This window comes from Dipodomys merriami, unplaced genomic scaffold (genome assembly GCF_024711535.1).
Source record: "Dipodomys merriami isolate MVZ:Mamm:240054 unplaced genomic scaffold, mDipMer1.0.p SCAF_7, whole genome shotgun sequence".
Lineage (NCBI taxonomy): Eukaryota > Metazoa > Chordata > Mammalia > Rodentia > Heteromyidae > Dipodomys > Dipodomys merriami.
The window spans coordinates 28,239,871-28,311,959 of NW_027206290.1; positions in this window are offsets into that span (position 1 = coordinate 28,239,871).

The following is a 72,089-nucleotide window of genomic DNA, read 5'->3' on the forward strand; positions in this document are numbered from 1 at the left end:
TCAACATAACGACTTGTACATCTCATTGTTGCAATGGGTCCAAATGTATTCTTAGTTAAATGATATTTTTTTCCCTTCCCCTCCACAAATTATACCAACATCAAATACAGTGAAAGCAGAGGTTATACTGTGGGGGAGGGACATACAAAACAGCAAAGAAATCATCTTATACATATGTAAGAAACAATTGCATGAAAGAAAAAAACATTTGAATACTTATCTTGGAGTTCATTTCCCTAACATCAATAATCTGACCTGTCCTGCTTGACTCAAGACATACACTGGTTATTGCAAATAAGGGAAACCATGGGACCTATGTTTCTTTGGGCCTGGCTTACTTCACTTAATATAATTTTTTCCAAGTCTTTCCATTTCTTAACAAATGGGGCAATGTCATTCTGATGGAGGCATAGAATTCCATTTTGTATACATACTACATTTTCTTGATCCATTCATCTACTGAGGGGCATCTGGGTTGGTTCCATATCTTAGTTATGGTAAATAATGCTGCAATAAATATAGTTGTGCTGGTAGCTTTAGTGGTTAACTACTTGTAGAAAACTAGAGCTAGATCCTTATATATCACCCTCCAACAGAATGAACTGCGGATGGATCAAAGACCTCGGAGTCAAACAAGACACTCTGAAAACATTACAGGATGGAATAAGAGAAACCCTAGGTCTCCTTGGCACAGGCCCAGATTTTCTTAATAGAGACCTAGAAACACAACAAATCAAAGAAAGGTTGGACAAATGGGATTACATGAAGTTGCAGAGCTTCTGCATGGCAAAGGACATAGCTAGCAAGATCAATAGAAAGCCCACAGATTGGGAGAAGATCTTCACTAGCCATACAACGGACAAGGGTCTCATATCTAAAATATACCTGGAACTCAAAAATTAAATCCCCCAACAACAAATCTTCAAAGAAACAACTACCCAATAAATAAGTGGGCTAAAGACTTAAAGAGAAACATCTCTGTAGAGGAAAGAAGGATGGCCAATAGACACATGAAGAAATGCTCAACCTCCCTAGCCATAAAAGAAATGCAAATCAAAACAACTTTGAGATACCACCTCACCCCAGTTAGAATTGCAAAAATCAAGAATTCTAATAACAACAGATGTTGGAGGGGATATGGCCAAAAGGGAACCCTACTGCATTGTTGGTGGGAGTGTAAACTTGTTCAACCACTTTGGAAAGCAGTATGGAGGTTCCTCAAAAGACTCCACATAGAGCTCCCCTGTGACCCAGCAATCCCACTTTTGGGCATTTACCAAATGATCACAAACAAGACCACATAAAGCTACCAGCACAACTATATTTATCATAGGTACCTCTTTTAAATTTTATCCCTCAACTTGCTAACATAGCTGATTTCCTTTTTGCACAGGAAACTTCATCCCAATCAAATGATTTACCATGCTACTTCATGTGTAGCAACAAGGTAAGATAAAACTGTCAGAATATGTGGTAAAAAATGTTTTATAAAAGAAGGTCATTGGTGCTGTGAATGTGGCTTAGTGGTAGAGGAATTGCCTGCCATGCATGAAGCCCTGGGTTTGATTCCTCAGTACCACATAAACAGAAAAATCCAGAAGTGGTGCTGTGGTTTAAATGGTAGAGTGCTAGCCTTGAACAAAAGAAGCTCAAGGACAGTGCCAGGCGGAGATCAAGCCCAGAACTGGCCCAAAAATAATTGACTATATTTTAACCACAGTGCATTTGTACAACTCTTTGTTAAATAACTTGGCAGAGCTTTAGGCTTGTACCGATTCACCAAAGGTTACAATAAAACCACTAGCATTGGCATGCCGATATTAGCTAATTGAGATGTTTTCTGTTCCCCAATTTTTGTTAATATCAATTAGTTATAGAAGGGGTTTCCTTTTGACAAGACCATATATGTAGATGATATACCTTGATCTAACTCATCACAAGCAACATTGTCTCTCTGTGCTGCCCCCCCTTCCCGAACTTCTTTATTTTTCCATTTCACACAGGTACTTAAAATATTCTAACCATATTCACCCTCCTATACCATCTCCTGTTACCCTTCCCCACTCTAATTGCTACCAACCATCCAGTCAGGACCTTTTTGACATTCTTTGCCTTCATTCTCTTAAGTGTATGTTAATTTAGATGTCAAGAATGAGACACTATTGTCTTCTTTCTCAACCAATTTAAGTCCAAAATCTTTCCTCCATTTACATAAGCAAGGACAAATGTCATATTTCTTTTTGGATGTGTTGATAGTCCTATTTGTCTTTCACAATCCTAAATATATTCAATGATAGATAGATAGATAGATAGATAGATAGATAGATAGATAGACAGACAGACAGACAGACAGACAGACAGACAGACAGACAGACAGACAGACAGATAGATAGATAGATAGATAGATAGATAGATAGATAGATAGATAGATAGATAGACAGACAGACAGACAGACAGACATAGATAATTCTATCAGGATATAGTATGCATAACCATGTATGTATGTCTATATGTTGTGTTTTCTTCAAAACACAAGTTGTCAAAGTCTTATAACAACCTTTCAGTGTTTCTGCTTGCCTTCATCATTCATTTTTTCCTTAGAAGTCTGTTTCGTGGTTCTCAATGTGATCTTTTCTTTGCCAGCATCATGCCATTGATGTGCTCAACTCTGTTCTTGTATTTCACATTTAGTGCAGAATCTAGAGTTTCGGCCACAGTTCATTCATCTTCTCCTTTCTTCTTTCATTCTCTGAAAGTTCCTGTGGACAACTTTGTTCTAAATTCATCACTTACACCACAGAGTTTTTGAAACATGTGCTAAGAATGAGAATAGGTAATTACACTTTGTCCTTGAGAAGTAGCCTTTACACCATTAGACATATTAATATTTCATGGAAATATTTAAATATGATTTTATCATATTTGTTTAAGCGGTACAAAAAGCAAACCGATTTGATTACAGTGGTAGAAAATATTCCTTTAGAAAATGACTTTTTTGTTTTGCTTTGTTTCTTCAGCATCTAAAATGGTGATGAATTATATACATGTGAGATTAATTTTTAACTGCTTCTGCCATCTCTAAAAGTGTAGGTAAGTGACATTCTATTTAAAATACCCATTTGAAGCTGGGTGCTGGTAGCTCACACCTGTGATGCCAGCTACTTAGGATTTTGAGATTTGAGGATTCAGGTTCAAACCCAATTAGAGCAAGAAAGTTCCTGAGACCCTTACCTCCAATTAACCATCAAAAAGCAAGAACTGGAGCTTTGGATCACATAATGGAACTCTACTCTTGAGCAGAAAGCTCAGGGAGAGTGCCTAGACACTGAGTTGAAGCCCTAGAACCAGTGTGTGCATAAACACACACACACACACACACACACACACAATTTGGTACTCTTTTATTCTATTACAAATGTTTTGTAAGATCTCTAATAACAACAGATGCTGGAGGGGATGTGGCCAGAAGGAAATCCTACTGCGTTGTTGGTGGGAATGTAAACGTGTTTAACCACTTTGGAAAGTAGTATGGGAGTTCCTCAAAAGTCTCCACATAGAGCTTCCCTATGACCCAGCAATCCCACTTTTGGGCATTTACCTGAATGATCACAAACAAGACCATACTAAAGCTACCAGCACAACTATGCTTATTGCAGCATTATTTACCATAGCTAAGATATGGAACCAACCCAGATACCCCTCAGTAGATGAATGGATCAAGAAAATGTGGTATATATATATATATGTATGTATATATATATACATACATATATATATATATATATATATATATATATATATATATATATATACAATGGAATTCTATGCCTCCATCAGAAAGAATTACATTGCCCCATTTGTTAGGAAATGGAAAGACTTGGAAAAAATTATATTAAGTGAAGTAAGCTTGGCCCAAAGAAACATAGGTCCCATGGTTTCCCTTATTTTCAATAACTAGTATATGTCTGAGACAAGCAGAAATGGTCAGATAAGTTGATGTTAAGTGAAATGAACCCCAAGATAAGGATTCAGATTTTTTTCTTTCTTGCTATTGTTTCTAACATATTTATACGATATTTCTTTGTTGTTTTGTATGTCCTTCCCCCGCGGTATAACACCTGTTTTCACTGTATTTGATGTTGGTATAATTTGTATAGGGGAAGGAAAAAACAAATAGTTTAAAGTAGGGATACAGGTGGACCCATTGCAACAATGAGATGTATAAGATGTTATGTCGAAAAATAAACTACAACTTTGGTGGGTTGGGGGGAGGAAATTGGAGTGCAGGGATGGTAAGAAGAAACAAAGGAGGAGGCAACAATGCTTGATAAGAAATGTACTCATTATCTTGCCCATGTAACCCCTCTGTACGGTATTTTCACAATTAAAAACATAAATAAATAAACAAACAAACAAACAAATAAATAAATAAATAAATAAATAAATAAATAAATAATAAACCCAAAAAGGTGGGAAAGATACCAAATTTCAATAGTTTGTAACAATCCAATTTTTCTGAAAAAATTTAAAAGCAGGAAGAAGTATTAACTTAAAAATCTGGCTAAAATGTACACTATAAAAATATTTTGTATGTATAAACTATTTTCTCTAATCAACTGCAAAGGGTGAAATTATCCATAGCTTAGATTTTGTGTAATATATCTGAGTTTTTTTTTGTTTTTTTTTTTTTTTTGGTTCCGGTCATGGGGCCTGAACTCTGGGTCTGGGCGCTGTCCCTCAGCTCTTCAGCTCAAGGCTAGCTCTCTACCACTTAAGCCACAGCACCACTTCTGGCTTTTTTCTTTTTGCTTATGTGGTGCTGAGGAATCGAACCCAAGGCCTCAGGCATGCAAGGCAAGCGCTCTACCACTGAGCCACCTTCCCAGCCCCTATATATGAGCTTTTTACTAAGATATGGCCCTTCAAATGACAACCAATCTTCAAATTCTGTACTCAATACAAAGACAGGCCCTTGGAGCATCTCGGATTTATTCTCTTGGGTAATAAGGTATGCATGTGTTGGTGGATGGGTAAGGTTAAACATGTATGGAGATAACACTTTCACCTCTATTCTCAACATGACTAGATTTTCCAAATAATGAAGTCAGACCTTTTGCCTATCACATTCTGAAGAAGCATATTGACTTCAACTCTTAAGTGGGGTAGCAATTATGCTTTTATCTCTAAAGATATATTAGAACTTTGGTCAACGTTCTAACATTTATCTTTCTCTAATAGCCATCTAGATAGGATCCCATTGTAATCTTATCCAACCATGTCCGCAAGTATAAAATATCATTCACAGTGGTGACTCACAAATCCATTGCTCAAAATTGCACTTTACAAGCACTTATGTTTTAATTCTGTCTGTACACTAAGGCACTGTCTTAAGAGCCTGTGAAGATTTGTTCTAGGGAGATTTATGGAAGTATATGAAAAAGGCACTATGTTTAATTATTTGTGGAGGAAAATTAGGACATTTGTGTTACATTTATATAATGTACCATCCCTTAACATGTGTGCTTATCTTGAAATAGAGATTTTAGAAACATTGCATTGAATCAAAGAAATGTTTGAAGGTTATTACTAAAATAATGTAATTTTAATATGGTGTAAATTTCTGTGAATAGAGTATATTCTAAAAATAACACTAATGAACAAGAAAAGAAAATCGATTTTCTGGCTAAATCAAGTGACTTTAGCATTTTGAATCCAAATATAATGCCACAAAGTTATGTGATATTATAATGTGTATTTCAGGCTTAATTCATTTGAGATATATTAGAAAAATAATATTAATATAGTAATTTTAATTTTTTAAATTTCTACACCAGAATAACAAAATACATTTCACTCTTTGTAAATCCTTATTCTCTTTTTTTGTAGTACTATGATTTAGATTTATTTTGTATATTACTCTTGCTTAATTATTTTGATAAAGGTTTTCAATATTATGTTAAGTACAAAAAATTACAAGAACCTTACAATCTACTATGACTGAATAATGATAAATGGGAATAAAATAAGAACTAAAGAGTTAAGAGAATTGAATAAGTAATAAAACATCTCAACAAAGAAAAGTCTAAGATTACAAGACCTCATGACCAATTGTACCCAACATTGGGCTTTGTATGTTTTAGTCCTGAGACTAGAGCTCAGGGTCTGTCCATGAGTTTTTGTGCTTATGCCTGAAATCTCAGCTGAGATCTGAGAACTGCAGTTCAATAATAGCCCAGGAAGAAAAGTCTGAGACTTTTGTCTCTAATTAACCAGAAGACAGCTGGGATTGTAGGTGTGGCTCAAGGGGTAGAGTGTCAGCCTTTAATGTAAAAGCTAAGAAACAACACTCAATCCTAGTTCAAGCCCAAATTCCACAATAATAAAATTAAACAAACATTCCTCATTATTTATTTTAAATTCTCTTGTTGTAAGGTAAATCATCCCAGAAGCCAAATTTTAAAATATAGTATATTGGAGTCATTATTATACAGTTAACAGGCTGTAGGCTGCCAAAGGCCTATAGCATGCGAATACACATAACACAGCTAGGAAACATGCTAAAGAGGAAAGAAATAACAAAAATAATACCAACAAGCCAATTCAGCTCCAATGGAGAGCTGAATTGGGACTCCATGATGATTGAGATGAGCCAGAAGACACTACACAGGACACCCTCATGAAGACACACTTGGCATGGAGTTCCTGGCCTAGGTCCAGGCCTAAAAAGGTAGGCACAGGGGGCAGATACTCAGGAAATTCCCAGTCCCAGGCACTAGACTGACAGATTCAGCAACCTATCAGCCAAGTGCCTGCCCCTGGCATGCTCATTACCTGGGAGGCAGGTGATGGGGGGTGGAGGGGAAGGGCTTTCCTTCCACCAGCAGAAGACAAAATGCTAGCCCCTACCATCCACCATGTGGCCAATATGGCACCAGCCAGACCTGTCCTCCTTACTTCACTCTCAAAAACTATGTGTAGAAGGAGAAACTGCAGCACCATAAAGCCCTTAGAAAACACATTCACAGTTTACATCATGAATGAAAATTGAAGTACTTTTTCCTAACTTCAAGACAAACATTTCCATATATATATATATATATATATATATATATATATATATGTATATAGTATCATAGACTAATTTTTCACCTTATCAAATTATAATCTTTTGTAGACAGTTTGTCAAAATAAATGACAAATGATCACCAGTATAGTAGGAACTTGAAAAAATAGCAAAGTAAGAGAACACAAAGTTTCATGCCCTGAATCTTAAGATGTTAAGATGTGCAAAAGTACTATAAATAGATAGAGATAGATAATTATTTTCAAACCATAGCCATAGGATACTGTGAAAACAGCTCAAAAACATAATCAATGATGTTTGAAATGTTGACATTCTCAGTATTTTGGTATACACTGAAGATTATTACCTTGTGGATAAAATTCATGTTATTTCATGTCAAATGAGCATTTTATCCGTAACAGTACATGTTGTTTTACAAAAGACTTATAAACTATCTAATTAGACGATTGATTCCTCTGGAATTAATCATACATTTATTTCACCAAACCAACAGTTTTAACATCTTCTGTTTCACTGGAAGATTTGTATTTGTCCTTACAAACTGAAAGGGTAAAACAATTTAAAATTTCCCAGATGAATATACATAATTTTTACTTTTTGTCATGAAAACACATTCTGGATTATTGACAGAATCCTTAGGTACATGCAATTTACCTTTTACTGGAGTGTGTACATTTTTAGGTGATGATTTGGCTTCACACATATGGCAGACACATATGTGTCTGTATTATTATTATTATTATTATTATATTAAAACTGTTTTAGCTGGCGCTGAGGGTTCATGTCTTTAATTCTAGCTATTCAGGAGGCTGAGCTCTGAGAATTGTAGTTCAAAGCCAGGCTGGGCAGGAAAGTTCGTGAGATTCTCTTCTCCAATTAACCACCAGAAAACCAGAAATGGAACTATGTCTTTAATGGTAGAGTGCTAGCCTTGAGTAGAAAATCTCAGGGACAGGGACCATTTCCTGAATTGAAGCCCCACAACACACACACACACACACACACACACACACACACACACACACACACCATATGTTATTAGAACATATATATGCATATATACATACATACATACACACACATATACAAAGTGAAGGATTTCATTGTGATATTTGCTTCCTAGGAAGGAAGCTCTATAACTTGAGGTATTGTAGGTAACTTGAGGTCAATGGGAGGGGTTAGGCAAATGAGGAGAAACAGTGGGAGAATGCAATCATAATATACAATGTATATATGTGAAAATAAATCTAGGAAAATTCAGGGGATGGGTGGGGTTAAGAGAGCTGGGGTAGAATTATGCAGGCAGTGACACTAATCAAGATGCATTGTACTTACCAACTGACATGTTTGAAAACTTTTGGACAACTCAATAATAATAAAATAAAAATCTAATCTAATCTAACAAAATTTACGTATAACAGTCTCCTGTGTATAAAAATAATTTAATGCTTCTGAAATAACATTTTATCTATCAAATGGTAATCAACCAAAATAAAGTGATAGTGATATTTCTCACAAATAGTTAATTCTCAAACAATGTTAGAATATGCCAAAGTGACCTTTAATGGATTGTTAACTCAACAGAAAATTTTGATGACTTTTTTTCTTTAGGCATATACTTGATAACTAATCCCATAATGTTTTGTCTCTTAAAGCTATAAGTTCTATTGTGGATGAAGTACATTAACTGTACTTGTAACCTTTAGTTATTTGTGTTCCTCAGTATATTGGCATTGATTTTATTACCTCAAACTAATAATATTAAAGTGTACAAAAATAATATCTACAAATAGATCTACCATATTATTCTCAAACAAAAATTTGGCTTGTGCAGTTATCATAAATCAACTTTTCTTTGCAGAGTTCCTATTCTGAGAACAAGTACAAGTGGTTATCTCTGTCTTTATCTCCCTTTTTCCTTATTTTTAATGGACTTGAGTAAATTTTATCTCTTTTGATAGACCATCCAATTCTTTATATTTTAATTGGCTTAAATCAAAATATTCAATTTCTAGAAACAATGAAGACATACTTACATTACATACAACCAGTATCCTCCTATTCAGTTAAAACAAAACCAAACACAATAGATGATACTTTCAAGAAAGAGAATGCATCACAAATAATGTTATCATTGTTTGGTCTACTTATTAATCAGAAAATGGAGCAACTTTTTACATGACACATGTGGTCAAATTTCACAAGGTATCAAAAGAAAATCCTCTGTGTATCACCCATGCCATTTAGAAGTTATTTTAATAATCTCTTATAATTCTACAACCCAAGTATAATGCATTGTATGTTCTAGTAGTTAAGAGAAAACAATGCTTACATAGACATTTTAATTAAGTACACAATGCACTTTGCGTATAAATAAATTAGAAAAGTATAAAAATGCTGTGATTATATATATATATATATATATATATTAAGAATAGGTGATTACTTATCTTTAATGATTTTTTTTGTTGGTTGTGGGGCTTGAACTCTGGGCCTAGGTGCTGTACCTCGGCTCTTTGGCTCAAGGCTAACACTCTACCATTTGAGCCACAGTGCCACTTCTGGTTTTCTGGTAGTTAGTGGAGATAAGAGTCTCGTGGATGTTCCTGCCCAGACTCACTCTGAACTGTGATCCTCAGATCTCAGCCTCTTGAGTAGCTAGGATTACAGGTGTGAACCATGGGCCCTCGGCTGTCTTCAATGATCTTATATAAAGCATGAACAATACCCAGACAGTATGTATGAAATGTTTTATTGTTTTATTGATTTTATTTTAATATCTTAATTTTTTCATTTATATTATTTGAATGATTCCATCCCATTCATGAATTTAGAGCAGAGTTTAACTCTTCCTAAATAGTAAGAAATATTTCTATATACAGGTTAAAACACGATCAATTTATTATACATAAGTTACATATTGATCACTCTCTTGTTTATATGAATCTTTCACACATCAAATCAATCAAATTAAATAGGGACAATTCACTTTAAATTAAAAGTCACTTAAATTTCTAGCACTTGAATCTATCTCCTTTAACAGGGTAAGAGATCAATAATGATGGAAATATATTGTTTGCTGTTTAATTAAATCAAAATATTGTTGGCATATGGAGAATAAATATACATTAAAAACAGTACAGGCAAAAATTCCAGATTATATGAAATTATTAAGATAGGACTTTGAAAGAGATGCAGTACGAGTTAATGAATGAGTCTGTATACATGAATGTGTTCAGTTATATACACTGAGTGAGGTTACAGTAATTGGCTTATTCAATTATGGAGATCAAGAGGTACTTATCTTCTGCCATTTAGTTTCTGGATAGCTAGGAAAGTCAGTTGTAATTCAGTGGAAAGTGATGCCCTAAGAACCTTGGGAAGCAATATTGGTAAATTCCATATTCCATACACCTGAGAACCAGGAACTCTGATAGTCAAGGGAAGAAAAGATAGAGGTTTCAGTAGGAAAGAAGGAGTCATAATTTATCCACCTCCCCTTTTTGTTCTGAAATACTCTCTACACATGAGGTCATCCATAGCATACTGCTGAAGGTGGAACTTTTATTATTGTAATATATTACTTCAAATGTTAATATATTTTAGAAAATTTTCACAGATATTCCTTTCCTATAATGATTCTCTACTTAATGATATGATTGGTTTGGTATGCTTTTGGGTTTGTGTGTGTGTGTGTGTGTGTGTGTGTGTGTGTGTGTGTGTGTGCAAGTCCTGGGTCTTGCACTCAGGCCATGGGCACTGTCCTTGAGTTCTTTTGTTTTGTTTTATTTTGTTTTGCTCAAGGGCAACACTCTACCATTGAGCCACAACTCCACTTCCAGGTTTTCTGGTGGTTAACTGGAGACAGGAATCTCATAGTCTTCCTTCCTGGGCTGATTTTGAAAGATGATCTTCACATCTCAGCTGCCTAAATTGTTAGGATTATAAACTTGAACCACAGATGCCCAGTTTTAGTGTTTTTACTCAGGCAAAACACATCCATTTGTATCACTGCAACTATGCTTATCCACACATGATAACACACTACAAAAGTAATAAAAGTATGAGCTAATTTTTATGAATTATCATTTATCTAAGGAGATGACTGTATCTGAATAATGATTCCTTTTTGTTATTAGCAGAAAGGGATATACAATATTTTACATAGACTTTAATCATAATTATTGCATTTCATTGATTTGTCACTATATACAAACCTGAGGTTCGTAGTTAGATTCAGCCTAAAAAAACAATGTAAAACATTTTCAAACAATGGCAATATTCTAATATCCTAGCATTCTAGAAAAGAATTCATCTCTTTTTTTTTCATTGTTCCTTTCAACTTGTGTTGTCTGTACCCTGGAGAGAAATCTCAAGTTAATGTCTGTCTTTTTTATTGACATCTTGTATCTAACATCAGGTTACCTGTTCTCAGTGAAGTCTTTACATGTTTTTTTATGATCAAAAGATTGCATATAGTATTGAAGAAAAACCAACAATCATGTGTGTGTGAGAGAGAGGATCATGTTAAAATTGTTTATTTCACTGAATTTAAGAAGAGATAATCAATTCTGTAAGGAGAGCATTAGAAATATGCCAACTGGATATGGCAAAAAAATCTGACAAGTAGAATTGCTATAATAAAATAAATGGATCTGATCAACAAGGCTCATTAATACATAAAACGTAAATTATCCCTTCTTTTACATTAGATATATACATTTACTGAAGCATCACATTCTCTCCTCGGATCTTGCCTTCATTGCTAATCACAAATACTAACATAAAGAAGGTAGGCTTCAAAGCAAATTTTAATGAGAATTTACAAAATTATGTATCACTAGCTAAGAATAGAAACAATGTCTAAGTGACTAATTCGTGGCATCCCTGGTATTAAAATACCTTATGGAAGGGTGGCACTTTTTTCATTTAATTTGTATTTAGATCATCAGATTTGCTCTGGGCATTTACTTTTCCTTTTTAGGATATTTTTCTAAGAAATCAATTAGACTTAGAGAATGGGATTTAAGATATTTTCTACCCTTGGTTGGAGAAAGTCAGCTTTGGAATTTCACCTAAAATCCACATGAGAAAAATTTTGAAAATTGAAAATCAATGACATTTGATTGCACTTATCCTTTTAGGAAACTTTAGGGAGCTTTCTCCTAAGAAACCAAATCTCTTGTGGGAAAATTTTCCAATTCCTGTAAGCCTTAGTCGCATCCTCAGTGGGGGATAGATCATAATTAGTCATGTGCAGAGATTCAACAAAGGTAAGGCAAAACAAATTATTTCACTAAGAAAGGACAAGTAAAGGCTAAAGTGCCAACACACAGGTCCACTAAAATAAGACATCTAATCAAATGTTTGTAGAATGTTCACCCTTCCCCCCTGCTTCTTTGACACTGAAAGAACACAACTAATTAACAGAAGATTATGACTGAAAATGCTTTAGAGAAACATAAAGAGTTAAAGCCTTGTCTTGGCCAAGACAAGAGCCAAAACCAAGAATGTCCATTTTAAACAGATACCAACTCCAGCCACAATGAAACAAATTCTGCCTCTAAAAACTTGTTTATTTTAGTTTATATCTTTAGGTAATATGGATGCTTTTTACATACTATTATTGCCATTTAAAAAAATGAATACAGTATCAAGAGGTCATTAAGAATGGTATTTTATTTATATGTGTTTATAAATTTAAGATAACTGTAATATTCAGTTCATTCATGGAGACTTGTTGACAATGAATATAGATCTACATTGCAAAATGAGAAATGTAAATATAATTTACCTAAAGACTCAAAAATTAGGATTATATATATTATATTCTTAACCAACGAGAGAACAGATAAATCACAGAATAGGCTTCTAGGAGTAAACTAATGACTGTTCTTCTAAATGTATCCCTGGTTAAGTTGGTACAAAAACACGTTTAGATATAAAATATTTACACTTGGGCTATTGTATCACAAATATGTGTGCTGTTGGCTGAAAATTTTTATACTAAAAAACATCTTGGTGGCAACAAGGACACAGTGTATTCAGATCTTCATTTCTAATATCATTCCTCAATAAAAATAAATAATTTATGTTAGAACTAGCTCATAAATTACATGAGATGGGTTTGGGGCATCTTGCAGTTCCAGGTGCTTAAAAGAAAAGCTTAACAATGTAATGTACTCTTGCAGTTATGTCTAAATGTTTCTTAAAGCAGTGTCTTAAGTGTTTCTCAAAGCAGGTCTCTTTAGAGCTGAGGTGCTTAAGTGCCAGTCTTTCTATACGTAAAGTTTCACATTCTCTTCTGGGATTATCAGCTATTCTTTTTACTTTCATATAAATGGCTCAAGTGCTATTGAGACCTATTAAAATGTTGTACATTCACTTCAGCTTGTTTTATTGGCTGGAGCAAGTTACACGGCTAAATCTACAGAAAAGGCCTGAGAAAATACACCCTCATTCTCTTACTGTGTATGTGCTTAAGGTAGCATTCCACAAGCTCTAGAGGTAGAGTGGAGGGGCCAAGAAATGGCCCGTAATTCAGGAAGAAATGAGTCATAGTATAGACTCATGGTGTTCTTACCGATCCTCCCAATTCTTGTAATGAACAATAAGTTATTGGGAAAGATGTTTCTAAAAATTTAGGGTCTCTAAGGAGGAGAAAGAAATATTTGTGAACCTTTTGATCACTGTCTTTTGCCAATGGTATTTTTTTCCCCACTGAAGCATCACTAACCAAACAGAATCATGGTGGAATGCTCTTACTGACCTGTGTGTACAGAGATCCTGGAGAAGCTGAGGTACCTGGAATATGGGGAGAAGGGTCTAAATCTACATAGACAAACAGCTCAATGAGTCTCTTCAGGGATTCCAGGACGGCAGTAGGAATAGTAAACTGAGAGTTGCACATAAAGTTTGACAAGGAATTATGAGAGACTTGTGTGCTATTAGCCATATGGTTTAAAGGCCAGAGAATTATAAACCATTTGCTGTATGCTCTAAGCATTTGATATCACAATTGTAAAAATTAAAAAAAATCTCCACTGTACAAGAAGTATTCTTTAATCAATTCTGCCAAACATTTAAAGGAAAATTAATACAAATAAAACCGATTATAAGAGAACAGAAGAACAGAAACCATTTTCTAACTACAGAAACACTAAGGTTATATAATTCTCAGGAAAAAGATTTTAAGAGAAAGTCACACAGCAGTCAAGTTCAGGGGCATAAACAGACACAGATATACACATAAAGAAATATTAAAATGATTTTTAAAAATCTAAGCACGTATAATTGTTTTTGATAAGAACAAAGGGATGTCAGTTTGGTATCATATTGAACATTAAACAATGTTGCTTTCTTTAGTACTACAGTAAAATAAACAAAGCTTTCTTCCACAGTGATTATACCATTATACCATTTTATATCACCTTAAGAAAGGAATGGAAAATACTGTTTCCCATATCCTTATCCTTATTTGCTTAGTTTTCTGATTTCTAACTCAGGCAGTCATACGTGCTAGGATGGTGTTCTCCTGTTTAGCCATGCCTTCAGCCTTTTTTTATATTAGTTAATTTTAAGATATTGTCTTGTTTGTTTGTTTGTTTTCTTTTTAACCTGGGGCTTGTGCCTAAAACACAATCCTACTATTTTCCATTTGGCTGGAATGTCAGGCATATGTCACTATACCCTGCTCCCTCCATTGAAATGAAGTCTCATTTATTTTTGCCAAAGGCTGACCATTGAAAAAAATGCAGATTTCTGTTACCCAGTCTTCTTTATGCCCATATGACCCCTGGAGAATACAATTGCTAAACGTGGAAAATGTGCAATGTAGAAATTAAAAGAAAAAAACATTTAGACATGTCTGAACAAATACAATATAAGTACATAATTCTCTATTTTATCCCTATTCTATCTTAGAAAGTTAAAACTTACCAAAACCTTCACACACAAACTGTGAAGGGGCTGTTCACAATAGAGAAATGAAGTAGAAATTTTAAAAGGCAGAATTTTTTTCATAACTGCATAAATTGGGCATGGTAAACCCAATACTGTAATAACTACAGAGCTACCTCCTGTGGCTCTTGTGGTGAGCTTGAATGTTATGAGAATACCTGATCATCCTCATTTGAGCATTTACTCTCTCCACTAAAATGTGTTCTGCAGAGAAAATTCATCTCCCGTAGCGGTCATGAGTTTTTCCATGCATAATGCATAGAACACATAAAGCATATGATAATCAATAGTTATATTATTGGTGGGGTTCTCATCTGAAGACAGGATTAGTATTTAGATTTCTGTGTTACTCACATAAAGTTTCCACTGCATGCAATGAATAAATTTAATACTGTTGCTGTTGTCTGTATGTCATTTCTATGTCTGCTTTTGTGAAGAGTCCGTCAAGCTCACAAAATACTTCTAATGTGGTGATTTGTTTGCTTTTATTGAGTTTTAAGTGTTATTCCAATGTTTTCCAAAACTGATTTATTAGATATGTTCTTTATAAATATTATCATCTTTTCTAGTACTAATCTCTCACTAAATTGTCTCTCAATAAGCAGAGGTTTTTGTATTAATTAATTAATCAATTAATTTAATTTGGTGCCAGTATTGGGCTTTAAACTCAGGAGCTGGACATTGTCCTTAACTTTTTCCCTCAAGGCTGCTGCTCTCCCACTTGAGTCACAGCACCACTTCTAGCTTTTTAGTGGTTAATAGGGCATAAGAGTCTCATGGATTTTCCTGTCAGGGATGGCTTTGAACCTCTATCCTCAGATTCAACCTTCACATTGCTAGGATTACAGGTATGGAGCCAAAGGCCCCAGCTACAAAGGAGAGTTTTAAGCTTTAGTAATGGTCAACCTATTGAATCTTTCTTGGACCATTTAGTATTGCACATAAATAGTTATCACCTAGTTCAAGGTCATCTAGCTTTCCACCTACTTCTAGGGGGTTTATTGTTTTCCATTTTATAGTTTTGTCATGGTATAGAAATTCTCAGTACACATGATAGTATTCAACTTACTCATTTCTGATCCCTCAAATATAAGTCTTCTTTGTTGACTTAAATTGGTCCTCAAAAATTATTGTTTATTTTTAGTTCTATTTCTGGATATTTCAATATAATAATATGATTCCTATTATTTGATTATGACCAGAAATGCATTTCCCCTATTTGTAGACTCAGAATAATCTTTTCTAGAAATTCTTTTAAGTAGTTTTTCCTTGGAATTTAATTTAGTTTTATCTATTCCCTCTTAACTTAAAAGATAATTTCAAGAGATATAGAATTCTCCATTAAAATCTGTTTCTCATAGCATGCCAAAAATACTTTTGTGTTTTATTTTGATTCCATTCCTTCATTTCTGAAACAATCTGCTAGTTTGTTGTTCTGTAAGTAATTCACTTTCTCCTTTTGCTGCTTTTAAGATATCCTCACTATTAGACACATTGATTTTAATTGCTTTGCACTAATTTATAATGCTTAGCCTTCCTACTGTTTGAAATTCAATGGTTCCTATTAATACAAACTTAATATCAGTTCTCTAAGTTTGTAAATGTTTCATTTCTCCTAGCAACATGATTTCCTGAAGTGTATTTTAAATTAAATCCTAATAAAAAAAAACAAGAAATTGCCTCTTAACAATTTTGAAACATTTCTATTCATCTTCTTTCATGCAGATGTCATCAATATGATTGGTTTTGTGCAATATCACATATATTATCTATTTTGTGTACTTACATTGGATACATTGTTTGTTCATTTGTATACAGAACACTTGGAAAAAGGTGGGAGAAAGCCTCATTTTTTCCCATTATCAGTGCTCATTGTGCTTCTTTAATTGCATTAAATATCATGTAATAGTTTTACGTGGAAATTTGATTTTACATTGGGGTGTTTTCATATTTGGTGTGATATTAATTTGAGTATTTCTGTGAGTGTTTCTAGAGGAAATTTACATTGACATGGATCAACTGAGAGAAGAAGCATTCATGGGCATTTATTTTATTAAAAGCATTGACAGAACTCACAGTGCTAAGCACCTTGTAGCTCACACAATCCATAATCCTGTTAATATTGAGTATATAATGTGAACATAATCTTCAGAATATTGAGATAATGAGAATTGAGGTTTAAAGCCAGATGGTGTAGGGAAGTTTACAAGTGTGCATATCCAAAGTAAACAGCAAAAGCTGGGCTGGAGGCACTTTTCAAGTAGATTGCCAGCATAAGAAGTAAGAAAGCATAAGACCCCGAATTCCAACCCACTATCACACAAAAAATAAATAAAAATTAAATAAAATTTATGTATATACAAATATGTGTGTATATGTATTTATAATCACTCATTCTGAATGTCTTTGAAATAGAACAGATTCTTCTGACTTTAGACTACAATATGAGCTAGACCTTATACTTTCAACTCCCCTTGTACTCAATTCTTTAAATCTAGACTATAACAATGCTATCAGGCCTCATATCTCCAGTTGTCCAATTACAGGTCTTCAGCTCTCTCATATACCTGAGCTAATTCCTTATAATAAATGCCTTTCTATATAACTACATTTCTCTCTGTATGTGTGTGCTTAAATAAAGAAATGTTTTTACTCTGGGAAACCATGAAATTTCCTGCTTTTCTACTTGATTTTGTTCATATTTTTTTATTTTCTATTGTTCATGTAGATGTTTGTTTTATTTTTGTTGGTATCACTCATTGTCCAAGTTTTTATGTATTGTAGTGATTCACGTTTTGGAAATTTTATGCTAGTAAAAACTATTGATTTTGGTGTGTGTGTGTGTGTGTGTGTGTGTGTGTGTGTGTGTGTGTGTGTGTGTGTGTGTGTGTGTGTGTGTGTGTGTGTATTTGTGTGTACTGACACTTAGGCTTCAACCCAGGGCCTCATGCCGGCAGCTTTTTCTACCCAAGGATGGTGCTGTAACACCTTAGCCATACATCCAGTTCTGGCTTATTGCTAACTAATTGGACATAAGCATTCTAGATATTTGTTATCCTGGACTGACTTTGAACACTGATCTTGTTGAGGTAGAATTAGAGGTGAGAACTAATAGCAACCAGAAAAACAAAACAAAACAAAACAACTTTGATTTTTAAAAGTAATGTTTGGTTGGGCACTGGTGGCTCACACCTGTAATCCTAGATAAACCACCAGAAAACCAGAATTGGTACTGTGCATCAAGTGGAAGAGCAATAGCCTTGAGCTGAAATGCTGTTGGACAGTGCCCAGGCTCAGAGTTCAAGCCCAGGACTGATCTTCTCCCCCCCCAAAAAAAAGTAATTTTCACAAGAATACTTTTTGTTTTGGGTGATAGCTAGTCTCCTATGAATTTTAAAAGATTGTGGAGTTATTTAGAATACAGCAACTGTACAAAATAAGTCATATTTGCATTAAATTAAGAGAGTTTTAAGGTGATGTATTCTCCCTTAAGAACGTCCTCACTGGCCACCCTAATTCCCCACTGTGCCAATCTCTGATAACTGTGGCACTATATTTCTTTCCTACCACTGTTTGAGTTTCTGAATAAAACCAATAAAGCTTTGTCTATATAAATGACCTGCAAAAAAAAATGGGGCTGGGAAGGTGGCTCAGTGGTAGAGCGCTTGCCTTGCATGTCTGAGGCCCTGGGTTCGATTCCTCAGCAAGACATAAGCAGAAAAAAAAGCTGGAAGTGGCGCTGTGGCTCAAGTGGTAGAGTGCTAGCCTTGAGTTGAAGAGCTGAGGGACAGTACCCAGGCCCAGAGTTCAGGCCCCACGACCGAATCCTCCCCCCCCCAAAAAAAAAATAGAATTCAAAGAAAGGAAGGGAAAGTTTGCTATTTTTCCTCTTTAGGTAAACACTGTTTCACTAAATTGGTTAACCCTGGCTTCGTGTATATTTTTAATACTATGTTTTTTGGGGTTTTTTGTTTGTTTGTTTTTTGCATGGGTCTCCAGTTTTCTCTATTACTTCAAGCTGTAGCTCATTTATAGATGTGGGATTGCCAAGGGGTAATAATTAAGTAGATATTGTCGTTATAAATAAAAATCTTTCAAGCATTGTGGATAATTTCAATATTTTAGAGAGGAAATAAAGAAAAACTACAGTAAGATTTAACAAGCGAAAGATAAGCTGATATCAATACATGATTTGGATGTGTTTGGAAACAAAATGGTAATATTCTATCCTCTCATCTCCCAGTAGGGAAAGGCTTAAATGAGGGTATATATGAAAAAGAAATGAGAAACTTGCAGATTATAATGTATCTGGACTGTTCCTATGAACACTTAAGATTTTGTTCTGTCAATGAAGTCATATTGTCTTTGATATTAAAACAGTTGCCTTTTAATAAAAGTTTGATATTAGATTCCTTGTCTGTGGAGAATACTTTGAATGAGGAAAACAATGGCTGTATACTCTAGATGATTATTGAGGGATGAATGAGTTTCTGTAAGAGTAGCTGTGTATCACTCTTCACCAAGTGAAAAACCAAAACCTTTATGCCCTGTTTATACTTCCTAGTGGCTGTGTGATTTGTTTTAGGGAAGCTCTTGGTTTATAATCAAGTGTAAAAATCTCAAGCCCCCAAATGGCCCCTATTGGGTTCCTGAATGCATTCATTTCAACATGAGAGATTTTACACGAAAGCACTTCTGTTTCCAGTTTCTGAAAGAAAAATCTGAGAATTACAGAGTACTAAAATGTACATATCCATTTCACAATCTGCTATAAGGAATTTTCCCTAAAATTTATCAATTACATTTGAAAATCTAATTTTAATGTATTTATGATCATTTACAATTGCTACTACATTGTACATTTACTTTTGAATATTTTTTAAGCCCTGGAGGTTGCTCACAGGGCTTTGCATCATATTACCTCTTGACTCACACTATTTCTTAAGCACAAGAAAAAATACTATTATTTTGGGGAAAGTAATCACAAATGCTTCATGTTAAACTTAATTCAAACTCTTTGCTATTTAAATAATTTGTACATTTTAAATATAAAAATCTAGTATTAAATATGGAAAAGCTGTTGGTTTTTGTTTACTTGGTCTTCATTTCAAAGTATATTGGAAATATACTTAAAAAGTTGTTTGAATTGTCTTTATAATTATAAAAATGTAGCTTCAGAAATAACTTAAGATGTGAAATTTATTTCACTTGTTAAGACAAAGGCATAAACAATTTGCATACTTCCTTATTTTTAATAGCCTTATAGGTTACTCTTAAAACACAGTTGGGAATGTCAATATCTCTGCTGAATAATTCTGACTTAAAAACAGACTTTCTACAAGTTTACTGACTATGAATTTTTTTCTTCAAAAAGTTTTCATTTTTGTTTCATATAACAGTTTGGAAATTACATGTTTTAAAACAAAAGTCAATTTTTATATTTTGATCAAAGAAGTAGTATTATTTCTGTGATGGATATTATTCCCAAAGATAAGAATTTTTAAATGATGGATATTATAATTCAATATTTGTTTGTTGCCAGACCATGCTGTAATTGTGGTAATTTCACTTAATCTTTACATTGGTACAATGAAATTTTCATTATTAGCACCATTATTCTGGGCTTGTGAGGAGTCTGTGAACCCACCAATTCTTTTACTCATAGCATATAATATAATATAAATCTTATATCTCATCTAACTCTTGTACTAACAGCATATAACAGGAGGTTGAGAAACAGTCCAGGTGTCAATACTACTCATTACATAGCTATTGAATACTCATATATTTCTTCAGAAACCTTAGTTTCTGTACATTCCCTGTACATTCCATTAGGAACTATTAATAGTCCTAACTATTCTACTTAATGTAATCCAAAGATATCACAATTAGTAAATACATTCAGTGTCACCTAAACAGACAGAATTCTTCCCTATTCTAGTATATATTTTGAATAACGAATGAATTGTTCTGTACAATAAATTTTTACTCATAGCTAAGTATAAACAAAATTCTGGGTCTGTTCTTATCATTTACAACTCAAGTGAATTGAGTTGAATTTTTGATATTTGGAATCAGAAGAAATATAATTGCTTCATAAAAGCCCTAAAAATATAGCTAACAAATATATCATTTCCCCTAGTGGGGAATAAATCAATCCAGATCTGCTACACTTAAGTCCCGTAAGTATGAATGACAAATAGGTGCTGATGCTCCCTATAAACTGACTTTAATAGTGTAATTGAGATACTACTGACCTTCACTATGGAGGAAAGTAGAGGCAGTGTCCTGCAATGGCCGCCTACAGGAAGGTGGAACGTCAGAATTCAAATTGGATGACAAAATAACACAAGGAAAGAGATTTTCCTAAATAGTTTCTAAAATATTCTGGAAATAAAATTTTTATCAAAAAATCCCATATAGATCATTTTACAAATTGCTAAGTGCAATGGAAAATAAGCCCTCAAGTTAATTGCTACCTCTCTGATTGCTCTAGACTATATTGCTTTTTAATTTTATGGCAGATCTTCAAACTTACAACTGCAGAGATTATGGTTGTAAACTGTTATAAAAATGGAAGTTCAACACACTGAAGTCGTGTTGCATTTATATCAATGAACACTGAATAAATGTCACTTCTCAGGAACTTGAATATTTTTTGCTGAAGTCTAAAAGATGGTCTTATTAATTCTGCTTAAAAAAAGACTTAGTTGAAATTCAAGGAGATTGAAATTTTCATTCACACAGCTTCTAGGTTTTTCTAAGAATAAATTTAGGGCTTAATTGCATAAAACAAGAAGATTTAAAATACTAAGTTTTTATGCACCCTTATCTGAAGTATGAATATATTACCTCCTATGAGCTGGATACCTCTTCAAGAATATTTATTTAATAGATAGCACATTTAAATGGACAAATACATAAGTCTTATTTCTGTTTTGTTAACAACATTAATGATTACAGTTTCTAGTGTTTAGGTATTACTCAGAAATCATTATGGCATCATACTTATACTAGAAATACTATGATTAATATGGACAATATTTTAAGGTATCCTAGATTTTATTTACTACAATACCAATGAATGTATTTTCAATGAACGCCTGTGTCAAGGTTAACTTGCTAATTAATTTTTTTAAGTTCCAGAAAAACTGCAAATGAAAATTTAATCAGCTTATTCATGTCATCAGATAATCTATCTCAAAAACTTGTATATTTTGGTCCTTAGTTAGATCATATTATAGTTACTAAGCTTAGCATGTGTTTCAATTGACTCTATAAATAATTGTTTAAACATAAGCAAAATGTTTTCATAAGTAAATTATAGTGATAGTCTTAACTATCACTAAACTGTAAATTTAATGGACCTCTTGGAAGTCAGAAGATCTGGGTTTGATTCATGGCTTGAAAATTTATGCTTAAGTATGAAGAAATTAATCTACTGATGCATTTCAAACTAATTAAAAATAATTGACTGAAATTTTTATTAAATATTGTCATAATTGAGCTTGCATGTTACTTTATAGAATGGACATGTACATTGTTAAATTTTATAAGCAACTGACATTACACAGATCATTCAAGATTGCCTTTGTGTGCCTCTCTGTAGAAGTAACTCATAACATTATTTGTTTCTAGACTTTTCTTCACATTGCCATTGATGTCTTTGATATTGCAGACTATATGTGAAAGCTTTGCTACAATTATTTATTCCTGCTTTTCTTTATAGAAATTTAAACATCTTTACCCTCCTAGAATTAAGGGCCGAGACATGGTTAATAGAGACTCTAGTATATCTGAACAGGTTTTCCTTAGCATCCGTTTTTTCTTTGTACCCTATACGTATTATAATGACCCTGAGATCATTTCCTACTTGTAAATGTAAATCCAGAACTCTAAGTGATAGATTTCACAGTTAAGACAAGGTGGATGACACTGCTCCAAATAACCTAATACTTAAAAACATTCATTGTATTGATGAAGAGATTGTACTTCTAACATTCATTGTGTACTCACAGAAGCTAAATTTCCTACCTAAAATAGCAAACACCTTTCTTCATGTGTCCCAAATGAGATTTTCTTACTTTGTTTTTTTTTTGTTAGTTTGTTCTTGTTTGTTTGTTCCGGGTGGTGCTGGGGTATGAACTTAAGACTTCATGTTTGAGAATCAGGAGCTCTACCCTTTGAGCCATGCTACCAACAGGAATAAGGATTTTTGAGAACAGCAAATTTATTTGTTTGTTTATATTTTATTTTTTCCCGTTTTGAGTCTTCAACTCAGGGCCTGAGCACTGTCCCTAAGACTCTTTTTACTCAAGGCTAGTGCTCTACCACTTGAGCCACAGTGCCACTTCTAGCTTTTTTGAGTGGTTTATTGGAGCTAGGCGTTTCATGGAGACTTTTCTGTCTGGGCTAACTTGGAACCATGTTCCTCAGATCTGAACCTCCTGAGTAGCTAGGATTACCGGTGTGAACCACCATAGGCCAGTCAGCACTTTTCTGTTAAGGGGAAAAAAACCCACCAGTACAAAAGAGTGAAACCTTACCTCACTCTAGGTCTGAGATTGTGTATGTTGACTTAAGTATTTTCTTTGGGGCAAAATTTCCAGTTATTTCTCAGGTATGATTTATGGACCATGACAGTGACTGTCACATTTTTCCTAACTACATTTTAAGTGCAATATTTTTCTTCCATTTTCTGGATAGATTTGTGTTTTTCCAATGGTTTAAGCATAGAATGTACAACACAGCCAAGCATAGTAGCCCATGAATATAATCTCAGATACTTAGAAGGAAGATCTAGTAGTTTAAGCCCAATCCAGGAGAAAAAGTTGGCAAGACTGTATACCAAACAATAAAACTAGGTGTGTTGCTGTATACTTGTCATACTACAAAAGAGAGAGTATAAATGTAATTCAGACTGGCTTGGGAGGCAAGGTGAGCCCCTCGCTCCAAAATAATTCAAGAAGAAAAATTGGAAGGGCATGACTCACATATAATACCTGCCTATCAAGAGGGCCAGAGTTAAGTTTAAATGCCAGGTTGAACTAAGATTTAACATTGAAGAACTGTTGTCTTTCATCAGAAATCTTAACGTCTGCAAATGAAATAGGAAATGGAATAATAGTATAGGGATGGTTCTGAAAAGGATTGTTGTGTGAGGATGTCAGGGAATTAAGAAAGGAAAGGTGGGGGCTGGGAAGGTGGTTCAGTGGTAGAGCGCTTGCCTTGCATGCATGAGGCCCTGGCTTTGATTCTTCAGCACCACATAAGCAAAAAGAAAAAAAGCTAGTAGAGCGCTAGCCATGAGCTGAAGAGCTGAGGGAAAGCACCCAGGCCCAGAGTTCAGGCCCCATGACCAGACACCCCTCTCCCCAAAAAAAGAAAGGAAAGGTGATATACAATAAGGGTCATGCCACTGACTATACAAGGTAAGAAAGAAAAAGATGGATGTTAATGCCAGTAATTAATAACTTCAGGAACTTAAATTGGCATTTCCTGACAGATGCTATTTTCTCAAACCCAAACACAGACTTAGATTTGAAAATCCTTTATCAACTGGACTCTCAATTTGGCTACTTGGCTACTGAGAAACCTAGATATTAAAATCCAAAGCCAATCATGTCATCATACCCCAAATCTGTTGCTTCCACACCTCTCATCTCATTTGTCAAACCCCTGTGTTATTTTATATACTGAGAACACTGGAGTTATTTTTTTTTTACTTCTTCTGAAACCCAGATATGGTCCATCAGAAAATTAGATGAGCTTTAAAATAAACACTACACAAATATGATTGTTTCTGCTCATTTCAAATATTACCCACCAACATTGATGTAACCACCATCATGTTCTGTTTAGACGCATCCCTCAAAGAGCTTGATGTTATCTCAACATGCAAGTATCCTTTGGAAAGATAAATCTGATTTTTCTTGTGCTTCTTTTCAAAACTCCAGGACAGTTCTAAAAGTTAGGTAAAGTATCAGAGTTCTTATAGTGGCCATCTCTCTCATTTGTGTAGTCCTTTCAGTTGGCTCCAAACACATTAATATCCTATCCTTCATTGATTTAGTCTATTGTCTATGCAGTAGAATTTCTTCTAGAAAGCAATAATTCTTTAAATTGTGTGGCTTACTTTGTAATTCCATTTAACTCAAATTGAAGGAGGGTTAGCTATGGGGAAAGACCTGAGTCCAAACCCCTCTCCTAGTCATGTTCTAGAAGACCAAAGCATTTTATCTCTTCATGTTACCTCCCATGACCACTCCTCCTTGAGAGTATTTAGTTCTCAGTAAATCATCAGAACTTCTCTCTAGGGATAGAAAAACTTCAGGCAATGGAACTGTATGCACCTTTACTCTGACATCTGTACAACAAACTCCTACTAAAAGCATCCTGCCTATGAACTGTATCTCATAAAGATACTTAGAACTGTGGGATAGCAACAATGTACAGGCAATGATCTCAAAAGGGGCTAGAAATGAAGTCAAATTCAGTGCATATCCTAAGAAACTAAGAAAATTGGGAGATAATAAGTTGGGAGAGATGTAGGGAGAATGATGAAAAGAGAGACACTGATTAAGAAGTATTGTACTTGCTAGCTGCTGCTGATTCACTCCTGTAATTCTAGATATTCAGGAGGCTGAGATTTGAGGATGGCAGTTAGAAGCCTGCCCAGGCAGCAAAGTCCTGAGATTCTAATCTCCAATTAACCATAAAAAGCTGGAAGTGGAGCTGTGGCTCAAGTGGTAGAGTGCTAGTGTTTTTTTCTGTGTGTGTGTGTTTGTTTTTTGTTTTTGTTGTTGTTATTGATATGGGGCTTGAACTCTGGGCCAAAGCGCTATCCCTCAGCTCTTCAGCTCAAGGCTAGTGTTCCACCACTTGAGCCACAGTGCCACTTCTGGTTTCTGGTGGTTTATTGGAGATAAGACTTTCATGGCTTTTCCTGCTCTGGCTGGCTTTGAACCGCTATCCTCAGATCTCAGCATCCTGAGTAGCTAGGATTACAGGTATAAGCCACCTGTGCCAGGCATAGAGTGCTAGTTATGAGCATAACAGTTCAAGGTTCAAGCCTCAAAACTGGCAAAACAAATAAAAAAACACACAAAATAAAGCATTATATTCATACACTTATTCGTTAAATGCCAACGCCTTTGTACAAGTACTTAAAGATGATAAAAAAATAAAAAAATTTAAAAATCTGTTAGTTAAGTTACTTCATTTACCTAAGATCAGCCCATTGTCATTCCAATGAACTCCTGAACAGGAGAAACAAATTTTCTTAATCATGTTTGCCACTGAGCTGCATAGGTGAGGAAGCCTACCATTTCTGTTTCCCTTGATGGTATTTCATTCTGTCCTTGTCTGTCTCTTTACCAGCCTCTCCTGTCCTCCCTAATTGTTTTGCCACTTTATTTTTGTGTACGTGTCTGTGTGTGCATTTTCATTCAGTTCCCATTGGAGATGCCAAGGATATGAGATGCTCACTTCCACCACCACCCACTGGTAACAAAATGACAGCTTTCTATGGAAGACTACAACTAATCACGTGACTTACTATTTCCCTTCTCCATATTGTTATTTCTCATGTCTTGTTTTTTATTCATATAACTGCCCTTTTATGCAAAGTATGTTATCCATGTATTAAGTTCCTAATATCTTCCCCCACCAGAATGTAAACTTTAAGAAGTCAGATATCCTGCTGTTTTACTCGGATATGTAGCCCCAGGGACTAACATAGGAGTCTGAACAGAAAAGAAACCCAGGAAAGAACCCATAAATCAATCTATAGATGAATTTGAAATTGAGAGGGAAATTATCCATAGCAAGTTATTTAATGGCTTCTTATCAATCCTTAAAATCAATTGCAGCACAACGCATTTGACATAGGTGCTCTTGCTTTTTATCCTCAGAAATATTTGTCCAAAAAAGTCCCTGTTTTCCTCGTGCCACTTTGGGAACTACATTTAAATGTTTATTCCTTGCTTTGAAGATGTTGTAAGACATCATGCCTTATAATTCATGATTATTTACAATCATTTGAGAGGCTTTTCCAATTAGTCTCATGCATTTCAATATAATTTATAGGTAATGAGTTCCACATATACATCATTATTGACATAACCAAGTTATAGAGTTTACCAATAAAAACACAAAACTGTTGCTTAATATCTTTACGTACTTATGGTCATTTCTTTTATTTTTTTCTGAGAAAAAAATGTTTAAACTTCAAATGTTGGGCTTATTTGGCCAAATAGCCAAATTCCAGCTGGAATTTGCTAGTTATTTTTTAATTAAAAAAAAAATAGCGGTACATTCTCTGCCATATTGGAGCTTGTGGAGACCTGCTGGGATTTTAACACTTCAAATAGGCCAAATGAGTAGAGGCTGTGGTGCAAGGATATTTTCACCAGCTATATTCTGGCTTCCCTTAAAATGGAAGGCTTTCAATGCACAAGATGATAATAATTTTTCTTGGCAAGAGATGTTCTTATGTATACAAAGTAAAAAAACAAAAACAAAAAACAACAAAAAACAAAAAAACACAGTAACTCCTGTTGGCAAACCCAACAAAACCAATCTGGTGAAAGATAATTGGCACCCACGGAAACAGTGACGTGATTTCTGCCAAACTCCAAAGCAAGGCCATCACATAGGATCAGTGTGATGTTGTAGTCCTCCAGAATGTAAACTAAGGAAAACTAAATAAAGTATTTGTAAATGTCTTAGAAATTCATTGTACAACGGAGTTTCAATTAACCATGTAAGTCAGTGTATGAGTAAAATGTATCCTGATCAATAGAACCCCTTTAATATTTCTCCCCATCTCTCCCAATCACACCATCTTAGTTACCTGGTTCCATTTTCTCATAGGTACACTGAACATTATGATTTCCTTTTGTTTCTGGATGTATCTCTAGTAATTGTCTCCTTGTCCTGGCTTCGAGCTCATCCTTGGGATCTCAGCCTCCTAATTAACTAATATTATACATTTGAGACACTAGTGTCTTCTTTTGAAATAGCTCCATATTTCTACTCTGATCGCCTATTTTAGCCTATTCTACAGAAATATGTCACAATAACACATTTAAAATAGTGTCCCCTACATCATTTAGGAATTTAGGTTAGATGCTGGTGGCTTATTTCTATAATCCTAGTTACTCAAGTCTCTGAGATCTGAGAAAGTTGGTATGAAGGTGGCCTGGGCAGGAAAGTTCATGAGACTCTCATCTCCAACTAATTACCAAGAAGCCAAAAATAGAGCTAGCTATTCAGGAGTCTGAGATCTGAAAATCATATTTTGAAATAAGCCCTGGAAACCAATCTGAAAGATTTTTATTTCCAATAAAACAAATCCAAGTGGAGTTGTGGCTAGAGGTAGAGTGTACACTTTAAGTGGAAAAAAGCTGAAGTAGATCACACAAGTCTTGAATTCAAGCCCTGTACCAACATAAAATGTATTTAGAAGGCATCTCTGACTTGAGACATTCAACTCTGTTTAATAAACTATGCATTTAAGATTAAATTAAAAAACTAATAGTACCATTTTATGAGAAATGTGTCACATGCATTGTCAAAACAAATTAATCAATTTCCAGTTGAAGTACATGTTTATATAAAAAAGAGGGTTATTTTAGTATGCTTTATTTGTTGGGTTTGAGACCCCCCCAGTAAAATAACACCAGTGTCCAATGGATGCTTATGTCTTTCAGACTCATAAATTCTGACAATAAGAATTATGACCTGCTGCTTTAGATGCTGCTTTGAAAATTAAGCACAGTGTTTGACATCTTTTAATTAGAAGACATTTTGTTTTAGTGCCCATATGAATTAATAATTTTGATAGAGGTGACTCAGAAAGTCTTTAAGCATTAAATGTTATTTGTGGCAATTTAAGTAAATTATCTATATGAAATCAACACATATATTGATAAAAACTTATTTGTATAGGATACAGCAATGTCATACTTCACCAAAATTTAATTTGCGGAAATTTTACAACTGTTGGTGACTCATGAGGCTTTGAAATATACAGCTTTAATGTTTTCCCAAATTGTACAGATTATTTTACAAAATCATGTACATCATGTAGCTATTTCACAATATGATAAATGATAATGGATACTGCACAGAAGTTTAGATGAACTCACTCCCTTGGGTCAAAGAAAACTGACTGACCCACTTAAAGATCAAACTTGTGGCTCTGACCATGCTTCACCTTGCAGGAATTAATATAATATATTTCCCACACCTATATTAAATTTATTCTGTAATATTTTTCTCTCATGTCTACATAAAAATGTTTACCTGGTATTTCCTTGGGCATTATTTTAGTAAAATGCAGTATAATTGATATGCTTTATAACAATGTTTAAGTGTACATATATTTTTAATGAATGATTCCTAGATAATTTGTTTGAAATATTTGGTACTATTTCTTTGGCAGTGATAAGAAGCTTACATTTTTAATATATAGTTTCCAATGATAATTCACGAGTGTTTTAATAACATGGTGTGTCATTTTTTTCTACAAGTAAATTTTATATTCTAATTAACATTAGACCTTTATTTTATACTAATCATTGTGTAGAGTAAGGAAAGTTTATCTTAAATCATTTTGATATATAATTAAGAGAAGAGGAAATTGAATTTAATAAAAATGTATAGTATGGACATTGATTTTTTGAATAAAATGAATAGTATACCCATTTTTTAATTTTTATTTTCAAAATTGACTCTTTTTGTTCACTGAGACTTGTTATTTTTCCCTTCCACAGGATGGTTGAAGTCTGATTTTTTCACTACTATGGATATTTTGTATCCATGTATTTTCTCCTTGCAACTTCTCCTCCACCCCTCCCCCGCCCGCCCCGTGTTGTTCTGTATAAGTTTAAAAATGTAATCCAAGAATATTAGGAGCTTCAATTTCTACCAGGAGATTAATAGGAGAGAAGAATCTTTCAATGGCTGAATGGTAAACCCAAGTGGCATCACCATTAGCTCTTAGATAAAATTAACTTAAAATTTACTCTAGCACATATCACTTGGGAAACATGGGGCCTAAATTCCATGTCTCTTTACTAGAAAATGAATGCAAACTAAGTTGAGAGACCTGTGTTAATTTCTCACTCTTTAAGATTTCATTTCGTTAAGATCTTACAGGATTATTTTGTGGTATCATCATGTTTAAGTCAAAAGACTGCTAAATCCACAGGAAAAAATATTAAAATTTCAAAAATATCTTCCTTTGAAGCTTGAATAGTTTTACTTCCTACAGATATTAAAGCTGTTTCTCTGGGCATACATTTAGAGAAAACTAAAAGTGTAACCCTGTTTGTCACGATGCACTAATATCAATTCAAAGTGATCAAAGACCTCAATGTCAGAAGCAAAACTTTGAAATTACTGCAAGAGAGTAAGAGAAATATTAGTACAGGTAGAAACTTCCTGTAAAGAAATACAGGGGAACAATAGATAGAAGAAAGACTTGACAAGTGGGACTACCTCAAAATTAAAAGTTTCTGCACAGCTAAGGACAGAGCTATTAACTAAAAAGAGAGCCAACAGACTGGGAGAAGATCTTTACCAGCAATACATCAGATAAAGGCCTAATATCCAGTGCAGTCATCCTTTGCTAAATGGCAGTTCACTTATTGTGGCTTCATTGTATTGCAGGTATCATGGAGTTTTCACTAAATTGTGGGATTTTGCAGTATTTATATAGTCATATAATATTGATGACTTTAATTACTTCTGCCTAAAAAATTAAAACAATATAAAATGTTAATTAAAACATATTAGAAGAATATTAAATAAAAATAAAATACAGTATGTAGTTCATTAGAGGATGAATACCTTACTGTGCACAATTGAGATGCAGTACTATACACCATTAGTGCTTGTGCAAGTTTGCCAATGGGAGGTTGTACACTGCAAACTATTGGCTGATGTAATGGAAGTCAACCAACCACAGCACTGTGTACTGTATCCTGGGAGCTGATTGGCCCAGTGACCCTATATAGCATCAGTCTCTTTATCCTTCCCTACCGGGCCCAATCTTTCAGCATCCCTCTTTGTCCACTTCACATGGACATCTGATCACTACATGTAGTGTTGTTCTGTGGTGTTGTGTTTTTGTGAAGTTTTTGTTAAAGTCTAAATTTATTTCTAGGCCTACAATGCCACCCAAACGTTTTGCACATTCTAAGGCTTCTGGCAGTGAACCCAAGTGCCAGAGGAAGATGCTTACTGTCAAACCAAAAGGTGGAATTTCTCAGCCTGTTGAAGGAAGGCAAAAGCTACATGGCTATAGCTGCAATTCTGGTATCAACAGATGTACTGTTCACTACATAAAGATGAAAAGAACATTAGGTTTACCGCAAGAATGACTTTTTTTCGGTCATGGGGGCTGAACTCTGGGTGTGGGAACTGTCCCTCAGCTCTTCACTCAAGGCTAGCTCCATACCACTTGAGACACAGTGCCACTTGCATCTTTTTTCTGCTTATGTGAGGAATCGAACTCAGGGCTTCATGCATGTGATGTAAGCACTCTACCACTGAGCCACCTTCCCAGTACCAAGGAAGATTTTTAACAAGACTGCAAAAAGGGTGGTCACTTCCCACAATAAGGCCATTGTGAGGATAAAGTCTGCATTGGACCTGTTGGATAAATGAATGCAGGAAGAAGAATATCTCCTGGGATACAAACACCATCTGGACAAAGGCCAAGAAGCTTTATGATTGTTTTGTGGAAAGCACGGATCTGAGGACGATGAAGATGACAACAACAATGCAGAAGCAGGACTGTGGAGTACTTCTCACACCAGAACCACCACATTCAGTGCCAGCAAGGATTGGTTTGATAAATTTCAAAGAAGCTTTGGATTCAAGAGTGTTTCTCTGTATGGAGAATCTGCCTTTGTGGGTAAAACCAGAGCCAAGGAGTATGGGAGTGAACAACATGTTCAAATCTATCATTGAGGAAGGAGCTATAAGCCTGAAGTTTTCAACATGGATGAGATGGACTTATTTTGGAAATGGATGCCATCTCCCACTTTTATTGTGAAGGACAAAGCCAAAGTCTTTGGTTTTAAGGCTCAAAAAGATGGAGTAACTGATTATGTGTGGGAATGCTGGGAGCTTTATGGAAAAGCCAGGGCTCATTGATAAGTCACAAAACCCCAGTGCCCTAAAACACAATACTAGATGCACAACCCCAGGGCCTCAATCATGAAAACTCCTTACAGCTGATTGGTTCAACCAGTGCTTTATCCTAGAGGTGAAGCTTTATCAGGCAGAGAAAAACCTCGAGTTCAAAGTGCTTCTGATCGTGGACACTGCTGGAAGCCATGTTGTTGATCTCTTGTATAATGGTGTCCACATAGAGTTCTTAGCGCCGAACATTACATTGCACATTTGGCCCAAGGTTTTATTCACGCTTGTAAGGTCCTCTGCACTTTAAACACGCTACTAAATCTGGTTGAAGCTATGGATAAAAAAGAAAAAAACTTCTCGCCAAGGCTTACTGGTGTGATGACAATATTGTGTCTCATCTCTTAAATATTCTGAAGTCCATAAAGGAGATGAAGACTGAAAGAGTAAATGCCAGCTGGAAACATTTGTGGCCACAAGTGGTCCATGATTACAAGGGATTCTCCCTTAATAAAGTCCATCACTCTGGAGCAGGTAAGGCTGTGAAATTGACAAAACTACTGGGAGGAGATGGTTTCAATGACATGACATTTGATTATGTGAATGATCTGATCAATGTTTACTCAGAACCGCTGATGGTCGAAGACCTGATGGAGAGGATGATGTCAGCAAGTCAAGAAGAGGATGAGGAACAAGACCAACTATGGACTGGAGAAGAGGAGGAGGTTGGTTAAACACTCGATCGTCTTGAAACTATGGTCAGAATAGGCAAAGAACTTCAGTGAGTGGCTGAGGAATGGGATCCCCAGATGCTTCGTTCATCATACTTCATAAATACAATTATGAGTGGCATGTCAGTTTATAAAAAATCTCTTCACTCAGAAGAAAAATCAGCACCAGCAACTTCCCACAAGTATGGACATCACTTGGATGAAGAGCTCAGTTAGGCCCAGGCTTTTAGCGGAAATATTAGTTTTGGCCTGAATATTCTGCACCATCTGATGAAGCGTCTGATGAAGTGGTGCCTTCAGAAGAGCTGTAATGCTCTTCTTGTCTGTGTAGTACATTTGTATCAATGTCATCACCTTTATCATCATCAGTGCTGCACAGCTACATAATTTCTGATCACCATTCAAGTTGTAGTATAATTTATTGGTAAGTACCCATGTAGAATTTTATATGTTGTTAAAATTATGTAGGTTTTAAGAGTGTTGTTATAATTATGTAGGTTTAAACAGTGTAGAAAGTATTTAAGGGCATGTAAGAGGGTGGGAAAGGTTCAAGAGAAAGTGGGAAAGGTAGTAGGAAGAGTTTGTTAAACATTATACATATGTACATAGATATATACATATATATACAATAAATATAATGCTGCTATTTCATGGATTTTCCTCTGTTGCAGTGATCTCTGGAATGTAGCTCTCATAATAGGTGAGTGATCCCTCTATACATAAGGAACTCAAGAAACTAACCCCTCCCAAACCTTGTAAACCAATCAATAAATTGGCAAGGGAGCTAAGGAAAGACTTCTCAGAAGAAGAGGTAAGAATGGCAAAGAAACACATGAGGAAATATTCATCATCCCTGGCCATAAAAGAAATATAAAACAACTCTGAGATTCCATCTCACCACAGTTAGATTGGCCAACATTGTCAATTCAAACAAGATCAAATGTTGGCAGGGATGTGGGGAAAGAGGAACCTTACTGCACTGTTGGTGGAAATATAAACTAGTATAATCACTCTAGACAGCATTCGGGAAGTTCCTCAAAAGACTAAACATATATCTTTCCTACAAACCAGCCAAACCACTCCTGGGCATCTACCCTGAACATTATGAGCCAGGATATGATAAAAAAAATAAACACCTGCACATCCATGTTCATTGCCACACTATTCACAAGAGCCAAGATATGGAAACAGCCCAGATGTCTCACAATAGATGAGTGGACCAAAAAAGTACAGTACCTACAAACAATGGAATTTTACACAGCCATTAGAAAGAATAAAATAGTATCATTTGCAGGGAAATGGATGGAACTAGAACAAATCATGTAAAGTGTAATCCAAGCTCAGAGAGACAAACAGTACATGTGGAAATTAGAACTAAATGACACTGGGGTATGATAAATTATACAGGATTCTAGATATACACAATGACACCAAAAGAGGATACTCTTAGGAGAGAAACAAAAGGTGCAATGTCTATGTGCCTCTTCCTATTTGTATCAAATTATCTATATCTATCTATCTATCTATCTATCTATCTATCTATCTATCTATCTATCTATCTATCTATCTATCTATCTATCTATCTATCTATCTTTCTACCTATCTGTCTGTCTATCTATTTATCTGTCTATCTGTCCATCCATCCATCTACCTATGACCTCCAAGATATGGAAACAAGATATGTCTTTTTTTAAATTTAATTTTCAATGATTTTGTCTTCCATTATGTGTAGTTCATTCAAGTGTATATCTTTGGAGGGTTGGGGGGGAGAGTTCAGAACTCAAGGGGAAAAGGATGAAAAAGGATAGCAATGGAGCTCAGTGGACACTAATGAAAATGATTTATACAACCCATGAGTGGAGATAGGAGGGAGGGACTGGGAGAGAATGAGGGAACAGAAGACATTGTAAGAGGGTAATGTATTCATTATCTGACTCATGTAATTGTAATTCCTCTGTACATCACCTTTATAATAACAAGAAAGTAACTTAAAAATATTCCATTTACTCTTCTCATATATTTAGCTATGATCTAAAACTATCTAGTACATATATGTGCATATGTATGTAAAGTTTTGACAATTATTCCATATTTGTTCAGTATTTTTCTTGTTATTACACTTTAATGTTCTGGATATGAAATGTGTGGCTACATTTATCTATACATATGTAATTAAATTTAAATTTATGACAATTTATATAAAATATATTATTGTGGATATTTGTGAAAACATAAAATAGTTCATAAATAACAAAAGCCCTATAATTTAAAGATTTGAAATGTAAGAACTTGTCTTTTTTTGGTCAGAAACACTATGCATAACAATTAATGAGATTATCATAATCAAATTACTTCAATAGAGAGAATTCCCTTAGTGGTTAGCATCTTAAATCAAAGGCACTGCTTAGATTTGTAAGCTGCCAGTACAAGCCAGTATCATTGAGTCTCATGGAAGTCATGCAGGGAATATATTCAGTCATACCTCAAGGGTAGAGATTGTACTGCATGACAAGGTAAAACCTTTCGAACAAAAAGAACTGGAAGAATTTAGTAGTTATTATGTTTTGAAATATATTGCCTAACTAAAAGTGAAATTGCTACTTTTGATCATTCCAAGTTTCAAAAGTTGAAAAGGAAAAAAAAAGTTGAAAAGGAATAAGTAAAAATAAGTAAATAAATAAAAGGTATTTAATGAATAGATTTAGTTTATAGTACTTAAAGTAACAGTAAATCTTTAACTGACTACCCTTTTTATTGGATGAATTCTCCAACAAAGGTTAATGTTTTTACATGAACATAAGTCTATCAATTTGAAATATGTGTTGTCTTTCATATATAGATATATGATAGATGATAGAAAGGTAATAGATACTGAGATACCTATAACATTTGATTAATTCACTATCTAAATATTGTGAGTTTTAGGGCATTTTAAAACAAAAAATGCCACATATTAATACACTTAAATGAGCCAAATATATCTTATAATCAATCTTTATCTCCTAAATATTGTCTTCCTACTTATTATATTACACAAACGTATACTTTATTATTTTGTGCAATCACTTAACATTCTGGAAATTTTAGTAACTAGTTCAAAATTTGGAGGATTTCCCTTATATAGAAATATTATTATAAAAGATAAAATCTTGGCTGGGCATGTTGCTTAGTGGTAGAGTGCTTACTAGCCTGAATGAAGCTCTGGGTTTCTTTCCTCAGTACCACATAAATAGAAAAGGACAGGAGTGGCGCTGTGGCTCAAGTGGTAGAGTGCTAGCCTTGAGCAAAAGTAGCTCAGGGACAGTGCCCAGGCCCCGAGTTCAAGCTCCAGGACTGACAAAATAAAATAAAATAAAATGAAGTGTTTTTAAATCTATTTGGTACTAATCAGAGGTGAAAGAGAAATAAAGTAAATACTAATGATGTATATTATTAAAATTAACATTTTTTAATCTATACAAAACACTAGATTAGAGATACATTTAATCAATTAGATTTGTAAGACAATATGTTAAACAGTATGAAAATTGCTTCTTCACAAGATGGAGAAAATGGAAAAATTCAAAATATTTCCAGATGAATCCTTATGAATTAAGACATCCAACTCAACGTTAGGGAAAAATGTAATAATTAACATCTTTATAAATTCTATGTGGCCATTTTTATAGTTTACTCTTTAAATTTCCCTCTTTCATCATTTTAGACAAAAATGGATCATAGAACTCAACATCTCTTTCTAAAAATGAAGGAGAAAAAATTGAGATTTTGACTAACAGAAAACAGTAATTTACTAATAGTGTGTAATATTATTTTACTTAATATAATACATGATTTACATAAGAGAAACAAACATAATGAATATGTGATATGCAATACATTCACATATGGTAGTATCATAACTATATACAACATAAACTGTCTTTATGTTTAAAAATGGGCTGTTTTGGCTGAGTACTGATGGCTCAGGCCTGTAATTTTCCTCAGGAGGCTGAGATCTGAGATTCCCAGTTCAAGCAAACCCAGGCAGAAAAGACTCCGAGACTTTTATCTCTAGTTGACAAGCAAAGAGCAATAAAGAGAGATGTGACTCAATAAATTGGTACAGTGCCCATATTGAGTGAAAAAGCCAAGTGAGAGCAGAAATTCCAGCCTTGGTAATGGAACAAAAAATAACCCAAAACAACAAGTGATCTGCCTTGTTAAATTATTAGCTATCTACAAATTTAAAAAACCTATGTAGATGTATTTAAATATTTTCTTAACAGTGAAATTTATATATATTCGCTTATGTGCCTAGAATTAATAACATGTGAATTTTGTTGTTGTTTTTAATGTACTATGTGATTTTTTGTTTCTTTTTCTTTTATTTTTTATTGTGAGAATACCATACAGAGGGGTTACAATTACATTGGCAAGATAATGAGTGCATTTCTTATCAAAGCATTGTTGCCTCCTCTTTGTTTTCCCTCCCCATCCCTTCCCATACTCCCCCCACCTTCCCCCACACGATCCTTTCCCCCACCACCAAAGTTGTGAAGTTCGTTTTCCGACATAATGACTTGTACGTCTCATTGTTGCAATGGGTCCACCTGTATCCCTAGTTAAGCAATTTGTTTTTGCCCTTCCCCTCCACAAATTATTCCAACATCAAATACAGTGAAAGCAGGGGTTATACTGTGGGGGAGGGACATACAAAGCAACATAGAAATCATCTTATAAATATGTTACAAACAATTGCATGAAAGAAAGAAAACATTTTAATACTTATCTTGGTGTTCATTCCCCTAACATCAACTTATGTGACCTTTTCTGCTTGACTCAGACATATACTAGTTATTGCAAATAAGGGAAACCATGGGACTTATGTTTCTTGGGGCCTGGCTTACGACATTACCCCATTTGTTAGGAAATGGAAAGACTTGAACTCATTTTTTATAAAGAATTTAGTTTTTATTTTTAGTAAATAATTACACGTATTTATAGAGCACAAAGTGATACATTTGATAAAATCAGGATAATTATGATCTCTGTATTGAGAACCAACCCACCCTTCTCAAGTTATTTTGTAATAAATAATAAATGAATAAAAATCATGTTTACTCTGTTTAATTAATTTTTGCATGATCGCAGATAAGATAAGTTACTTCACATTATTCCTGCTAGTATTTTATGTTTTATCCTCTTTATATTTCCATGTACTTATGGAGAAATAATCTGCTTATAAAAATAAAACGTGATGAAACTAGCAATAGCATTGTGCATTTGACAGGTATACTTGGTGGTGTTGCTTGCAAAAGCCATTTCTTTCCAAATTAAAGAATAATTTTAAAGAAAATATTTAAATCAATATTTTTCTGGCTGATAAGTATTGTATTGTATTATGTTGTAGAAAAACAAAGATGGGATCCATGCTTCCCAAAGACATGTAGGAAATGGACAATGGTGGGACTTTAAGAAAATCCTGTAAAGACAATCACAGATGATTCAATAAACTATAAAGGAAATATGGAATAAAATGGAACAGATATAATCTTGCCTTGAAATTTGGTATTAAGGAAATGAGAAGCTGGCATTATTCTGACTAGTTAAATACCTGCAATCCTAGCTGTTCAGGATACTGAAATCGAAGGATCCCAAGGCAAATCCATGCAGGGCAGAGAGAATCCAAGAGATTTACCTCTAATTAAGGAGCAAAAAAGCTGGAGGTATGGGTCAAGTGGTAGAGAGCTAGTTTTGACCAAAAAACCTAAGTGAGTGATAGGCCCTAAGTTTAAGCTTCAGTAACAAAAGAAAAAGAAAAAGAAAAGAAAAGGCACAGGAATATTTCAAAGTATTGTTTTTATGTTGTTCAATGTAGTGCTTTTAGCCAAGGCATTATTTCACATCCTGGTTACAGGATAGATTCAATACATTTGCCTTATGAACTCCTAGAAGCACTTTAAATATTCATAGATCCATGGATATGTGCTTCTTTAATGTGTGTAGCTGAGTGAAATATTTTATTTATATTCATCTGCATACATATTAGGAGACAAAGATGAACTACATGAAATTGTAATGTGACATAGCAGGAAAAAAAAGCATCCCATACATTTTCACCATCATGAGAAAGTGGTCAATGTTATTTGCTATTATCCAAATTTAAAGTTTTTCTTAACTACTACAACATATTGGAACAGTAATAACTATTTGTGGATCAAAATCAAAGTAATATTACCTATCGATATCATCTATAGAGCATCGATAGTTTGATTTTCTTAATGTAAACAATAAAATAGCTTTAATAACTATGAACAAATATGGTAATAAGGACAAGTATAAATGAATATTTTTACTTACAGAGACCAATGTTCTTGAACAATCAATCATATATGAAAATAATTGGTTTGAATTTGTTTTAAATTATTAGAGGAATAATGCCTCAGAAGAAAGACCTATCTGTTCTAGTTCAACTCTGATCTTTACTTTTGTTCTTCAACTTGAGTTTTTCCAAAAAACTAAACAGAAAAGTCTCTAGGGTTAATGGAATAACTCAAAACACAAATCCAAAGGCAAACTACTTTCAAAAGTATTATATGCCAAAAGCTACATCAAGTTGTCATGGAAACCATCTCTAAAATTCAGATGTAGTGATAAAAGAGTATAATTTAAATGAAAGTATGATTGTAAGATAATAGAGAACACAATGAAAATTAAATTATGATACATTCTAACAAAATTAAATTAATGCAAAATTTTAATTTTGTTATGATAAATTTTACATTATTATTTTACATTATGATTTATAATATGATACACTTTTACTAAAATTACATTTAATATAAGAATAAACTAAATTATCTTCTTAAATTTTTAAATGATTCTCAATTTTGTATCAACTATTTGTGATTCAATTTAGGTAAATTTTCCAAAACAGTAATATCAAAGGAGGCAAGTGCCACTCTTTTATCTACAGATGTCATTATTAAGCTCTAACATATTTTTGTAAGTTTACTCAAGTTATCATTCCCAAGGTATTTAATAAGAGAGTTTGCAATCTATGGATAAAGTGTAACTTTGTTTATATACTGTAGCAAGGTGCCATAGTATTTTATTCAGGATGTTTGATTTTCTAGATTGTTTTATCCAAGATATTACAACAAATTTAATTATTAACAAATATAATTTAGTAAATATATACATATATATTATACCTCACATTTTTCCTTTATGAAGAAATATCTAAAGTTCACATGATTCTTTGAAGGATAGGTTTAAGCAATTTTAATTAATTGGTTATCAGGTCACAGAAGATTTAGTTAATGATCATGTAATTTGCTCTCTATTTGCCATTAGTGATAAAATTAACAAGGATCACATATTGACAAATGATTAAAAATAGCTTCTCAATGTGCTCAAAGGTACTTTTACTGTCTTTAGTAGGGAATCCTACTCTATTGCTTATAGCACATAATTAAATTTAAAGAGGGAAAGGCAGAGTTTCATTTATAAAGTATGAATATTGTTATGAAGATAAATCCTTACATTCAAGAGGCACCATAAAATTTATTTTATCTCATTTAAATTGCTGTTGTTGTTTTCCATTGTTATTTATGGGTCTATATGCAATCATAAAGTCAAACCAATGGCATAATTTTGTTTATAAAAGTTATTGACAGGAACCCAAGCTGAAAATATTCCCCACTGAATTACAAGTGTATTGATGCAATTTAAGGTCATATTTACTTATCATTTGTCTTCTTTATAGATTTGACCTTGTGTCAAACACAAGAGGCATCGAACCTTAAATAATCATGCATTAAATTTGTTTTCCAGTGAAAACAAAATCAATCATATCTACCTGGAGATTTTCTAATTATTAAGAATTGTTTCAGATGCTGAGGTCTCATTCTCTCTCTCTCTCTCTCTCTCTCTCTCTCTCTCTCTCTCTCTCTCTCTCTCTCTCTTTCTCTCTCTCTCTCTCTCTCTCTCACTCTCTCTCTCTCTTTCTCTCTGTCTCTCTGTCTCTCTCTGGAAACCAGGAGTACTTTCTTAGCTTATTTCTACAGTAAAGCTGTGATTTCAGTCATACTCTGGGTATGGTAATATTATTTATTCTAAAGTAACATGATATTTCCCATTTCATAGAAAGAAATTTGAAGATATATTTTATTTTCTCTTGTTCATAAGCTTTTTATTCCAGTCTCTGAAGTTAAAAACATTCCTTGTGCCATTTTAGATGATTACATATGGCTTACAAAATAGTATTATAATTGTTCCCTGAGAGAATTTTACTATCCTTTAATAAATGAATTATATTGTTAGACTAGATTGTAGTAAGCAATCTATCTTAAGCAGTGTGAACTTTTTCTAAATAAAAATGAGGGCATCTACTTTAACTTTGGAAATTAGGATAGTAGGTTAAAAATGATAATTCAAATTGGACTAAAAATCTACAGTTTTTGACTTTGTATGAAGCAATGAATACTATCTAAAATTACCTTTTGTACATTTTATTTATAAGATTATATATGAAAATTTATTTTTGCAAAAATCATTTGTGTTTTTTTTCAGATTTCTTAGCATATTTAAATTACAACTTGTTGTATTACTTGTTTTTATTTACTTTTTTTTTGGTCATGGGGCCTGAGACCAGGTGTGGGCTCTGTTCTTGAGCTTTTGTGCTCAAAGGTAGTGTTTTACTGCTTTAAGCCACATTGCTACTTCTGGTTTCTAGTGGTTAGTTGAAGATGTGCATCATGGACTTTCCTGGCAAGTTGGCTTTTTAGCATGATTCTCAGAGCCCAGCCTCCTGAGTAGCTAGGATTAAGGCATGAGCCACTAGAGCTCTGCATAAAAGTTGTATGAGACAAATGTCTATATTTTGTTTTATACTAATTTCAATGATATTAATTATATTTTTATGTATATGTAATATACATATATGTATATAGCTATAGATTTGTATTAATATAGATATTTATGAGTGTAGCATAATGAAACCACTAAAGAGGGAGTTGTTTGAAAAATGGGGTAAAGAATAAGAATATACTGGAGGTGGATTTTTCTAAAATAAACTGCATATATATGAGAATATCATAACAAGACTATCATTGTACAAATCTATGTGAATTCAAAAAAGAAGTAGGAGAATCATATAGATAGATAGATAGATACATAGATAGATACATAGATACATAGATACATAGATACATAGATACATAGATACATAGATATAGATATAGATATAATTTGTGTGTGTATGTGTTTGTTGATACTGTGTCTTGAACTCAGGGTCTAGCTACTGTCCCTTAGCTTTTGTAGCTTAAAAAGAGTAAATAAAAAGAGTCGGCCCTTCCTTACCAACGTGAGTCACAGTTCCATTTTCAACTTACTCCTAGTTAATTAGAGATCAAGAGTCTCACAGACTTAACTTCCAGGGGCTGTAAAAAAAATAGCACTTTTAAAAATGCAGGTCTACTGGTGATAACTCATTTTTTTTATTTGCTTGGCAAATTCTTTTAGCACTCATTGTAGATGTCTTCTTTCCTTATCTCCCTCAAAATCCTGTTTTTTGTTGTTGGGTTTTTTTTGTCTATTATATCAAGTTAAAGTTTGCCTCTGTGTAGATCTCACTTGGGTTTTATTTTTGGACATTTTGGTTTCATATGGCAAGTTTTTTTCCATGAGTTTTCTTCAGAGATTATACTAACAAATACAGAGGTTTTCTTGGTGGTGTCCATAGATTATATGGCCATTTTCATCCATTCTTTGACTGCTCTGGTTGCTAATTTTCAAATAACCTCTCTCCAAGTTTGCTAATTCTTAGGCATGATGGAGTATTTTTTGTGAAGTTCTTCATTGGATTATTCAATTAATTCATTTTTTAGTTCTATCTTTTCTGATGGTTTTGTGTTTTGCTACTTAATATCCTTTTCACTTTATTCATTATATTTTCCCTACAGTTTTATTTTTAAATATTTTCTTGTAACTCACTGAGTTAATTTAAAACAATTATTTTAAACCACAGGCAGTTCATGAAAAGTCCATTTCCTTACCATAAGTTAATGGGACAATGTAGTTTCCTTTGGTGGTTCCATATTTGCCTGTCTTTGTGATTTTTGCCTTTAAGATCCCATTGGATCTGGATGCCAGTGGCTCATGTCTGTAATCCTAGCTACTCAGGAGGCAGAGATCTGAGGATTGCTATTCCAAGCCAGTCTGAGCAGGAAAGGCTATGAAGACCAAGAATTTTATGTACAATTAATCCCCAGAAAACCAAAAGTGGTGCTGTGGCTCAGAGTGTTAGAGCACTAGCCTTGAGCTACTGAGCCCGAGTTCAAGCCCCAAACTGACAAAAAGAAAAAAGAAAAAGAAGACACCTCGTTTTCTCATTTCTTGACAGTTAGTGGAACAACTTGATTTCTTTAGGTAGTGCTATATTTGCTTGAGTGTTTGTGATCCTTGTCATCTTGCTGTGATGTCTTGCATTTGCAGGAGAAATGACTCATCCACTTTTCACAGATTGGGTTTGTCAATTGTAGACCTTTATCTGCTGGCTCTCCTGATTATTGGGCCTGCCTCTGAGACTACAGTTGAGCAGGGCCTGATAAAATTCGGTTGTGAGAACATTTCCAGATTCTCTTTGAATCTTGAGCCTAATACTGGGTACCAGAATAAATATGGCTTTACTCAGGAGTCCAACTACATCCCTGGGGATACAGACTAACTTTTGAATACAGCGTATCATTCCTGCATACAAGTCATTGTGCTGGTTCGGTATCTATGCACACCTCTGAGATTTGAGGCATTGTTGCTAGGGGTGATGAGAGTGTTCCTCAGTTTCTGAGTGAGCAGTCTTTTTGTTACATCATACAGAGCTGAGCATGGAGTGGGCAAGAGCAATGTCTGAGGAGAGTAGACATGCTACCAGGGTCATGGATGGGCATGATCTCCTATTAGGCCCCCATGTAGACATAATTGTCCCTGGACTATGATTGAATGGAGTCTTGGAGTTCTACTTCAGCATCTGTAGTAAAGTCTAGTGTCAGAAGACACATTACTAGAGAAAAAGATGGATATGGGCATCACAAGTCCCAAACCTGATGAAGCCAGAATGGTTGGAGATGAAGGTTTAAGACTGCTGTTATAACCAAGAGCCATGAAACTCATTTCTTCCCTGATTACCTTTTTGATTTGTCTCCTCAGTTGTTCTGTCATCTCCCACTTGGAAGAAACTGGTCCCAAAAAGCACTGTGTGTCTGTGGATGTCTACAAAATCTTTGAAACTATTATATTTTGTGGAAATGTGAGCTGGTATTTCCCTTTTCTTTAGTCATACTGACCTAGAATAACACGATTTAAACATTTTCAGATGTTATTCAGAGATCAATATCTATTTATTCACGTTCATATATCTTTATAATTAAAACAGAGTCAGTATTAGTAATTGATAGGGATCAGACTTCAGTTTGATTTATGTTTTCAGTGAATATAAAATAGGGACTTTTAAATATTTTATTACTATAATTAGCGTTTGATTATAGGAGAAAAACGGGTTAGTCAATAAGGCAGTTAAGACTTAATAAAGATTTCTTTCTTGGTAAATTCATTATTGGTGAACAGAAACATTACTAATTTTTATGTTGATTGTACCTTGAAACTTTGTATATATCACTTCTATAGTCTTTCAATGGAAGAATTTAGGGTTTTCAACGTATAGAACCATCTTATCTGCAAACATGGTTAATTTTAATTCCCCCCTTAAATTTATGGTAGTTTTCTTTTATGCTCTTAAATAATTGATTCCACTAGAATATCCAGTACTGCAGTAGATGAAATGGGTGACAAGGGACATCATTGTGTGTACCAGTACTTAGAGGAAATAGTCTCAGATCTGGCCTATCAAATGCATGTTGGTTGTGGCTTAGTCATTTGTAGCTTGTGTTATTTGAGGCATGTCCTCCTTTCTGTACATAAGGTTGCAAGAGTTTTTCATTAGGCTAAGTTGAATTTTATCATGTTTTTTTATATCTATAGAAATAAGCATGTGTTTAAATTAATTTTGTTGTCATGAAGCAGTATATTTATTGATTCATATATCATGAGACAGTTTATTTATTACTTTGTATCTATCCTCTATCATATATTTATCTATCATATTTTTCATCTATTTGTCTATCACCTACTCGTAGAGCTGTAACTCAGCGTTTTCTGCCTGAAAGTCAAATAATATACAATTTAAATTAAACTTTCAAAGACCTTTATTAATTTTTTAAATAGATCCCAGGCTTTATGACCATGAGCTTTAAAACATAATCATTTTATTTGTGACTAATTTGTGATTAAGTAGTTAGGATTATAGATATGTTTCCACCACACCTGATCTATTTATTTATATTAGAAGGTTTGGGATCTGTTTGCCTGATCTGATCTCAAACATTGATGCTCTTAATTTCTGCTTCTTGAGAAGTTGAGATGATAACAGTAAGTCATTGTTTCTATCTCTGATTTGCATGTATACAATTGTCTTTACATGCTGGGATAAATCCCATGTAGTCATGGAGACTAAAGATATTATATGTTATTGGATTTATATTCATATATTTTATGGATCACTAACAAGAAAGTACACTGTGGCTTCTTTATATACAAACACACATATGTATATATGTATGTACACATAATGCATATACACACATTTGTTTAAAATATATACATTTGTATAAACATATATGCATATGTGTACATGTATATACACATGTATAGGTACATATGTGCATATAAATGTATATCAGATATATGTACATAAATACATTTACATGTATGTAAACACACATATGCATAACTACATGTATATATCCATGTACGCATATATGTGTAAACACATCCACATGTATATACATCCATGTGTACGTGAATAGGTATATGTATGCATGTATGTGCATACATACACATGCATGCACATGTGAGTACATATGTGCACGCATAGTCACATATGTACATGCATGCAAATGTACACATGCTACCTGTATGTGTATAAATACATATATGCATAATTACATGTATGAATGTATGCATGTGTGTGTACATTTATATATGCGAATATATATATATATATATATATATATATATATATATATATATATATATACACATATGTGTATATACATATACAGGAAATATTCAGCCATAAAAGAATTCTTGCCTAGAAAGTAAGTAAATGAAACTAGGACATTGTATTAAGTCAGATTTAGAAAAATATCATCATATATTTTCTCTAATGTATTGAAGATTATTAGTTGATCTGAATGTAGAATGCTTATGATAATTAGTTAATCTGAATGTAGAATTGTTATTACAAGGGGCTGGTTTAGTGGAGGAGGACCGATAGAGGCTATATAGATAATAGATACCGAAACATAAACACAAAAAGTGTTTAATTTTTTATCACAATATTGCAATGATAGTCATCTCTTCACATTACAGTATGAAGAACTAGAAGTGAATAGCTTGTAGGCCAAATTCCAATCTTAATAACAATATAAGAAAATGGAAACACTACCTTGATTTTTCAGGATAAACTCTTTACATTTGCTGAACTTTATACTATATAACATAAACCTGTACAATTTTCATGGTATTCAAGTTTTAAAAAGAATTTTTCATGTTCCTCTATAATTAATTATAATTAATAAAAATTAATATGTAGCTATCAATTATGGTATGCTATATTCAAAGCTATATATTGAATATATAGTAAAAAAATATTTCCAAGGATTTCAATTATTTAAGTTAAATCTATGCATTTTTACTCATTAAATTCTTGAATGAGAACTATTCACTCTGGTGCATTCAATGAGTTTTAATTACATTAAGTTACTATAGAATAATTATTAGTATCATAATATCTGAAAATTAATTTAAAAATGTGATGATGTTAAAGGCAAACCTAGGGTATTTGCATACTAAGATTGACATTAAAGCTGGTATCAGTGGCTGAGATCATTAGATATGAAGTTCATAAGTCCACATACATAGAAAAAAAGTGATGATAAATTCCATCTCCAAAATAAGCATCAAGATAATTCACTTCATCAACTATGGAATCAAGACTGAAATCAGAAAAGCAACTTCACTTGGAATAATTTAAAAAAATACTTAGGAATCATAAAAATTGTGAAAGGCTTCTATAGTGAAAACATTAAAATTTAAATAAGTAAATTGAAGAAAGCTTAAGGATGGGAAAAACCTTCCAAGCTCCTGTACTGGAAGAATTAATGTTGTGAAAATACAATATTGCCCGAATTAACACACCAATTCAATGCAATGCATATCAGCATCCCAATATCATTCTTCAATAAGATGGAGAAAGCAATTTAAAAATGCAGATGGAACCACAAAGGAACCTTGTACAAAGCAATCCTTAGTAGGTAGAACAGTGCTAGAAGAATAAAGATAACAATCTTTAACTCTATTACATCACCATAGTAATGAAAACAGCTTGGTACTGGTACAAAAACTGGCCTGAAGACCAATGGAACAGAAGACCCAGTAATGAACCCACAGACCGACAGCTATTTGATATTTGATAAGGGATGCAACAATATACCAGAAGAAAGATAGGCTCTTCAACAAATGGTGCTGTCAAAATGGATATCTACATGCAGAAAACTGAAACTAGATCCTTATATATCACCTGTACCAGCATCAATTCAAAATGGATTAAAGACCTCATCCTGAGACCTGCAATCCATGAAACTATTACAGGAAAGAGGGAAAACATTAGTGCTTCTGAGCATAGGTAGAAAATTTCTGAGTAAAGATGCAGATTTACAGCAAATTAAAATCTTGATTGCATCAAACTTAAAAGTTTTTGCATGGCAAAGTATATAGCCAACATATTAAAATTATAATGTACAAAATTAGAGAAGATTTTTACCAGCGACACATTGGACAATGGTCTGATATCAAGAATATACCAAGAACTTAAAAATTCAACCCTCAAAAAAAAAACAACAACCCAATTAGTAAATGCAATCTTGAATTAAAGAGAGCCTTCTCAGAAGGAAAAGTAAAAGTGGACAATGCTCAAAATCTCTGAAATCCAAATCAGAACAGCTTTGCGATTCCACCATATCCCAGTTAGAATAACCATTATCAAGAAAACAATAACATGCTGGTGAGGATGCAGCCAAAAGGGAACGCTAATATACTGTTGATTGGAATATAAACTGGTTCAACCACTCTAGAAAGTAGAATGGAGGTTCCCCCAAAATTGAAAATACTATGCTATGATTGAGCAATCCCACTTCTAGGCATTTACCCAAAAGATTACAAACCAGGATATAGAAAATCTACCACAACCATGCTTACTGCAGAACTTTTTATTATAGTCAAGATACAGAATCTGCCCAGAGAGACAAATGATCCATGTATTCCTTTGTATGTGGAAGTTAGATTTAGATTACAAATCCATAAGTAAGTATGTTGAGTATCTTAATGTATGAAAATATATTAACTGAATGAGCATAGACTTAAGTGAGTTCTCAGTGTAATTCCTGCTGGGTGCTGGTGGCTCACATTTATAATCCAATCTACTCAGTAGGCTGAAATCAGAAGATCAATATTCAAAGTCATCACAAGCAGGAAAGTCCATGAGCTACTTATCTCCAATAAATTACTCAGAAAAAGCTGAAATGGAGCTGTTGCTCAAGTGGTAGGACACTAACCTTGAGCTAAAGAAGAGCAGGGACAGTGCCCAGGCCCTAAGATTGCCCCCCCCCACACACACACATATAATTCCTTAGAAAGACAAAATCAAAGTTAAGGAAAATAGAATATTAGGAAATGGTATTCAAAGGAGTGGGGTGGGATTAAGAGAAAGGGAATAGATGAAAGAAGAGAAGAGCAGGAGGGCATGCAGAAAAGAATCCAGTGTAGAGACCTGGAGGAAGATGGCAGAGAAGAAGCTGGGAGCTAAACAAGCTTTCGCGTAGAAACCAGTTTTAATGTTCCAGTGAAAAGTCCGAGACTAAAGAGCTTCACCAAGTGTGCCATTGTAGTTCAGAGAATTTGGACAGAGAGGAAAAAATCAAGTGACTTAATTAAGGAGACAGATTTGAGCACTTGCTAGTGATGGCAGCTGCTGCCTTGGCCTCCATATCAGCAGAGCCTGGGACAAAAGTGCCAGAGAAATAGTGCAATCAGATTCTACTCACTGCCAGCAAGAATTGACAAGGAGTGGAAATCTTCATCCTGCTGACCACAGTCACAGACTGTGGACTGCCCAAAAACCAAAGGGAAGTTATGAGTGCTCCAAAAGATACCTCAGTCCTTCTCATAGAGCAGAGGTGGGGAAAGGTAGCCCCTCCCCAACTACCAGAGAAGAATTCCATCTTTGGTATAGACAAATACCCATCCAGAGCAGCTAGTGCAAAACTCAGGCCTTGGAAGAAGGTTAAAGGAATCCCCCCCACCAAAGTTGTCCTCCCTAGGCAAAGCAAGCTATGCCCATGGTGGGTTATCTTTCTTTACTGGGTAAACCAGAGCCAAAAGGTGTCCCAATCCTCTGTAGCATAGGTAGCAACACCAGCTTCTGGAGAGTAAAAGACAAACAAATGGAAACTCAGTACACACACATCCTGAGAATAGCTCCAGGCTGGGCTCTGTGAGTGTCTCAGGAGCTAGCTCCTCAGGGAAAAGCTACTGATTGCTGACAGTCTGGAACCCTACCCACAACCTATCCTCATCACAGCAACTCTTAGCTAGAGGAAACAGCCATCTTCCTCTTTTGTGATACTTAAAGTAGTTCGCCATTCCACTGAACTAGCCAGAGAGGAAGGTCATAAAGTCACGGGTAAGGCAGAGCTTCTTTCTGCCTGTGCAAGCAAACTGATTTAAGAAATCAAGCCACAGGAAAGCCAAACACCACAAGCAAACCAGAGACTCCACCAAGAGACTGGTTACAGACACAGGGGACATAGAAGATCCAGTCCCCCTCAAAAAATGCTGAATGAAGCCAAACAGACAGAAAGGGACTCCAATGAAACTATAACCAATCAACTAAGTGATTTGAGAATGAACACAAAACCAAATTAAGGAAGTGAGGAAGTCTATACAACATCTAAAACAAAGCTCCAACAAAGAATTTGAAGCCATCAAACCTGACCAATTAGAAGGAAAAGAAATAAAAAGAAAGTCTTGACAGTAAGACCATGCTGAAGATAGAATCTCTGGGATTGAAGACTACCTAGATATTATAAAGAAGGGGAAGTATTCAAGACAAATCCAAGAAATATGATAGATCTATTCACCATTTAGAAGACACTATCAGAAGTCCTAATTTAAGGTTAATGTGTATAGAGGAGGCCCTAGAGACAGATGTAAAAGGTGTAGGAAAATTAACAGTATCCTAGCACAGAATTTCCCAAGCATGCAAAAAGACCCATTCAGACACAAGAACCTTTAGAACCCCAACTAGACCAGGATTAATAGAGACCAAGGAAAGGATCATCCTTAAAGCTGTCAGGGAGAAAAGATCAATCACCTATAAAGGGAAGCCAATCAGAATAACTTCAGATTTCTCCGCAGAGACAATGAAAGCAAGAAGAGCCTAGAATAATGTATGCCACACCTTAAAGACAACTATGAATCAAGAATACTGTACTGTACCCAGGTATACTCTCCTCCATAATGGAGGGACAAATAAAAACCTTCCACAGGAAAAAATTGTAACAATATATATCCATAAAATAGATAAAGATATCCTATACATAGAAAAAGAACAAAAGCACAATAAATTTCAAGAAACAGCCCCCAAACAGAGAATCTAAGAAGCATAGGAAGTACCTAGTTGGCACAGCCCTGAAGGTGGATAACATAGCAGGAACTATCAAATACCTCTCAGTCCTATCAAAATTAATAGACTTAACTCTCCAAGTAAAGACCTAGACTGTCTAGTTGGATCAAAAAGCAAGACACTTCTATCTCCTGCTTTCAAGAGACATACCTTGCTCACAGAAATGTTCTTAAAGTGAAAGGCTGGAATAAAATCTGGGGAGCAAATAGCCCCCATAAGTGGGGAAGTTGCAATCCTAATATCAGATACAATATACAATTGTCTTCAAATTAAAATTAGGAAGAAGACAAAAAGAAAGTCATTCCATACTAATTGAGGGATTTCTCTTCAGGAGGATATTACAATACTAAATAATTATTCACCAAATAACAGAGCAAATTTAACTAAGAAACACTACTTTCCCTAAAATCTCACATAGATCCCAAGAAATTAGTTGTCGGGGACTTTAACACACCACTGTCCCTGCTGGGTAGATCAACTGGGCAAAAACTCAACAGAGAAACCTCAGATCTAAACAACTGTGTAGATTAACTAGGCATAACATCTACAGAATACTTCACCCAGAAGCATCAGAATACACGTTCTTCTCAGAAGTACATGGAACAGTCTCCAAAATAGATCACATTTTAGGTCGCACAGAAAATTTGTCCATATTCAGAAACATTGAAATTATGTCATGCATTCTCTCAGACCACAAGGGAATAAAATTAGAATTCAACACCAGAAGCCACCAAAGAAAATCCTGTAACACATGGAGGCTGAACAATACACTGTTGAACCACCAGTGGGTCATGGAAGAGATTAGAGTGAAAATTCAAATGTTCATGATACTTATCCAAAATTACCTGTGTCCTCTGAGACACAGCAAAGGCAGTACTCAGAGGTAAGTTTATAGCTCTGAATTCCTACATCGAATTGGAGAGATCTAACACCAATAATTTAACAAGGCACCAGAAACTCCTTGAAAAAGAGCAACAAGCTAAACCCAATCCAGTAGATGGAAACAAATAATTAAAATTAAATCAGAATTAAATGAATTAGAGTCCCCAAAAAATCATAGAAAGAATCAACAAAAAGAGTTTGTTCTTTGAAAAAATTAACAAAATTGACAGATCTTATCAGAAAAAGAAGAGAACACACCAAAATAAACTCAGAGATGAGAATGGAAACATCACCACAGAAACAACCAATATTCAGAACATTATAAGGGAATACTTTTCAAACCTTTATGCTAATAATTTTGAGAATCTGGAAGAAATAGACAAATTTCTAGCAAATATTGACATGCCCAAACTAAACCAAGATGACTTAAATCAACAGACTCATATCTAGCATCGAAATAGAAACAGCAGTAAGAGACCTCCCACCCAAGAAAAGCTCAGGACGAATGATTTACAGTGGATTTCTACAAGACCTTCAAATCAGAACTCATACCAATATTCCTCCAACTTTTCAATTAATTTGAAAGTGAAAGTTCACTCCCAAACTCTTTTATAAAGCCATCATAATCATATCCAAACCAGGCAGGGACTTCAAACAAAGAACTAGACACTTTTTTTTTGTCGATCTGGGTCTTAAACTCTGGGCCTGGGCACTGTCCCTCATCTCTGAAACTCAAGACTAGTGCTCTACCACTTGAGCCACAGCCCAACTTCTGGCTTTTTCTGCTTATTTGTTGCTGAAGAATCGAACCCAGGGCCTTATGCATGCAAGCCAAGCACTCTACCATTGAGCCACCTTTACAGACAATAGAGACCCATTTTTTGATGAACATCAATGCAAAACTTTTTCTCAACAAAATTTTGGCCAATTGATTTCAACAACTCATCAAGAAAATCATACTCTATTATCAAATAGGATTCATTTCAGGGATGCAAAGCTGGTTAAATATACCCAAATCAATATAATCAATCCATCACATCAAAATAGACAAGAATAAGCATAAGAATAGATAAGGATAAGAGTAACATGATTATCTCAATAGATGCAGACAAAGCATTTGACAAGATCCAACACCCCTTTATGATGAAAGCTCTGGAAAAACTAAGAATTGACAGAACTTTCCTCAATATAATAAGGCTGTGTATGACAAACCTACAACCAGCATTATTATACTTCAGGGTGAAAAGCTAAAGCCATTTCCTCTAAATTTAGGAACAAGACCAGGATGTCCATTCTCTTCACTTCTCTTCAAGTTAGTATTAGAATACCTTCCTAGAGTAGTAAGACAAGATGCAAATATGAAGGGGATCCAAATAGGGAAAGATGAATAACACTATCCCACTTTGCAAATGACATGATCTTGTGTTTAAATAACCTGATGGATTCCACCTCCAGGTTACTCGAGCTGATCAGAAACTTTGGCAAAGCACTAGCATATAAAATTAACCCTCAAAACTAAATGGCTTTTCTGTATGCCATTAATGAGAAGAGCATTGCTGAAATCAGGAAAACAACTCTTTCTTCATATATATTTTTATTGTAAAAATACTGTACATAGGGATTACAGTTACATAAGTAGGGTAATGAGTACATTTCCTATAGAACATTGCTACTTCATCCCTTGTTTTTTTCCCCTATCATCCCTTCCCTCCCTACCACCTCAATCCTTCCCTCCCCCCGCCCGAGTCCCTGCTGTTGTAAAGTTCATTTTCAACATAATGTCTTATACATCTATTGTTACAATGGATCAACCAGTATCCTTGTTTCAGCATTTTGTTTTTGATGCATTCATCTACTGAGGGGCATCTGGGTTGGTTACATATCTTAGCTATGGTGAATAATGATGTGATAAACATAGTTGTACTGGTAGCTTTGGTATGACCTTGCTTGTGATTGTTTGGGTAAATACTCAAAAGTGAGATTGCTGAGTCACAAGGGAGTTCTATGTGGTCTTTTGAGGAACCTTATTACTGATTTCCAAACTGGTTTAACAAGTTTACACTCCCACCAACAATACAGTTCCCTTTTGGCCACGTCACGTTGCCATAAAAATAAAAAGTTTGGCACTGGCACAAGAACAGACCTGAGGACCAATGAAATAGGACTGAAACAGACCTATAGCCACTGAATCTTCAAGAAGAGAGCTAAAAAATAGAAAGGAAGAAAAAGAGCCTCTTCAGTAAGTGATGTTGGTAAAATTGGTTTAACACCTGTAGAAAACTAAAGCTAGATCCCTGTATATCACCGTGCACCAGAATCAACTCCAAATGGATTAAAGATCTCAAATCAAAGCAGATACCCTGAAAGCATTACAGGAAGGAACAGGCAACACTCTAGGACTCCTTGGCATAGGCCAAAATTTTCTCAATAATGACCCAGAAACAAAACAAATCAAAGAAAGGTTGGACAAATGGGATTGCATGAAGCTGCAGTGCTTCTGCCTGGCAAAGGATATAGCAAGATCAATAGAAAGCTCACATATTGGTAGAAGATCTTCATTAGCCATACAACAGACACAGGCTTCATATCTAAAATATACTGAGAACTCAAAAAATTAAATCCCCCAGCAACACATCCTCAAAGAAATAACTGCCCAATTAATAAGTGGGCTAAAGACTTAAAGAGAAACTTCTCTGAAGAGGAAATAAGAATAGCCAATAGACATATGAAAAAATACTCCAAGTTCTCTAGCCACAAAAGAAATGCAAATCAAGACAGCATTAGATTCCACCTCACCCCAATTAGAATGGCTATAATCAAGAAATATAATAACAACAGATGCTGGAGGGGATGTGGCCAAAAGGGAACCCTACTGCATTGCTGGTGGGAGTGTTAACTTGTTCAATCACTTTGGAAAGCAATATGGAGGTCCCTCAAAAGACTCCACATAGAGCTCCCCTATGACTCAGCAATCCCACTTTTGGGCATTTACCCAAATGATCACAAACAAGGCTATACTAAAGCTACCAGCACAACTGTTTATCACAGCATTATCTATCATAGCTAAGGACCCAACCCAGATACCCCCCAGTACATGAATGGATCAAGAAAATGTGAAATTCTATGCCTCCATCAGAAAGAATGACATTGCCCCATTTGTTAGGAAATGGAAAGACTTGGAAAAAGTTACATTAAGTGAAGTAAGTCAGACCAAAGAAACATAAGTCCCATGGTTTCCATTATTTGCAATAACTAGTATAAGTTGAGGATAAGGAGAAAAGGTCAAAAGCTATTTACATATCACCCTATGAGATGATAAGTGAAATGAACCCCAAGATAGGGACACAATTTGTTTTTTCTTTCTTGCTATTGTTTTTAATGTGTCTAAAATATACTATGTGATTTTTTTTTGTTTCTCTTGTAAGTTTTTCTCCCATGGAATAACTGCTGGTTTTACTGTATTTGACGTTGGTGCCCTGAATCTTGTATATGCATTTTTCTAATTTGGGGAGAGGAAGGAAATAACAAAATGCTGAAACAAGGATACAGGTTGACCCATTGTAACAATGATATGTACAAGGCACTATGTTGAAAGCAAATTTTACAACTTGTGAGGGGGAAGAGGGAGTTGGGGAGGTGGGGAGGGAAAGTATGGTAGGGGAAAAACAAAGGAAGAGGTAACAATGTTCGATATAAAATTTACCTTACTCATGTACCTGTAACACCTCTGTACACTACTTTTATATATAACAAGTTATGGAACCAACCCAGATGCCCCTCAGTAGATGAATGGATCAAGTAAATGTGGTGCATGTATATGTGTGTGTGTGTGTGTGTGTGTGTGTGTGTGTGTGTGTGTGTGTGTATACACATATATATGTGTGTGTGTTTGTATTGGAATTCTTAGCCTCCATCAGCAAGAATGACACTGCCTCATGTTTTAGGAAATGAAAAGACTTGAAAAAAAATATATTAAGTGGAGTAAGCCAAGCCCAAAGAAACATAGTTTCCCTTATTTGCAATACCTACTATATGTCTAGGACAAGCAGAAAAGTTCAAAAGGCTATGTACATATGACCATATAAGATGATGCTAAACGAAATGAACCCCAAGATAGGGACATAGAGGCTTTATCTTTGCTGCTGTTGTATTTAATGAACTTATAATGTACTATGTGATTTTTTGTTTTTTTTTTTGTATGTTCTTTCCCCATGGTATAACCCCTGTTTTTACTGTATTTTATTCCAGTGCCCTGCATCTTTTATATACATTTTTCTAATTTGGGGAGGGGGGGAATAACAAAATGCTGAAATAAGGACACAGGTAGACCGATTGTAACAATGGGATGTACAAGACACGATGTTGAAAACTAACTACAATTTTGAGTGGGGTGAAATAGGAGTTGGGGATGTGGGGAAGGAAGGGATGTTAAGGGAAAATCAAAGGAGGTAACTGCTCAATAAGAAATGTACTCATAACCTTACTCATGTAATTGTCACCCCTCTATACAGTATATATATTGAATAAAATTTATATTTTATTTAATTATATTTAATATATATTAAGTAATATATATTTGAAAAGTATCCAATGTATATCTTATAAAATGAAAAAGTGAGCGAATTGGATAGGTAAGGAAAGATGGGTGAGAATGTTGAAAGAGGTGACGTTGATCAAATATATTGTATTCATAAACTGCTTTATATAATGGCAACTCTACCTTAAGATAATTTTAAAAATGAGAGAACTCACTTCACCAAAATAGGACTCCATAAAAATGAGAGAACTCACTTCACCAAAATAGGACTCCATAAAAGTAATAATAGTGACAATAAAAACATTATAAGGAACTATATGGCAAGTACTGTTTCTTATTAACTGTTTCACATACTTTTCCTGGAAGATCATATTATCATTACTAACTTGCAAACATAAAATTAAACCAAATCTGGGGTGGGTGGGCAAACTTGATTTTATTTTGTTGAAAAGTTATTATAGTCTCCATTTGCATAGGAAATTTGAATAAAGTCATTATTAATAAATACATACATAATAAGATTAATTTTGGGCTTGGGCAAAATGGCTCAGACATTCCCAATTTAATTTCTACATCTGTAACATTATGGGTAATATATAATGTTTAGGCTTAATAAAAGTATAAGTGAAAGCTGGCTGCCAGTGGCTCATGTTTACAGCCCTAACTATTCAGGAAGGTAAGTGCTAAAGGAATTGAATTCAGAGCCAGGAAAGTACAAAATTCTGTGCGATTGCATCTTCTATTAGGAACCAACAAAATACTGGCCTAAGATGTGACTCAAGTGGTAGATCACCAGCCATGAATAAAAAAAATATATCAAAGGAAGGCTGGCCATGAGTTGCTCCTGCCTGTAATCCTAGCTGGTCAAAAGGCTTAGAACTCAGGATCACAGTTTGAAGCTAGCCTGAGTAAGAAAGTCCATGAGACTCTTACCTCCAAGTAACCACCAGAAAACCAGAAGTGGCACTGAGGTTCAAAGTGGTAGCTTTTAGAAAAAGGAGCTCAAGGACAGCACCCAGGCCCAAAGTTCAAGCCCCAGGAGTAGCAAAAAGTACAAAACAAAACAAAATTATCAAAGGATACCATGAAGTTCTGATATCATTTTCTGGTATGGTCACACACATAAATAAGTGGATAAATAATGAAATAGATGAAAATAGTAATTTCAGTTACTTCCCAATTTTGATGAGGTAAACACTTGTTTCCAAGGCTGTCAGCAGCATTCATTGTTTGAGTGCTTATTTACACTTCAGTGCAAAACTGGACTGTGACACTCATTCAATTAATTTTAATATTACAAATTTTAATAATACAATTCCATTCACATGAAAATCTTTTAATGCTCAATATTTCAAGATGTGATATTTAAGGTAAAACAATGAATTTAAGAGATTATTATTCAATCTTGTTTTGTGGTAGATGAAACCAGAGTCTGGCTTTCTTTTCCATGGTAGTCATGGGTCTTTTTATGAAAATACAAAAACAAGATTGATATTTAACATTTCACAGTGTTGTTCCCAATACCCAACTCATTTATTTAAGTTTAGCTTAAATGCCATTTCATTAAAATATAGATTTAAGTTGGGTACAGGTAGTTCACTCTTATGATTTTAAGTTACTCAGGAGGCTGAGATCTGAAGATTGATGATCAAAGACAGCCCAGGAATGAAAGTTTGTGAGATTCTTAACTCCAATTAAGAACCCAAAGCCAGAAATATATCTGTGGCTGTAGTGGTAGAGATCTAACCTACAGCAAATCTCTTCAAAGACAATGTCTAGGCATGGAGTTTAAGCCCTGGGACTAGCACAGAACACACACACACACACACACACACACACACACACACACAGATTTATTATATTTTATTCTTTCCCATATGCTCATAATTTTTCCATTTTCTCTCTTTTAGAATCTTCAAGAACAAGTAGTTGATCTATAAGTGATTATGCAATTAATTCCCTCAGTAAACTTGCTTTTGTGAGAGTAAGACTGATTTTCTCTGAATGTATTTCTAGCACAAAACATAGAAAGTGATAAATGTTTAAATTTGTAAACAATTACATAAAAAACAAGTCTTTTTAAAAGAGTTAAATTTCATCATTCATAGAGTTTTCTCCATCTTATAATGCCTTTTCCAGTAAAACCCACAGAAACAATGACACTATTTTTATTGTTTTTTTTCTGTCACAGAGTCACATGTAAATGACATTTCTGAGAACTGCATAAAACGATGTACCTCTGTGATACAAAAAGATAACATTGAATTAAAATGCATTTTTAAAATCAATGGTAACAATATGAAATTAATTTGGGTAAATTTCATATTTGCAGAACACAGATTGTCACAGAAAAACACATTTCACCTAAATCAGGAATTTTCAATGTTAACTCTTTAGTTTTCAGTACATGGTAGAAAAGTCTGAGACCCTTTAACTTGTAATTTCTAACAAAAATATGCAAGTTTTATATAACTTCTAAAATGATTATGTTAACTTAAAAGAAAGTCTCTAATTTCTTAGTACAAATGCTAATGAGAGCTACTGGCTTTTAAGAACATCTAAACAGCAAACAGTTATTTGCCAAATCCTCTGGTATGAAGATTCAAAGCATAACGATGTGCCAAGTTTTCATCTTCCATCTAAACCCTGGTGAACATGTACTTTGAAGGAAGCAGTTGCAAATTCAGGGAGGACAGGATCCATAGGGTGAACATAAAAGATCAACATCTGCTCCAAGAGTTCTTGTAAGCAGGCATCCAAGCAATTACACAGATTGAGCAACTGAGAATTGAGTTTCTAATCTTACTGCAAATGGGTAAAGAACTGTCGACTTCAGCTCTTTCATTTCATGGAACTCAATCTATGTTCATGTTACCAGGAGTCCAATGAATTCTACAGAGCTGATTTATTTTTCTAATGTTACATGTGCCTCAGGCAGTGTCCAGCTATCAGGACTCTGCACACCTAAGGAGCTAATTGGTGGAACTGCTTCCAATAAAATATTCATACCAGGAACTATTTCTAAATTTCATTTCAATATTATGTCTCTCTCCATTTTAATCTCAAATATTACTGTGGAAATTTTATGTGGTATCTCTACTCACAGACAAACCCAAAAAGCATTGCAAGTTATGAACTTTCCTTAGAGGAAAAGATGGCAGGACTTTACTATCAGTACAGTACTTACTCTATGCAACCCCAGAAGACATGATGAAAAATTAGACATTCACTTTCTTAAAAGAACTTCAATAATCTCAAATAAAACGCTTTGTTTTATGGAAGAAAAAAAGATTTCTATAGGTATTAATATACCTGTTTAAATTTGCATATTAAGTTATAATCACATTCTGACAAAAATTTTCTACACACTAATGTAACATTGTTCTTATATGCTTTAAGTTTTAGTGTTATTTTAGTAAAACAGAATAAAACAGGGAGAAATGAAAATGAGAAACATTTCCAGCTCCCTTCACAATAAATGGCTCTAATAAACCATCCTAATAGGACATTTGAGAACCTGGCTGTAACAATCTCCCTCATTTAAGACTCCATAGAAAATAAATGTTCAAATTCTCTATACAAGACAAGCCATACACATATCTAATGTTGCATACTTTATTGGTCCTATAACATATTATTATTATTATTATTATTATTATTATTATTATTTGAAGCCAACAGTCCATCTCTCATCTGAGCAACCACTCCATTCTTCAGTATTTAAATACTTAATTTTCTTAACATAATACTAATAGTAAAATATTAGAATCATAATTGAATCAGGTTATATATTTAAGATTTCTCAAGAAATTCAAGTTCCAATAAATACTAACAATATGACTTCTAGATTTTTTACTACAAACTTCAATGATTTTATGTGCATCTGTATCAGTCAGAGTGGTTTTTAGTATAATAAATAACAATATCTCACCGGGCGCTGGTGGCTCACTCCTGTAATCCTAGCTACTGAGGATCTGAGGATCGCGGTTCAAAGCCAGCCTGGGCAGGAAAGCCTTTGAGACTCCTATCTCCAATAAACCACTAGAAAACTGAAAGTGGTGCTGTAGCTCAAGTAGTAGAGGGCTCGCCTTGAGCTGAGGGACAGTGCCCAAGCCCAGAGCTCAAGCCCCACAACCGACTATATATACATATATATATATATAATAAAAAAATAAATAATACCTCACCATATCAATGAGATGAATGTAACAGAAGAAATTTAACATAGATATCATCCTCATCCGTAATTTTCATCTTCTTAATGTTGTTTAGCAGCTTTTGTGATAGAAAATATATAAGAAATGTGTTTTTTTTTTGTGAAATAGACAAAGAAAAGGACATTTAAAACTGAAGATACTTAGCAAATTTACAGCTAAAGTTATGATTTGGACTTAACAGTTTTCATTAAATATGATATTTCTAATACAAAATACAAATAAAAGTGAAAAATGCAACTTTAAATTGCTGGGTTATAGAAAATATTTTAAAACAGGAAAATGTCATTTACAATTTAAGAAATAGAGAAATATCAAGGGATATTTTGATATTGTTTTATTCAGTGTATTTGTATATATTTACAAGAATGAAATTTCAAAAATTGCCATTTAGAGCCACACATTGCTGGCACACACATGTAGTCACAGTGACACAGAAGAAGGCTGAGCTGTGAGTACTGAGGTTCAAAACCAGTTGGGGCAGATAAATTTGAAGAACTCATGTTTTCTATTAACCAGCAAAAGTTGAAGTGTTCCTGAGGCTCAGTAGGGCTAGCTTTGAGCAAAAAAGCCAAAGGAGAGCATAAGACCCTGAGTTCAAGCTCCAGAATCAGTACACACACACACACACACACACACACACACACACACACACACACACACACACACACACACACACACACACACACACACACACACACACACACACACACACACACAAGTCAGCACCACCACTACCAACAACTATTTGATCAATTATTTATTGAGAGTTTTGGTACAGGATGACCCATTATAGCAATATAAAAGACATTATGTTGAAGATGAACTTTACAACTTTGCAGGGGGGTGGGAAGAGGGGAGGGATGAGTTGGGGAGGTGGGGAGGAAAGAAATGGTAATGGAAAAATAAAGGAGGGTCTAACAGTGCTCGATAGGAAATCGACTGATTACCTTGGTTATGTAACTGAAATGCCTCTCTATAGTATCTTTACTATATGTATATATATATATATATATATATATATATATATATATATATATATATAAAGAAAAAAAGTGTGTTTTGGAACAGAGAACTGATCCTAAACAGTTTTGGGAACCATTCAGCCTTTCTTATGACATAATTTCCATATTGGAAATTTAATAGTAACATCTTGCCTTACTTTTAAACTCTTGTCTGATAATTATACCATTTATCCTGTTTAAAATGATGTCACGTGCATGATCATGTACCATGATCCTCACTTTTGGAAACTCCCTGAACACATTTTTATTCTATAATCCTGGCCTTGCTCCCATCTTGTGATGTTATTATCCTTTTTACCTTTGGCACAACTAAATGCCTCTTCAAGCACATCTCATTACCGGGAACATGGACCCTGTAAAAGCATACCATGATGGATGTAGAGAGGAACTGCCCAATGCATCTCACTTCCTTCAATGAATCATGCATTAGCCCAGCTGTCAGAAATCAGCCTCCAACTGTAAACGCCTTCAAGCTGCATCTTAGTTTCAGAGAGCCACTTAAAGGGCATATGTTAATAGGGAAAGTTCACATCCAGATTATTACTGAGGGGGTTAAAAACAAAAAAAAGCAAATACAACAACAACAAAAAACCAAAACACTGCAGGTTGGCCCAATATGAGTCTCTTCTAATTGCCCCCTTTGCTCCTGATTCACTCACATAAAATTAACAAATTGATGAGCCTGGTTGAGAGCCTATCTTCTTTCTCTGTCCTAGGAACCATCTTTATTACACAAGCTTTTTAAAAAAAATATAAACTTGTCTAATTTTATCTCTATATCTACCTGTAAAACACAAGGAAGCAAATATGACACGGAAGAAATGAAAAGACAGAGGAAGAGCCGTGTTAGAAATTCATGCCAGGCCTTACAACCTTCTAGGAATTCTACCTGCAAGGATTTGATGTACTTACATTATCAGGAAACCTGATGGTGAATTCCCAAGTATTCAAACATTCTGTGCTAGTTATGTTGTAAATATGCTCTGCAAGTACCACCAAAGTCTCAAAAAGACACGAAAACAAAGAATTGTCTCAGCAACGCAAAATTAACTTCGGTACAAAAGGGTGCACCCTTCATATGCAATCATACAGAGTAGGAGAGCTGCTTCTTATTTATTCCTAAAACAGCAAGCCCGGCCCCTCTGTTCTAATTGGCCGAGTTCAAGTTCTTACTCTGCTCATGATTGGTTAGTTTAAAAAGGGTAGTCCATATTTGCATAAATTGACCATTAAATGACTTTGAGATGAGATTGACAGTCTTAATTTCACATATCTGTATCTTTCTTGGACAATCTAATGTTAGATTTAACCACGGCACACCCTCTTCTACTTTCTTTACTTGCTGGTATTGTCATAGTAGAATAGGGTAATCAACAAGAGCCTAGCCACCAGAGCAAAGTATTTACTTTTAAATAACCCATGGGCCTTGATAGGAAAGAGGGCATTTTAATTTTTTTTTCTTTTTTTTACAATTGAGCCTGACTATCAAATGAGCTTGTTAATGTGGTGACTTGCTGGTAGTTGAAATGCTCAACTTCATATTCACTTGTTATTAGAAATGTGTCTGAGTACCAAATATGTCAAAAGACAAGAAAAGCAAACTCTAAATGCAATTGATTTTGATACACATTGAATCTGGATACATTTTCTTTCAGTTAAGGATCAGTGAAAACATCAAAGTAAATAAAATATTGTACTAATAAACTAATCAAAGTATTAAATATTGCACTAGTGAAATATTTAAATTACATTTAAATGACAAATATAACTTGACTGATGGTCTGTATTAGACCTGACTTACTCACCCTTAACATATTTTCTCACAGTGAATAGAATCCATAGCCATTCTACTCTATCAAGTTATTCACAAAATAATATAAATACTTAATATTTTCTTGGTATTCTTTTGTTTCACTAAATTGACTAGGTGTATCACTAAATTGCCCAGGTGATTTTCAATTTCTAATCCTCCTGTCTCAGCCTCCCAATTGATGGGATTGTAGACATAGCCATATATATATATATATATATATATATATATATATATATATATATATATGGCTATGGCTACATATATATAGAGACATAAATATATATATAACTATATATAACTATATATATATATATATGTTGTTGTTGGTGGTGGTCATGGGACTTGAAATCTGGGCTTGAGCTCTGTCCCTCAGCTCTTCAGCTCAAGGCTAGTGCTCTACCACTTGAGCTACAGCACCACTTCCAGTTTTCTTGTGGTTTATTGGAGATAGGAGTCTCACAGCCTTTCCTGCCGGGGCTGGCTTTGAACCTCCATCCTCAGATCTCAGCATCCTGAGTAGCTAGGATTACAGGTATGAGCCACCGGCTCTTTGTTAGATTTTTGACTTGCATGGCACATAATATATAAGTTCTAGGAGAAAAGGGAACCCATAAATTACATGTATGATGGTATCTTTTTTTTTTTTGTCAGTGGTGGGGCCTAAATTCTGGGCCTGGGCACTGTCCCTTAGCTCTTCAACTCAAGGCTAGTGCTCTACCATTTGAGCCATGGTGCCACTTCTGGCTTTTTCTGCTTATGTGATGCTGAAGAATCAAACCCAGGGCCTCATGCATGCAAGGCAAACACTCTACCACTAAGCCACCTTCCCAGCCCTGATGGTATCATCTTGTAATCACAAGAAAAGTGCCAAGCATACAAATCTTTGAGTGCTCTAAAACCAAGGAGGAAAAAAAGAAAAAAAGGCCAATGGAAGAGTAAAGTTCAAATAATAAATGATTTATCTAAAGATGCTCAATTTTATTAGTTAGCAAAAATTTTGTAAATTTCAAGCATTAAGCCTTAGATAATAAAAATTGAGGAAAAGATATACAATAAACATGTTCTGCTGATGAAAGTATAAATAGGCCTGAACAGGTAGAAAGTAGTATAACTTTACAAATGTAAATGAAAATTTACTTCAAGATCAGAAGGCTGATCTTGATCTTCCTTTTAGGCCTATACATTCTTGCATATCTGCTCTGGGAGAGACCAGTAGAGTCATGTTCAGAGAAATGATAAATGTAATTACAAAAATGGAAGAGATTTGGATGACTATGAGCATGAAAAACTCTGTTCCAGGGAAACAATACCTCACAGCTGTAGAAACGGATGATAGACAATTATATCTATTAAGCAAGTGTATCTCTGACAACTGCAACATGACTAATTGAAAGAATATGATATAATATATACTGCATGATTCAGTTCATATACTGTTTAAAATGTGCTGAAGTTTAAAAAGATGGTTTAGAGATCTATTTGCTATAGAGTGTTGAGAAAGACATCCAGCACATTAGAATAGTCTGCTTTGGGGCAATAAAGAGAAAGAATACAATTGAAGAGAAGCACCCAAATGCCTCTATTAGTAGTAATCTCTTCTTTTTAAACTGGGTGAATTTTTCTTTTCTTTTTCTGAATATACTAGAGATTATGGAATTGTATACTTTAATAGATAAGTTTATGGTATGTGAATTGTATCAGTGATAATAGTAATTATTATGACAATTACTAATATTATATTACTGTATATAGCACACATTATATTGTTAACATATTATTTTCATATATTATCACATTATTTTATCATATTATGTTATTGTGGGATTTTTTTATTGTGAAAATACTGTACAGAGGGGTTACAATTACATGGACAAGGTAATGAGTGCATTTCTTATAAAGCATTGTTGTCTCTTCCTGTGTTTCCTCTTCCCATTTCTCACCCCCTTCCCCGTGCCAAAGCTGTAAAGTTCATTTTTGACATAATGTCTTGTACATCTCATTGGTGCAATGGGTCCACCTGCATCCCGATTTTTCATAACATCTTATAATTCTAGTCACACACATAATTTTTGAAAAATGAACTCATTTTACACATAAAGGTGTTTTTTCTCAGAGTGACAAAGTGACAAAAATATGAAAATGTCTTCAAGGTTATGAAGAAATATTTTTGTAAATAATTCATTTAATAAAAACTCATCTATAAGACCAATTGTAACAGTTGATGTTTCTTTATATGTATACCCTTGTTTCACAGAAATAGTTGAAAAGTCCTGCATACAAATTTAAAATAACTTACATTTATATAATATATTGTCATTAGTGGCATATAGAAATGATGTTCATAACACATCGTTAAGAGTATAATAAATGCATATGCTCAGTGTCTGAGAAGACTCTCTCAATGTCTGCATGCAAACATTCAAGATAAAATGACAGAAGAGGATCAGAACACAACAGGATGGTGTGATGTCCTCTTTCATGACCTCTATGCTAATTGGCTAGTGATTCTTTTTACATTTTTGGGACAACCACAACTGATTAACACATTGTTTTTATCCTTATAAAGAATAACCAAAAAACTTCATGGTCCCCTGCAAAGGACAAATTATGCTCTAATCATCACATGCATGCCTATATGAGCTCTTCACATGGGATATAATCCTTATGAAGTTTCAGAGTTCTATCCTAGTGCTATTTATGTAGTTTTGATTTGATTTAGTTGGCTTATATTTTTCTACACACTTAGTAATTTATTCTCCACTACTCTAAGCCATAGTGAAAAGAGTTGATTTTTCCCAACTATAAATATGTATGCAGCATAGATTATATCATTTACTATTCCATATATTTTGAAGTTCAGGTTTTCACTATAGATAATGTGTTTATTCTACACACATGTAATAGGATAGCAAACTTTATTGTTGGAAATATTATATGTCTGATTGTTCTTTTTTCTGACATTATTACAGATACCTAGCTTACTTTTTCTATTAGTTACTTAAGAAATTTTAATCTGCATTTTTCCTGACCTCTATTTTTTTAAGGTATATTTGGCATATGGAGAACATGCCAGTATCTTCTCTTTTTGCATAAGTAGATTCAGACTTTTCTAATTCCCTGGCCTATTCTCTGTGCTATCATTAATCATACTCCTTGACTACAACTCCATTAAGAGATGGCAGTTCTCTGGATGTCCATCAGGCATGCTGTAGAGAAGAAAATGTCAGACTTTCAGTTTACCTAAAGAGCTCATGTTGAGGTTTTGAACAAGAGCTGCACAATTCAGTATTATTTTTTAGAAAATTATCAGGCATTGTTTTTGCAACCTTTCTTCACATATATATGAGCACATATATTGTTCCACATATGTTGACCACTCTACTGTTGTTCTAGACAAATAATAAGCAGGAAAGTACAAACTGTGATTTCTACAGACCCTAAAAGTTGCACAGTGACTGAAAAGCACTTTACTCGTGTTTAATACATCTACTTAAATAAGAAAAGAGATTACCTCCTTTCTTCCGGTAGAATGGATGTGTTTTTCCTGTGATTTAGTTCTGTTTATTTGGCAATCAAGCTCTTCAATGAGTTTACAAAATTATAAAACTGACTTTATTTTAAAAACCAGGATTTCTTTCAGATTTCCATATTCTAAAGAGGAAATTATTTACAGCGTCTCTTTAAATTCATATGCTATGATATAGGTAGTACATATGGAAACTGAATTATGGTAATAGGACAATTTCCTAAATTATTTCATCAAATGCTTATTATTGCTTATTTTCCTTTGGGAATTTCTCAATGTCATACATGTTGCAGAGTACTAATTTAACAAGTTAAGAGATTAATAATAAATTAGTCACTTTTAATTAGCAATTAAAAGTGTTTGAAATGCAAATCACTTTTTTAAATAGGAATTTAGAATACATCATTTTCATTTCAACAGTTGAATGTGTTTTACTGTGTCCTCTAGCCAATGAAATAATCTGAACATTTTTACTTTCATTCAGAATGTGATCCGTTAACTGGAATTATTGGTAAATATTTGGCTGATAGTAATGTCCTAATTTGGGGTGTCTTCTTTTTTGTAAATAAGTTTTGACTGTCATTGTAAATAAAAATTGCAGAATAATAATTAACTCAAAAATATTAATATATATTGCTAAGTATTAAAATCTCACTCAAAATTGTATTCAAACCTTGTCACTCATATAATACTAGACTATGACAAATGGAAATCACATGGGTTATAATGACTTTCTTCAAAAAAGAAATGTATGGAGGGGAAGGACAAAAACAAACTGTTTAAATAGGGACATAGATGGACCCATTGCAACAATGAGATGTACAAATTGTTATATCGAAAAACGAACTTTACAACTTTGGTGGGGGGGAGGATGGGAAAGGATTGGAAGGGGAAACAAAGGAGAAGGCAACAATGCTTGATAATGCTTGATAAGTAATATATTCATTATCTTGTAATTGTAACCCCTCTGTAGGGTATTTTCACAATAAAAAATTTTAAAAAAGAAATGTAAAATCAAAGACTGTTTTCCTTTTCAATTACCTCTTAATTTTGAAATATATTTACTTAAATTTAATGATTCACTGTAAAAATAACATACACACATGTATTTCTATTAATACTATTAATAATAAGTATTATAGGATACATTGATTTGTAGCTGTGAATTTGTGTAAACTCTCATGTATTTGCATCACTAATTCATTCTTTTCTGGAAATTATGCCACAGCTATGTTTGAGTATTAACCCATGTGATAAGGAAGGGGAACAGTCTTTCTAGAGATCAAAGAACTAATTAACTGGAGAACTAGAGGGGATAAAATAGGATTGAGTGGTCTAATATCTAATAGAGGTCTTACTGGTACAATTTAGGTATGCCTTATTATGATTATTGAGCTTGACCTTATGCTGGCACCCACCCTTTGCAGTATTACTGCGAAGGACAGAGAATAAAGATACCTTGATTCTAGTATGCATTTGTTAAAAATCAGTGTTTGAAGTAACACAGACTGCTGGTTTAAATAATGGCAAAACAGCCACATCAAGTGTGCATGGCAGTCTCCTAGGTGTGCCACAACAAAATAGCACAAAGTAAGTGACACTCCTCACATAAAACATTCAGTGAGAGTCTGATTTTGGACTACAAACCAGGATATTTTGTTCCAGTTAGGGATCCTTTGGTAACTGCTCACTACATTTTCTCAGTAATTATTTTCTTCATATTTGTGAAATAAGCATCATGGCTCTGGTTTGTATTTCTTCACAAATATACTCATGTGACTGACAATAAATGCTGCATGTAACTAAGACAATGTGAGAAACACAATTGGAGACCTGCCTGGGAAATGTTTGCAACTTTATCCTAATATGTGGTGGTTTCATCTTTCATCTCAACTGTATAAGAAGATTATGGCCTAGACTCACCTTGGTGAAAGGTGAGACCTTATTTTGAACCATAACCAGAGAATGAAGGACTGGATGTGTATCTTCAATGATACTGTGAAGGCCTGGCTGGAATTAACATCTCAGATTTGGAGAAAAATAAACTGAAAGAGGTGGGAAAGATGAAAGGAAGGATGTGGGGGAGAGGGAAGGAGGAGGAGCAGCAGCTGAGTTGATGGCTCATGCCTGTGAGGGATCTGTGGGTCACAGTTTGAAGCTTGCCTGGGCAGGAAAGTTTGAATTGCTTTTCTTCAGTTAACCAACAAAGAGGCAGGAGTGGAGCTGTGGTTCAAGTGGAAGATCACCAGTCTCGAGCAAGAAAGGTAAGAGACAGGGCCCCAACCTTGAATTCAAACCTTACTTCAGGATGGGCACACACACACACACACACACACACACACACACACACACACACACACACACACACACACACACACACACACACAATTCTTATAAAAATTTAATATAACTTCACCAAAGAGTCTTATGACTAATAACCAGAGTAACTCCAGGTCATGATAAGAAAGCTGCTTATTAAGACCTTGTCAACAATGACTGCAGGATATTACTTCATAATAACTTTTTCCATATTAAATTGGCATTTACAGTATGTATAAGTTTTAAGTGCAAAGTGGTATAATTTTCATCTAAATGTGTTTGATGATCTACTGTAACTTATCTGCCTGGTTTAATCCTAATGTCATTGTATAGTTGAAATATATGTTTACAAATTTCATAGTAGTCCCAGTTTTCATTGAGTAACTGATTTTTGCCATGGTAATATCAAATGAGTTTCAGTAGGTCCTAAGAACCAAAATGTTTTTTTAAAATTTGTATTAACTTAGATACAAAAGCCTCCATTCATGTAGGAGAGATTCCACTTTCATTTCTCTCCACATTGCCAGCAAAATAACAATGGTTTATCCCTAAATCAAATGGAATCCCCTTATTGAAATGAATAAATATGTACATTAACAAACATTTTGGACATAATGTACTTTGAGATGCTACTTAATGCCTATAGATAAACAGACACAAATAACAATCTCTACCACTTAGATTTTTGGCTCTAACAAACACTTGGAATACCTACAATAGATTCATGTTGTCAATATTTTTTCAACTCCTGAGTGAGTGAATCAAGGAAGTTTTGAACATTTTAATACCCACATAGGGAATAAAATTTTTTGGAGTTAGAAGTTCAATTCATACTCTAGGACATTGAAAGAATCTGAATGACAAAACAGAAGAGAACAGCTGAAAATAAACGGAGTCTGCCATTCACTAACCTATCCATGCCCATGTAAGCTTGGTATGCTTATCGAATTTCCAACATCTAGAGCATATTGCATCCCATTTCTAGAATTCCAACAATTCAGGAACAGAGATAGGGAGGATTAAATTTTAAAGGAATCCCAGTCAAAAACTTAATGAGACAACCTCTCTATCTCAGTCAGTAAGAGTGTGATGGTGTGCCCCTGTCACCATAATTATCCTGGAGACTCTAGGTAAGAGGATCAGTTTCTGAGGCAATGCTGGGCAAAAGCATGAGAATTTGACTAATAAATAAAAAGCAAAATAATGGATCAGGGTACAGGCTCAGGTTGTAGAGCACCTGCCTATCAAGTGTGAAATTCAGAATTCAACTCCCACTACCGTTAAGAAGAATGTAAAAGAAAATAACCATAATCTAGTAGAGGTGGAATCTTTACATAGGGGATATAGACCTGTCATGAAAATCAATGAAGCTGAAGAAAGCATGGTGCTTTTCCCTGTAGTTTAGAGCTTACTATTGCCCTACTTTGCCTCTCAAAATACAAATATAGAGCCAAGGGCACATCATTACTATTCTTTGCCTCAAGAGACAATGGATGTGTTTCTAGATGCCTCTAAGCAATTCACTCTTGTTGTCCATAGTCAGGATGCTTGACATAAGAATTCCAGTGAGGGGAATCATTATAAGACATTAGCATCTCACTTTCTCCTCTTAAACCTCACACTGAGATCTAACTTTAGTAATAAGAATGAGGAAAATTAAGAGCTGTAAGTGTCGGGAGTTAAGGATTGTCTTTGTTAGCAATTACAAAGTAATTTTCTTATATGAAGGAGTCACATCATCCTGCAATAAGATGGGATGATCTGTTTCCATTTTCATATTCTCAGTGTGACTTGCTGTTTCTCATGCTGTGAATGTATTTTTATAATCTATCCGAGATCTTAAGACCTTTTCTTTCTTATTCTATTTCCAATCTTTTCTTTAAGCACTTTCTATGTACTATGAATTTGATAATATTTTAATCCGGTCATCAGTAGAAGTAACTTTGAGATTGTGAGCTTTTTTCAGTCCTGTAGTTCTGGAAACAAATATGATTTTTTTTACTAAATGTGCAGAAATCCTACAATTTGAATTCATGCGATAAGCCAAAAATTGTCCTGTAAGCTTGTCACACTTTAAGTATACTGCCTAACACTGCTACATTTAGACACCACATCTCATAATAAAATGCACCAATGAGCCCTAGAGAGAGAAGTAAATAAAAAGTAAACTTTGAAAATATAAACAAAGCGTGAATCTCAAAAAAGGTATAGGAAATGCTTAATTTCAAAGCAAACAGAAAGATTCAAATGAAAGCTACAAACCAGTATTTAAAAGGGTACTATTTCTAAAAGCAGGATGGATATGGAATATTACATTTAGCCTCCTAGATGGCCTGGCTTTGTTATTGATGTGCTTGCAAAATGCCATGTGAAATGAACGAAGTCTGTCCTATCTAACTAGTACAATGACATGCAAGTGATTTTGGTTTTCTTAGAGAAGACTGAAAGGGCATTTCAAATTTTTCTTTCAGTGGTTCAATGCATGGAAAAGCCACACCCTTATTTGAGAACACTGAAGAAATCCATGTGGACAGGACTACAAAGCTACCAGCCATTCTCAGTTTGCCTTCCACTGGCAAATGCCTCTACTTTCCCTTCTGATCTTTCACCTGCCATGTGAATGAAACACCTTCACAGAGGATTTTCCACTTATTGGTATGGCTTTAAGGCTAAAACTCACAGGTGACATTTCACTGTACTTCAATGAGAAAATATGGAGCCAGCAGTGCCCAGTTGAGCATTTCCTCTGTTCTTACCCACAGAAAAAGTAAGGTGATAATTTTCTATTGCTTTGAGTTCTTCATATTTAGGAAAATTAATATTAAGTGATAAGTTACCAGTAAGTGGCTGAATGACTACGTTCATACATCTGGTTTGATTGACAGTATAAGTTGGTGAAGACAGACTGAAAAACTGCTGAGTAGTATCTAATAAAATTGAAAATATGCAAATCCTTTCATTTAGCAGATCTAACTTTTCTGATATACACATTTCATGTAACAAAAATAT